General features: G+C 60.8%; 2 protein-coding genes across 4 annotated transcripts; one reads left to right on the top strand and one right to left on the bottom strand.

Annotated features, from left to right (window-relative positions):
* The first annotated feature begins 8,290 nt into the window (after positions 1 to 8,290).
* PCIF1 (phosphorylated CTD interacting factor 1) lies at positions 8,291 to 18,567 on the top strand. Its single transcript, XM_055138217.1, has 17 exons — positions 8,291 to 9,219; positions 11,439 to 11,611; positions 13,045 to 13,187; positions 13,282 to 13,406; positions 14,245 to 14,382; positions 14,495 to 14,625; positions 14,731 to 14,885; positions 15,304 to 15,451; positions 15,540 to 15,623; positions 15,710 to 15,809; positions 16,315 to 16,477; positions 16,770 to 16,942; positions 17,028 to 17,114; positions 17,195 to 17,379; positions 17,658 to 17,751; positions 17,825 to 18,000; positions 18,085 to 18,567. The coding sequence occupies exons 3-17, from the start codon at positions 13,064 to 13,066 to the stop codon at positions 18,323 to 18,325; spliced, it is 2,124 nt and encodes a 707-aa protein (XP_054994192.1). The 5' UTR covers positions 8,291 to 9,219; positions 11,439 to 11,611; positions 13,045 to 13,063; the 3' UTR covers positions 18,326 to 18,567.
* Positions 18,568 to 18,885: 318 nt separating this feature from the next.
* Positions 18,886 to 35,302, bottom strand: ZNF335 (zinc finger protein 335). 3 transcript variants are annotated; one of them, XM_055138215.1, is made up of 28 exons: positions 34,686 to 35,302; positions 33,800 to 34,016; positions 32,596 to 32,833; positions 31,937 to 32,014; positions 31,482 to 31,775; positions 31,234 to 31,377; positions 31,002 to 31,145; positions 29,414 to 29,666; positions 29,146 to 29,323; positions 27,210 to 27,322; positions 26,574 to 26,592; positions 26,346 to 26,462; positions 26,185 to 26,261; positions 25,748 to 25,908; positions 25,227 to 25,459; positions 24,551 to 24,644; positions 24,367 to 24,461; positions 21,821 to 22,080; positions 21,128 to 21,239; positions 20,679 to 21,053; positions 20,430 to 20,572; positions 20,193 to 20,347; positions 20,007 to 20,110; positions 19,846 to 19,923; positions 19,643 to 19,726; positions 19,498 to 19,563; positions 19,348 to 19,429; positions 18,886 to 19,265 (listed from the first exon to the last, which is right to left on the bottom strand). In XM_055138215.1, exons 2-28 carry the CDS (start codon positions 33,998 to 34,000, stop codon positions 19,138 to 19,140), a joined length of 4,026 nt encoding a protein of 1,341 aa, XP_054994190.1. In that variant the 5' UTR covers positions 34,001 to 34,016; positions 34,686 to 35,302; the 3' UTR covers positions 18,886 to 19,137. The 3 variants fall into 3 exon arrangements, with proteins under 3 accessions (XP_054994190.1, XP_054994189.1, XP_004618808.2); XM_055138214.1 differs by having other exon boundaries at positions 33,800 to 34,050; positions 34,686 to 35,301; XM_004618751.2 differs by lacking the exon at positions 34,686 to 35,302 and having other exon boundaries at positions 33,800 to 34,413.
* Between the last annotated feature and the right edge of the window lie 31,403 nt (positions 35,303 to 66,705).

Genomic DNA, 66,705 nt, shown 5'->3' on the forward strand with positions numbered 1-66,705 from the left:
TAACATTTAAAAAAAAAAGAGGTGGGTGGGAGAGAAAGGGACCCTGGGTCATTGTGGAGGGATGCCAACACAGACGCCTTTGAAGTTGGAACAGGGATGCCCGAAACTCCATTATCAACAGGTTTTAATAAATTATGGTGCCTACATTTTATTTATTTATTTATTATCATTATTTTTGATTTTTGGGTCACACCCGGCGATGCACAGGGGTTACTCCTGGCTTTGCACTCAGGAATTACTCCTGGCGGTGCTCGGGGGACCATAGGGGATGCCGGGAATCGAACCCGGGTCGGCCGCGTGCAAGGCAAATGCCCTATCTGCTGTGCTATCGCTCCAGCCCCGGTGCCTACGTTTTAAAGGATGTGTTCAAGCCAAGGAAGAAAGATGAGCGAGCGCCTCTGGCCTCAGCGAGGGGACAGCCCACAGTCCAGCGCAGTAGCAACAGAAGGGAGGAAGAGGAAGGAACAGGGCTCCCGGCCTCGGCTGAAGTCTCCAGGTCGGAAGCTGAGCCCGCGCCTCTGCCGGCCAAAGGTCCCTCGGCCCGCAGCTGCCCGCCCTGCCCTGCCCTTTTGGAGAAGTCCGGGGCTCATCTTGCCGACGCGGCTCCTGTGGGTGTAAACAGCCTGGCTCCCTCCGAGAAGGAAAACGGGAAGGGGTGGGCGGTGGAGCGGCTGGTGGTGCCCCAGAGAGCCCCCCCATCCTGAGATGCCTCAGACAGCACCCAGGGACCCCAGTCTGGTTGGCTCTGCCCGGGCTGACCCCCAGTCTCTGTGCGTGCGGGGGGTGGGTCCAGTCCCTGAATGCTCCTGCCCTTCCAGGCCTGGGCGCTGGCCAGGCCCTTCCCCTGCCCTCCTGGAGACTAGACTCTGCTGCTCACTGCTCTGCTGTTAGGAGCTCCCCTCTACAGGCCAGATGAGGGGTCCTTATCTCCCCCGAAGCAGAGGGTTTCTGCAAGGGCCAACCTTCCCCTGCTGGTCGGTGGGTTCCCTGAGGACAAGGAGCCTGTGCTGGTTCTCGCTGGTTCTCAGGGTTCTAGAACAGGCCTCCCCCCACCTTGGGACTGCAGGAAGCACCCCCCTCCCCTGAGACCACACAGAGTTGGGCATGCAGAGGCGAGAGCCAGGGACCCGCCACTGTTGGTGGCCTAAGTAACTTCTCCCATCTGGCCCCAGGCTGGCCAGGAAGCTGCTCCCTGTGGAAACCACAGACTGGGAGGGGACGCATCCCTTCCAGAACTTTCCTGGGGCTGGTCCATTAGCCTTGGAGACTGGCTTGGTGTTATTTCAACTCCAGAGCAGGTCCCTGGGCGGATGGGCCAGGCCAGGGCGGGGCCACCGGAGGAGAATCCCTGGGGAGCTTTCCTCCCCACAACCCTCGGCGGGCATGGGGGCGAGGGGCAAGGTGTGTGGCCAGCAGGGCCTGGCCAGCAGGTGATGGAGACAGGGGGGTCCCCAGAGGCCCTGAGGCCAGCTACTTCCTGCCCCTCTGTCCTGCCTCCACCTTCCCGGTCTGAGGCGCTCGCGGCACGCCCCCAAAGCTCCAGAGCCTGTGCACTTCCCGTTTCTGTCCTTGCGGGGTGCAGGGCCCCCCAGGCTGCCGCTGGCCCGAGGGGCAGCTCAGGCCTCTCCTGAAAGGGCGCCGCCCTGGTGCTCCCACCACAGAAACCAGAGCCTGAAATAGGAACGGGGACGCCCGAATAAGTCAACCCGCAGAGGCCTGTCTGCAGCCAGCCGTTTTTTGCGGTATTTGTGGAGCGTTAGGGACGGAGCTGGACCTGGGAGGCTGAGTGCCCCCGGGGAGTGAGGACAGTGGGTGGACACTGACACGCAGGCCTCCGCAGGGTCCAGAAGAGCCCACCTGGTCTACTCAGGGTGGAGGCGGGTTCAGGGAAGGCTGCCTGGTGGAGGTGACATCTAAGCAAAGACTTGGGGTTTGAACTAGGCAAAGGCGGGAGGAGGAGTGAGAGCGAGCGGCAGAGACAAGGCACAGGACAAGGCAAGGGAGAGAGCCGGGCAATATTTTGTTTGTTTGGGGGCCACGCCTGGCCGTACGCAGGAATCACTCTGGGTGGGGGGGTTGCGGGGAGCCCTTGTAGTGCGGGGCTTGAGCCGGTCAGCCGTGTGCAAGGCAAGGTCCTAACACACTGCGATTCTGCAGCCCCAGGCCTGGCGCTTTCTGGGGAAATTACAAGTGCTTTGATCTGGCAGCAGGACAACGGTGAGACGGGGAAGAGTGTCCGAGGGCCAGATCATACACAGCTGCTTGTTTTGGGGACCACACCGGGCGGTGCTCAGGGGTTACTCCTGGCTCTGTCTCAGAAATTACTCCTTGGGGCTGGAGTACAGCGGTAGGGCGTTTGCCTTGAACGCAGTCAACCCAGGTTCGATTCCCAGCATCCCATACGGCCCCCTGAGCACGGTCAGGAGTGATTCCTGAGTGCAGAGCCAGGAGTTAGCCCTGTGCATTGCTGGGTGTGACTCAAAAAAAAAAAAAAAAAGAAAGAAATTACTCCTGGTTGTTCTCGGGGGACCATCTGGGATGCCGGGGACTGAACCGGGTTGGCGGCGTGCAAGGCGGACGCCCTCCCCGCTGGACTCTCTCCGGCTCCATGACCAGTCTGGTGGATGACATGTGCTAAGCCAAGGCTCAGCTCTCCCAGGTACCTCTCTCATGAAAGGGGGTGCCCTGGGGCCCGCCTGCAGCAGAGGGTGCGGGCCGGCGGCAGCTGCGCAGACTCTGGCCTCCCGAGGGCCACGAGCAGCCTGAGGACCAGGAGCGGAGGAGGATGAGAGGAACAGAGGCAAGTGTGACATTTATTTATTTATTTATGCTTTTTTTTTGGGCACACCCAGCAATTCACAGGGGTAACTCCTGGCTCTGCACTCAGGAATCACTCCTGGCGGTGCTCAGGGGACCATATGGGATGCTGGGAATTGAACCCGGGTTGGCCGCATGCAAGGCAAACACCCTCCCCGCTGTGCTATTGCTCCAGCCCCAGGTGTGACATTTCTGAACAGAGGGGATCAGGTGGGGTCCCCAGTGTCCCTCAACACCCCAGGAATGCTGGGGTGGGGCTTGGAGGACACGGCCAGGACAGTGACTAGGGCTACAAGCACCAACGTGCCCACCCGCCACGTCTTGCCAGGGTTGTGCGGTGTGAGGGAAGCAAACACAAGCCCGCATCGGTGATTCCCTTTTGGGCAGGTTGAAACAGAGAGGCCTGTGCTGGCGGGGATAGCCGCATTCCACTGTGGGAGGAGGCGACTTCTAGGGAGGGGAGCAACGGTCACCCTGCTGGGCTCACAACGAGGATCCTGGTCACCCTTCATGTGATGGGACAAGGTGTTTTTTCAATTTTTTACATTTTTCACTTTTCTGTAAGTCTAGATTTGTGTTTGTGGGGTTGGTTTTTTTGTTGTTGTTGTTCTCTTTGAGGTCACACCTGGCGATGCACAGGGGTTACTCCTGGCTCTGCACTCAGGAATCACTCCTGGCGGTGCTCAGGGGACCCTATGGGATGCTGGGAATCGAACCTGGGTCAGCCGCGTGCAAGGCAGACGCCCTCCCCGCTGTGCTATCGCTCCAGCTCCTGTGGGGTTGGGTTTGAACCCAGTTCCTGTGGGGTTGGGTTTGAACCCAGCTCCTGTGGCGTTGGGTTTGAACCCAGTTCCTCCACACGAAAGGCATGTACTCTACCACTCGGCCACACCCCTGGCCCTCCGCCTATTACTCGTCTTGGCCATTCCCAGTGACACGGGGGACTGTGCAGCGTCACGGGTGGACCCTGCGGTTCCCACGTGCCAATAATGCACTCCAGCCCTCTGAGGCATATTTCCCCAATCCAGTTTGCCCTTTGGGGGGCTGGAGCAATAGCACAGAGGGTAGGGCGTGGCCCCGCACGTACTCAGCCTCGGGTCCATCCCCGGCACTCCAAGCACCAGCAGGAGTGACCCCTAAGCCTAGAACTAGGAGTGACCCCTGAGCCCTGTGCGGTGTAGCAACAAGGGTTGCCTTTCCTCTCTCTCTCGGCACACGGTGGGGTCCAGGGACTTCTTCCTCTGTGTTCCGGGGTCTTCACAGAGGTGCTTGGTGGGCCAGGCAGTGAGTGCTGGGGATACTTGGCTTTCTGCACACAAGCATGCACTTCTGTCTTTTGGCTCATCTCCTTGGCCCCTAGTTGACCTAGTTTTTTTTTTTTTGGGGGGGGTGAGACACACCCAGAGGTGCTCAGGGTTTACTTCTGGCTCTGCACTCAGGGATCACTCCCAGCAGGGTTCAGGGAGCCATATGGGGTGCTAGGAATTGAACCCAGGTCAGCCTCGTGCAAGGCAATTGCCCTCCTACACAGTGTCCTGTCTCTCTAGCCCACTAGTCTTTTTCTTTTTGGGTCATACCTGGCGATGCACAGGGGTTACTCCTGGCTCTGCACTCAGGAATCACTCCTGGCGGTGCTCAGGGGACCATATGGGATGCTGGGAATCGAACCCAGGTCGGCCGCGTGCAAGGCAAATGCCCTACCCGCTGTACTATCACTCCAGCCTCCAGTCTGCTATTCTTAACTATAAAAATGTTCAAAAGAGGGGGAGAGAGGTACCGTGGGTAGGGTTCTTGCCTGGCCCTTAGCTGATTGGGTTCGACCCCTGCATCCCATATGGTCCCCTGAGCACCGCCAAGGGTAATTCCTGAGTGCAGAGCCAGGAGTAGCCTCTGAGCATTGCCAGGTGTGACAAAAACCAACCAACCAACCAACCAAAATGTTCACAAGGAGCCAGAGCCAGTGACAGTACAGAGGGGATGGTGTTTGTCTTACACGCGGCCGACCTGGGTTCGATCCCCTACATCCCAAATGGTCCCCAGAGCACCGCTAGAAGTAATTTCTGAGCACAGAGCCAGAAATAATTCCTGAGCATTTGGTGTGACCCAAATGCCAAAATAATAATAATAATAATAAATAAGAGAAGCCAGAGAGCCCAGGAGTCAAGGCATTTTCCTTGCATGCTGCCCCGACCAGGAAGGACAGAGACTGATCCCTGAGCACTGCCAGGGCTGTCAGAGGCAGAAATAAGCCCCGAGCATCACCTGGTGCGGCCAGCGCCCTCCTCCCCAGAAAAAAAGGTTGAAAAAGTAACGGGGCTCGTCCTACGGAGGGCAGAGATCGATTCTGTGTGGAAAGTGAGGAGGGGCGTGACAACCCCGGAGGCCCAGGGACACGTTCGGAAGTAGACAAGGAGGGTGAAGAGCCGTATTGAACCCTCTGCGGGAGAGACCCCACGGAGGGCGGAAGTGGGAATGCTTGGGCTCAGCCACGTCACATCCCCAGGCCCAGAGCCCCTCTCCACCAGAGACAGGAGTCCGAGAGGATGACCCTGTCCGGGCTTTCATGTTGGGGATGGTGGGTTTCAAAGCCCCTCCTGCAGGCGGGGAGAGAGTACAGTGGGGAAGGCCTTGCAGGCGGCTGGCCGAGGTCAGGCTCCTGAACCTCACCGGGAGACATCACCGCGAGCCAGAGCTCGGAGTTAGCCTTGAGCACCTCCAGATGTAGCCAAAAAAGCAAAAACAAAAAGTCACCATTTCAGGGGGCCGGAGCGATAGCACAGTGGGGAGGGCATTTGCCTTGCACGAGACCGACCCAGGTTCGATCCCCAGCATCCCATAGGGTCCCCCGAGCACTGCCAGGAGTATTTCCTGAGTGCAGAGCCAGGAGTAACCCCTGAGCATCGCTGGGTGTGACCCGAAAAGCAAAAAAAAAAAAAAAAAGTCACCATTTCAGGGGCCGATTAACAGGAGTTAATCTTCTGTGGGCTGGAGCAATTGCACAGCGGTAGGGCATTTGCCTTTCACGCGGCCGACCCGTGTTCGATTCCTCCGCCCCTCTCGGAGAGCCCGGCAAGCTACCGAGAGTATTGCGCCCGCACGGCAGAGCCTGGCAAGCTACCTATGGCGTATTGGATATGCCAAACCCAGTAACAATAAGTCTCACAGTGAAAGACGTTACTGGTGCCCGCTCGAACAAATCGATGAGCAAGGGGATGACAGTGACAGTGAATCTTCTGTGCCTGGAACCACGTATGATGCCCTGGGCACCACCAGGGGTCACTCCTGAGCACAGTTGAGAAGAGCCCCTGAACACCACCCCCGGCACCCCCCAAAACAAAACTAAACATAATAAAACAAACACCCATTCACAGACTTGTGTGCTGTGTGGATCTAGGTAAGCTGGCCCCTCCCCCAGACCCAGTCTGTCTCCTGCGCAAGGAAGCGATTCCTACCACGGGGTTCCTGCAGAGGGTCAGTGGAAGGACTGGCGGGTACTTGGGGTGCTTGATGCTGACATTTAGTAGTAAGGGAATTCCAACAAAGAAAATATACTCGGACAACAGAAAAACAGGAACAGAGAAGCGCTAGGTGGTGGGCTTTAAGCGCCACTTGTGAAACAAGGCACAGCTTTGAAAGTTAAAAAAATATATATATATATTTTTATATATATATATGGGCTGGAACAATAGTACAGCGGGTAGGGCATTTGCCTTGCACGTGGCTGACCTGGGTTCGATTCTTCCATCCCTCTCGGAGAGCCTGGCAAGCTACCAAGAGTATCCCGCCTGCATGGCAGAGCCTGGCAAGCTCCCCGAGGCGTATTGATATGCCAAAAACAGTAACAAGTCTCACAATGGAGACGTTACAGGTCGAGCAAATCGATGAACAATGGGACAACAGTGCTATATATATATACACATATATGTATATATTTTGCATATGATTTTTTTCATATGCAAAATCCAGTAACAAGCTGGATCTCATTCCCTTGACCCTGAAAGAGCCCCCAGTATGACATCGTTAGGAGGGCTGAGCCGAGATAGACTTCTAAGATCTCAGGGAAAGGATGAAATGAGATGTTACTGAGCCCGCCCGAGAAATCGGTGATTAACGGGATACTGATTGATTGATTGATTGGCATATATATATATATATATATATATAATTAAAAATAACTTTTTGCCCTCTTGCCCTCCCTCCTATTGGTTGCGGTGTTCGGGGTCACAGATAATTGCCCCCCCAGACATCTCCTTTCAGGCCTGAGGTTTATAAAGGACCGCGGAGGAAGCAGGCCAAGCAGAGCAGACAGCGCGCTGGTTGGAGTGGGCAGCCCCGCAGCGCCCTGCGCAAGCCCGTGATGTGGAAGGGAGGACACACCGGCAGGCTCTTGGTGAAGCGGGACACGCAACCCGGGACGCGCGTTAGTTGCTTTTCGCCTTCTGACCAACTGGGGCTATGCAGGTCTTGAGCAACACGGGGGCCCCAGAGGTGAGGCAGCCCGCAACTCCGCAGGGAGGCCCGGGAGCTGGTGCTCTGCGGGAGGGAGGCTGGCTCAACCTGCCCCCCTGCACCGCATGGTGGTCCCTGGGCATGGAGTGACCCCTAAGCATCCCACCCCTCAAGGAGATTCCGTGGATCCCAGGTCCCGGTGCAGTGGCCGGGCCGAGTCAAGCCCGCCCGGGGCCAGGCAGGGCGCAGGCCCATTCGTCCCGCCCGGTGCCGAGAGCGGAGTGGGCGCAGCTGCTGGGCCTTCCCAGGGCCGGCTCGTTCGGGGGCGCAGGGGAAACCCGCCTCGGGGCCCTGACAGGTGCGGGCCAACGTGCATTAAGTGCCAGGTACTTTAGAGGGGCGTGATGTGATTTTTATTTTTTTTTTTGGTTCGTTTCTTGCCGGGCAGGGGGATCTGATCGAACCTCCCGCTCGCCCGCACGCAGCCCACCACCGACCCCTCACCACACCGGCACAAGGTAGGCGGGCGGTGCCGTCCACGGGGGGCGAGTCCAGCCTGGCGGGCGGGCCGCGCCGGCCTCTGGGCTCCGGTCCCCGGGCCACCACCGCCCACGCGCCGACCAGCCTCCAAGCTCCCCGCAGGGCGCATGTGGCCCGGCCCGGGCAGCCTGGGGGCAGCTGGAGGGACCACCTGGACGCAGCGGGGAGAGTGGGAGGCCAGGGTCCGGGCATCCTGGGGGCGGCTGGAGGGACCACCTGGACGCAGCGGGGAGAGTGGGAGGCCAGGGTCCGGGCATCCTGGGGGCGGCCGGAGGGACCACCTGGACGCAGCGGGGAGAGTGGGAGGCCAGGGTCCGGGCATCCTGGGGGCGGCCGGAGGGACCACCTGGACGCAGCAGGGACAGTGGGAGCCAGGGCCTGGGCATCCTGGGGGCGGCTGGAGGGACCACCTGGACGCAGGGGGTGACAGTGGGAGGCCAGGGCCCGGGCATCCTGGGGGCGGCCGGAGGGACCACCTGGACGCAGCGGGGACAGTGGGAGACCAGGGCCTGGGCATCCTGGGGGCGGCCGGAGGGACCACCTGGACGCAGCGGGGACAGTGGGAGCCAGGGCCCGGGCATCCTGGGGGCGGCCGGAGGGACCACCTGGACGCAGCGGGGACAGTGGGAGCCAGGGCCCGGGCATCCTGGGGGCGGCTGGAGGGACCACCTAGACGCAGTGGGGACGGTGGGAGGCCAGCCTGCCAGCGAGTCCGGCCTAGCTACGTCAGAAGGCCCCGCAGGGAGCCGGGCCGGCCCCCAGCAGCTGCCAGTCCCCTGCCGGGCGCACCGGGGAGGCCACGGGTCTCCGCACGGCCCCAGGTGCGCGTGGGCGGGGGCTGGGGAGGCCGCGCCGGGTCTCGGTCCCGGATCCCCGCTGCCTCCGGAGTCCACGTCACCGGGACTCCGCCCCCGGGCCGGCGGCTCAGCCGAGCCCCCGGAGGTTCCCAGCACGCCCGCGCCCCCTGGTGCGCACACTCAGACCCGTCCTGCCGACGCACCGCCCACCCGAGCCCTCCGGCCGCCGCCGTGGCCGGGCTGGCGGGGTAAACTGAGGCAAGGGGCGGGCCTGCGAAGCGGTGTCTTCTCCCCTGACCCACGGCCGTAGGACTCGGAAAAGCTGCCCCCTCCCCTCCTGCCACGACGGGGCCCAGCAGGGAAGGAGGAGAAAGAAGGGGAGGGGGGCCCGAAAGCAAGCAGGGGGTCCCAGGCGCCGGCCAGTCCCGCCACACTCAAGATGGCGGCGCGGCGGCGGCGAGGTCCCTCAGAGGCGGTACCCGCGCATGCGCAGCGCGGAGTCCCGGCCCGGGACACAAGATGGCGGCAGCGGCGCTGGGGAGGGCGAGGCGGAGGCGGCAAAACGGGCAGTCGAACAGAACGTGTAGCCGCGTCCCCTCGAGTCCGCTCCGGGCAGGTAAGAGCCCCAGGAAGTCGCGGTCCCGCCTCGAGCCGCGCCAGGGTCCGGGGCTCCGAAGCCGAGCGGCGGCGGCCCCTCCGGCGCTTCCCGCTCGCGGCCACCGCTCGCCCCGTCGCTGCCGCCGCCGCCATCTTAGGCCCGCGGGTGGGCGGCGGGGCCCGAGGCCGGGCTGCGGGAGCCGGGCCCGGGGAGCGCGGGCGGAGCGGCCTCCAGGGCCCTTGCGCCGCCGCCGCCGCCACCGCCTTTGTGTCGGGCTCCGACTCTGAGTCGCCTCAGCCCGGGGGCGGGAGCGCGCGGCGGGGCGGGGGGCGGAGCCCGGCTCAGGGGCCGGCGCGCGCGCGCCTCGCAGCCCGCCCTCGCCGGGCCCGGGGGAGGAGGGAGGGCGCGCGCGCGCCCGGGGCCGCCCGCCCCGCCCCGTCCGCGCGCGCCCCCCTCCCCCGCCCGCCCCGCGCCTGCGCACTCCGCCCGCTGCGCAGGAGGCTGCTGATTGGCGCCGCGGAGCCACGCTCCCTCACCGGCTTCCTCCAATTGGGGCCTCGCACCTCGCCGGGTGGCGCAGGTGCCCCTGCGCGCTCTCTGCACGTCTCAGCAGTGTGCGTGGGGCCGGGAGTCCGCCGGATGAATAAAAACATTGCTAGAAGTTCCTTCTTACTGAGTGCCCGATGTGCCCACGGCTGTGCGTGTAGAGATCGCAGAGGTCGAGCCACGACAATGTAGATTAAAAGCGGCCGGAAGGCCAGCCCCGGAGCCGGCCGTGACCTGGCCGCCTGTGTTCCAGGTCACCTGGAAAACTAAAAATTATTTCCCTTGTAATCGTAAATACTGGCAAAGGTTTAATTTTTTTGCTTTTTGAGTCACACCTGGCGATGCACAGGGGTTACTCCTGGCTCTGCACTCAGGAATTACTCCTGGCGGTGCTCAGGGGACCATGTGGGATGCTGGGAATTGAACCCGGGTTGGCCGCGTGCAAGGCAAATGCCCTACCCGCTGTGCTATTGCTCCAGCCCCCAATACTGGCAAAGGTTTAAATCATGTAGAGTGAAAAAAAATTAGCTGATCCTCCGTGCACACGTTTAAAAATACAAATTTGGGGCCGGAGAGACAGTACAGTGGGTCGGGCACTTGCCTTGCATGCGGCCCACCCAGGTCCCATCCCTGGCATTCCATACGGTCTCCCGAGTACTGCCAGGGGTAACCTCTGAGCACAGCAGGGTGTGGCTCAAAACAAAAATATAATAATAAATATAAAATATTGAATTCTGTGTACCTTCCTCTCCATGTCTGGTGGCTAAGATGTAGAGTGAGGGTTTGTAATATGAATGTTTTAAAAGAAGGCACCTGCAGAGTTCCCGTTGGGAGTCATTCAGTTATGCCGCAGCCTTCAATAAAGTTGAACACGATGTGTTTGCTATGTAATGCTTTTGTATGTTTGCTCTTTAAAGAGCCGAATCAAAGAGTGTGATTCATTTGTGGGCACCTTGGAACTGTACCCCAAAATCTGTGATATTATATGTTTGTTCACTTTTCTCTCCGGGGTTACTTTGGTTGAAAATCCAAATACACTGGTGTTGGAGCAATAGGACACTGGCAGGGAGGGCATTTGCCTTGCAGGTGGCCAACCTGGGTTTGATGATGGGCACATAGGGTCCCCTGAGTCCCCCCAGGAGTGATCGCTGGGTGTAGTAAGCCCTGAGCGCTCTGTGTGTCAGAGAGAGAGGTAGGGGAAGGGGAGAGAGGAACTATAAAATGCTTCATTTTTCAAGACAAAAGTATGGTCCCTTTATTAAAAATAATTTACAATTTCTGGAGATAGCTGGGCAGATGGCTCAGAGGCAGAGCATGTGCCTTGCATGTGTAGGGCCTTGGGTTCGTCTTGTCACCACTGTGGGGGAAGCCTTGGCCAGAGATGTAGCTCCTGCTAGAACCGTACCCCCCTGTACGGGACCTGGAGTTCCATCCCTGGCGTCGCAAATATGTCTGCATTATCAAGACGGAGGGCAGAGCATCAAACCGGGGTGCTCTCCTGTGACCGTGCAGGCCGCAGGACCGTGAAGAGGGGGGAGCCTGTCGGTCGGGAAGCCGGAGGAGGGCAGTCTCCTGTCCGAGTCCCCGGGCTTCCCCCGTGTGTCCTGCCCTGGGCACTCAGCGTGTCCTGCTGCGGTCCCCGCGCCGCAGCTCTCCCAGGTCTGAAACTCTTCTCTCTGTTTGCTCTGCAGCTGCTGATGCAAGGAGTCCCCTGGGCCCCTGTCCAGTCTACTGCTGACCAGCCCTCCCGTCTGTGCTGCGCCTTCCCGCAGGCTCCCTTTGGCCTCAGTGGGACCCTGTGACGTGGGGGGTCCAGCCGGCTGGAGAAGAAACCCTCTCATGCTTGCGTTGCAGACCCCAGAGGGTGAGAAAAAGAGGGACCTCGTTCTGCCTTGAAACCTATGGGCTCGGCCCCCAAGGCACTGAGAATCCCTCCTCCCTAGAGAATCAAGGCAGCTACAGCTTTTTCTCTCCTGGGCCAGTGGTTCCAAATCTTTTTGTCGCCTTGGCCTCCTCTCTGTTGTATATATGTCCTCTTGCTCCTTGCAATTTTTACCTGTCAGATTGTACCAATGAAGTAACCATTGATTTTTCCCTTTCCAAATTAACAAAGCCATTTATGATTGAATGTACAATAAAATCTATGTCCCAATGATTCCTATGATGTTGTCAACAACCAATCAGCTTCCGATCAGCATGAGATAATCAGTGTGACCACAATGAATTGATAAAATTTCAGCAAGCAAAGATAACCGATGTTTAAACGCGCCTTTGTGGTCTCTTTGTGAGTAAATGTTTGATTTCCTTTGGGTGTTGTGTCACGTGGAAAACGACTGTAGCCTCACCAATCCGGATCTCGCTCGGCCCGCCAGGAGTCTTAGCAGCCCCAACCCCCCCCCTTGGGAACCACTTTGGCCCTGGTGGCTTCTGTGGTTGGCGTTCTGGGGGTGGAGTGTGGGGTTGGGAGTAGGAATTGAGCGGAGCGGGACTATTTTGTTTCACCCAGGAATTCTGAGGATTCACTTAGAGGATTCTCCCAAGTCTCCCCGGGCCTTGATTTCTTTATTCATTGATCGGGGCAGGGGGGTGGCGGGGACAGCTTGCCACAATGCTGGCCCGGCAGTGCTTCAAAGCCTGTGACGGCGGGCATAACACCCAGCCCCGTGAGGACTCCCCAGCAGACAGCTTTCCGCCCAGCCGTGTGGACCGAGGCATTTGGGCGCCAGGGCCCTGTCCAGGCGCTGCGGGGGGAGCAGGAGAGGACTTACTGTCCCTTCTCCGTTGCCAAGGGCAGATCCTGCTGGGTGCCCATTGTGCTGCTTTGTAAATACTTGGAGCACCAGTAGAATTGGGTCGAGGTGCCATGGACCCGTTTCATAGCGCTGGCACCTGTCAGAACAGTGGAGAAACAAACCCCGCTGTTGGGAGGCTTGTCCTGAGTGCTGCAGTAGAGGGGCTCAGGGCCCTGCCGGTGGTGACCTCCTGGTGTAGGGCAGGGAGGGAGAATCAGGGTTTCCTGGTGGGAAGGAGCCCTGCGAGAATCCAGGCAGGGAGCATTTGAGGCAGCAGCAGCAGCAAGAGCGCACCCAACTGGCAGTCGAGGGAACTGCAGCTTGACACCCAGGGCTCCTGCCTCCATCACCCTGTCAGGGCCCCCCCAGGGAGAGGCCTCGAGTGGTCTCTGCACACCTGCGGGCATCATGGGCCCTCAGTGGATTGTATGTGGGCGTGGGGAGGTGGCGGCGCCGAGCGCCGTGACCTGCAGGCTCTGACACCCTCTGGTCCTCTGTGTGGCAGGTCCGGTGTGGGTGCTGAGATGGCCAATGAGAATCACGGCAGCCCCCGGGAGGAAGCGTCCCTGCTGACTCATTCCCCAGGCACCTCCCATCCGAGCCAGCCCTGTTCTCCAAAGCCCGTCCGCCTGGTGCAGGACCTCCCAGGTAGGGAGGGGCGTGGGGCGGTCGGGGTGGCGGGGCAGGGAAGGGCCGCAGAGCAGCCCTGACCCCGGCTGGCGCCCGCCGCGCTTGTTTGCAGAGGAGCTGGTGCACGCGGGCTGGGAGAAGTGCTGGAGCAGGCGGGAGAACCGTCCCTACTACTTCAACCGGTTCACCAACCAGTCCCTGTGGGAGATGCCCGTGCTGGGCCAGCACGACGTGATCGTGAGTGCCGAGGGCCCCCGCGGGCGCCCAGTGGGGGGGGCCCAGGCACGCAGGGGCAGGGAAGGCCCGGGAGAGGCCGTGTGTGAGCTGGGACGCCCAGGTGTGCGTGACTCGGGCCCGAGCGCCAGGCGAGCTGGGCCAGCTGGAACCCAGGTGGACACACCCTTGTGTCCTGCAGGGCGCGTGCATGCGTAGCCTTGGGGCCTGAGTGATAGGCAGGTGCCGAAGTCCATGCCGGGAGCTGGGCGTGCCAGCGCGGTGGTGGCGGAAGGGTGGTAGAGGCCCCGGCGGGGTCGTGGGCCGGTCATCCGGGCGGCCTTCCTCTCCGCGGCCGTAGAGCCAGTTCCACTCTGCAGTTGACAACCCCGAGGCTCAGAGAGGACAGGTGACTGAGGCCCGGCTAGGCAGAGCAGGGCTGATGGCCGTACTCTCTTGCTGTCCGGTTTGCGCTTTGTAGCATCAAAGTCCCAGTCACAGGGCCCTGCTTAAAAAAAAAAAAAAAAAAAAGCACTTCTTGAGTTTTTCTTTTATTCCCGACTTTCCTGCCAGTTCTTAAGTAAGGTGTGCAGAGCAGGGACTCTCGTGCTGGTGGTTGGTGAACTTACACCCCCCGACTCACCGGATCCTCTCCGGGGTGTGGGGCTCAGCCGGGCAGGGACGCTGACCTTAGGGCATGTGGCCCCCAGTCGCTGGCGGCTGTGCAGCCCCGAGTGCTCTGTGCCCCCCACCCCGGGAAGTCGCAGGGGGGGCTGGGTGCGGAGGGTGGCAGCGTTCTGTGGTGCGGGGTCTTGGGGGCCCCCCGGCCCTGCCTGCAGCTCTGCTGGTCTCCCTTCACCAGTCGGACCCTTTGGGGCTGAATGCGACCCCATTACCCCAAGAGTCGAGCTTGGTGGAAACCCCCCCAGCCGAGAACAAGGCCCGCAAGCGGCAGCTCTCAGAAGAGCAGCCAAGCGGAAATGGTGTGAAGAAGCCCAAGGTGAGTGAGGCGTGCGGGGACCAGCGGGCCGGGCCGCCGCGGAGCAGGCGCACGCAGCCTGGGAGGCCGGGCCGGCTCCCCGGACCCGATGCCTGTGGCCGTCTTGTTCCAGATCGAAATGCCCCTGACACCCACAGCCCTGTCAGTGCCCAGCTCCCCCAGCGTCCCAGGGACCCCGACACTGAAGATCTGGGGGGCGTCTCCTGAAGACAAGCAGCAGGCAGCGCTCCTCCGGCCCACCGAGTGAGCCCGCAGACCCCGGGACGGGGCGGTGGGGGTGCGAGGAGGCTGGGGGGCGGCAGGCAGGGCCCCGCCCCGCCCGGCTCACTGCTCCCACCCCTGCCCCAGAGTGTACTGGGACCTGGACATCCAGACCAACGCCGTCATCAAGCACCGGGGCCCCTCGGAGGCGCTGCCCCCACACCCTGAGGTGGAGCTGCTCCGCTCCCACCTCATCCTGAAGCTCCGGCAGCACTACCGGGAGCTGTGCCAGCAGCGAGAGGGTAACGGCGCCCAGGGTGCCCCCCGCAGCGGAGCCGGGGCGGGCCAGGCGGGCCAGGGGAGGTCCAGGAGGCCCCTGGCGGGGATGCATGTCCAGGCGCATCACTGCTGGCTGCACTCTGGCGTCCTTCTGCGAGAGGGACAGTGACAGGGTTGGGGGGGAAGGTCAGAAACGACAAAGGAATGGTCAGCACTTCCCAAGCACGTCAGGTCCGCTCCCCCCCTGGGGGAGCCCAGACTCGGGTCAGCAAGGTGCAGCCCGCTCAGCTGTCGGGGGCTCCCCCAGCCCTGTCGCCGAGAAACGCTCATCCCGGCTCCGCCTGCTTGAACCCGGCTCCTCCCAGGTGCCGCTGGGGCGCGGGCCTGCTCTGGCCGAGTGCTCGGCCGGCAGACCCAGACGACCCCCTGCCTGTCCCGCAGGCATCGAGCCCCCTCGGGAATCCTTCAACCGCTGGATGCTGGAGCGCAAGGTCGTGGACAAGGGCTCCGACCCCCTGCTGCCCAGCGACTGCGAGCCAGTCGTGTCGCCGTCCATGTTCCGCGAAATCATGAATGACATTCCCATCAGGTACAGCTCCTCCCGCCCCACCCCCTGGCCCGGGGCCGCCCTATGACGCCCAGGGGCCCTGAGGCCGCCACGCTCTCCCCGTGTCCAGGTTGTCCCGAATCAAGTTCCGGGAGGAAGCCAAGCGGCTGCTCTTCAAGTACGCGGAGGCGGCCAGGAGGCTCATCGAGTCCAGGTGGGCTCCCGGCCCGGCAGCGCGGGTGGGGGCTTCGGGCCCTGCAGGCGGCTCCACTGAGCCGCCCGGCTCTGCCCTGCCCGCAGGAGTGCGTCCCCCGACAGCAGGAAGGTGGTCAAGTGGAACGTGGAGGACACCTTCAGCTGGCTCCGAAAGGACCACTCGGCCTCCAAGGAGGACTACATGGTGAGTGGCCCGGGGGCCTGGGCGAGGCTGGGGCCACTGCCTCCAGGAAGCCCACTTGGTCTGCCAGCTCCGGCAGGGCCTCACAGCAGCCTGCTCTGCTGTCACAGCGGGCCCGTGGCGTGTCCCGTGCCTCGTCCTTAGCTCTTCACCAGGGAGCTGAACCCCCGCTCAGGTGTGTCTAGGACCACTCTGGTTCCTGACCACTCCCCACCGGCACCCCGCTGGACTTCCTCTTCAGAACCCTCTTTCCTCAAATGCCAGCACAGGGCCAGAGCCACTCGCCTCGCCCCTCACCCTCACCCACGACAGGGCCAGGTCACAGGTGACCACAGCCGCCCCCCAGGGGACCCTCTTGGTCCTGGCCTCTCCCAGTACCCTGCAGATGCTCCCTCAGCGGGCCCTGTGCCGCCCGTCCCCTCCACCGTCCGGACACGGGGTTCCAGGGCCACGCTGGGGCCCGAGTGAGGCCCTGGGGCACGGCAGCCCTGACCCTGTGCCGCCTCAGGACCGCCTGGAGCACCTGCGGAGGCAGTGCGGCCCGCATGTGTCGGCCGCAGCCAAGGACTCCGTGGAGGGCATCTGCAGCAAGATCTACCACATCTCCCTGGAGTACGTCAAGCGGATCCGAGAGAAGCACTTGGCCATCCTCAAGGAAAACAACATCTCAGGTAGGGCCCAGCCCACGCCCTGGCCACAGGCACCCTCACTCGCCCAGCGGCGCCCGAGGCAGGCAGCCGCTGTGTTGGACCCCGGGCCACCAGCCTCTCCCCGCAGGCCGAGTTTACCCCCAGAGCGCGCTAACCAGGGCCAGGCTGGTGTCGTTCTGGCAATCCGAGGCGGCCCACAGCCCCGGGCTCACTGGGGTCCGGCCGGCCTAGCCGTCGGCATCTCCTGAGCTTGCACCCTAGCACGGAGGACACGGGAAGGCGTGCAGGCCCCTCACTGCCTGTCTGCCCACAGAGGAGGTGGAGGCCCCCGAGGTGGACCCCCGCCTGGTGTACTGCTACCCGGTCCGGCTGGCTGTGCCCGCACCCCCTATGCCCAGTGTGGAGATGCACATGGAGAATAACGTGGTCTGCATCCGGTACAAGGGCGAGATGGTCAAGGTCAGCCGCAACTACTTCAGCAAGCTGGTAAGCACGGGGGCCGGGGGCCGGGGCCGGTCCCTGAGCCTGGGGGCGGGGGGAGGCGCCCACAGCCACCGCTCTCTCTCCCCAGTGGCTCCTTTACCGCTACAGCTGCATTGACGACTCTGCCTTCGAGAGGTTCCTGCCCCGGGTCTGGTGTCTTCTCCGACGGTACCAGGTACGGGCCCCGGGCCGCCAGCGAGGGCTCCCCCGGGGAGCAGGGAGGCGCGCCCGGGGGCTGACCGTGCCACCCCTCAGATGATGTTCGGCGTGGGCCTCTACGAGGGGACGGGCCTGCAGGGCTCGCTGCCCGTGCACATCTTTGAGACCCTCCACCGGCTCTTCGGGGTCAGCTTTGAGTGCTTCGCCTCGCCCCTCAACTGCTACTTCCGCCAGTACTGCTCTGCCTTCCCCGACACCGACGGCTACTTCGGCTCCCGAGGGTGAGCGCCCGGCCCCGCCCGGCCCCTGCTTCTCCCCCACCCCCCTCGGACAGTCACCCCCGCGGGGGATCCCGGGCGGCCCTCACACGTGGCCCTGATGGATGTGGCCGGCCACAGTGACCCTGCGGCTGGCCTGGGCCGGGTCCCTGGCACTGTGTGTGGTTCCCCTGAGCTTTCTGGGGCGGCCCCCCAAGGAAGAGGGGACAGAAGGGCGGACGTGGCTCTGCAGCCCTTTGCCTGCGGGTGGCCGGTGGGGCTGAGCGCTGGCCTATCCTCAGGCCCTGCCTGGACTTCTCCCCGCTGAGCGGCTCCTTCGAGGCCAACCCCCCCTTCTGCGAGGAGCTCATGGACGCCATGGTGTCCCACTTTGAGGTACGGGGCGGTGCCGGGGTGGGCGGCTGGGAATGGCCCTCGGGGCGGCCCTGACTGGCCCCGGCCCCCCCAGAGGCTGCTGGAGAGCTCGCCAGAGCCCCTGTCCTTCATCGTGTTCATCCCCGAGTGGCGGGATCCCCCCACCCTGGCGCTCACCCGCATGGAGCAGAGCCGCTTCAAACGCCACCAGCTGGTCCTGCCCGCCTTCGAGCACGAGTACCGCAGCGGCTCCCAGCACATCTGCAAGAAGTGGGTGCCGGGGGGCGGCGGGCGGGGCGGGGGCGGGTGGCCAGGTGGCCAGGTCCCTCTGAGCTGTGCCTTTGCCGCCCGCAGGGAGGAGATGCTCTACAAGGCGGTGCACAGCACCGTGCTGCTCTTCCTGCAGAACGAGCCGGGCTTCGCCAAGTGGGGGCCCACACCCGAGCGGCTGCAGGAGCTGACCTCCGCCTACCGGCAGTCGGGCCGCAGCCACGGCTCCTCCTCCTCCTCCTCTTCCTCCTCCTCCTCTTCGGAGGCCAAGGACCGGGACTCGGGCCGAGAGCAGGGCCCCAGCCGGGACGCCCACCCCACCTAACACAGCCTGCAGGGAGGAGGAGCCCCGGCGCGCGCTCGGACTGTCGGGACTCGGCCCTCCCCTGGGCTGCCCGCGGCACAGGAAGACGGTGGCTCCGCCTGGGCTCCCCTCCCTGCCCCAGCCTCCGGCCCCCACCTCAGACTCACTCCAAGACCCCTGTACATAGGCCTGATGCCTGCCCTCTCCCGCCACCTGTTCCATTTGTAAAGGAAAATACAGACGCCCTCCTCCCCGGAACGTGTGAGGGTCTTCCAGGCGGAGCAGGCCGAGGAATCCGGAGCCTGTTTGTGCCCCCCACCCCCCTCCCCCACCACACCCAGGCTCCCTCACACAGCAGGGGGCAGTGCATGGGCCCTCCCGGAGGGGAGCCAGAGGTGCTGCTCCGAGGCTGGGGACCCCAGCTGAGTCCCCCACGAGGGTCCTCCGTCAGGCCAGTCTGTACTTACAGAGACAGCGAGGCGCGTGGGGGTGCCAGGTGGCCCCCGCTCCCGCCCTCCGGGGGCCTCTTCTCCCAGGTCCTTGCCCGGCTTAGGGTGTGGCAAGGGGCACGAAGCAATGGCCAGAGCTGGACTCCGGGCCCTTTATTGAGACTGAGGGTCCATCCAAACAAAAATAAATTTCTCTCCCAAAGCCCGCCTGCAGGCTGGGGCCCCCAGCACGTCCAGGCGGAGAGCCTGTGGCTGGCCCCAGCAGTACGGGACCAGCTCCACGGGCGGGAGGATCCTGGCCGTCCTGAGCTGGAGGCCCTGCGGCCTCCCCTCCCCTGAGCTCAGGACCGAGCCCAGTTCCACAGTGTGCGCTGGGCCCGGGGTTCAGTCATCGGTCAGGGTGATGACGTCGTACTCGATGCCCTGGTGCTGCAGCTGCTGGATGTGTTCAGGCGCTGCCTCCTCGGTGCCAAACAGGCCCTGGGCCTGGGCCATGGCAGCATCGGCCACCGCTGCCGGGGGAGGAAAAGGCTCGTGAGCCAAGGCCCGGGGCCGCGCCCTGGGCCCGGGCCCCTGCAGACCGGCACCCAGTACCTGTGACAGCCGAGTGTGCTGCGGCCTCCAGCTGGGCCTGAGTGACGAGCTGCTGGCCTGGCGACACGGGCACATACTGGATCTGCAGGGAGACACGGCTGAGAGGCAGCCCCAGGGCGTGGCCCCGGCCCCCTGGTCCCAGGCACCTACCTGGGACTCCTGCAGGAACGGGCTTCCTTGCTCATACTGGATGTGTGTGATCTGGCCCTCCTGGACCTGGCAGGAAGCCACTCCCGTGAAGCTGGGCCGTGGGCCCTCTCCGAGCACCCCTGCCCCGCCTCCGGGCCCGGCCTACCTGGATGTGATGGCCCTCGGGGACCACGACGTATTCCTGAGGGAGCAGGTGCTGAACTCCGTCCTGGGAGATGATGTACTGCACCTGCATCGGTGGGGAGCAGGCGGGTGCGGGGTCCCTCACTGGGAGCTCGCGAGGCCGCCCCCGCCAGGAAGGGTTGTGAGCAGGGCCCAGGGACGCCTGGAGCAGCAAGCGCGGCTCACCTGGTTGTCAGAAGTCACCAGGTGCTGCACGGTCTGGCCGTCCGCCGTGGTGATTTCTTGGATGTAGGCGGCTTCTTCCTGCAGGGAAGCCCCAGTCTCAGGGCTCCGGCTGGGCCCCTGGCCCCGCCCCCGGCCCCGCCCTCAACCCAGCGGGCTCCCACCTGATTGGTCACCGTTTGCTCCTGCGCCACGATGATGTGTTCCTGACCCAAGGCCTGTTGGAGCCGTTCTGGGCCCAGCACCCCGTGGCTGGACTGCAGGGCGGCTGGCAGAGAGGAAAGGGGCTAGTCCGAGCTCAGGGGAACCCCGAAACCCTCCAGCCACGCCCCCACGCCCCCGCGCCTCACTGTGCAGAGTGGCTAGGGTCTCGTCGTCGCTGTTGAGGATGATGGTCTGGGTGGGGGTCCGGGTGGGGGCCCGGGACGTAGGAGTCCCTGTCTTCCTCCCGTCGGGGCTGTGCAGCCGCTGGATGTGGAACTTGAGGTGCCCATTGCGGTTGAAGCTGCGGGGGAGGGAAGCGGCTCAGGCGTGCCCCTCCCCCACAGCCCTGCGGGCCCCGGCCCGGGCCTCACCCCTGGCCTCACCGCTGCCCGCAGAGGTGGCAGGCGAAAGGCTTCTCGTTGGTGTGGGTCAGCATGTGCCGCCGCAGGTCCTTCTTGTTCTTGGACGCGAAGCTGCACTGGCTGCACTGGTGAGGCCGCAGGCTGGAGTGCTGGGCCATGTGTGCCTGGAGGGGACAGTCAGGCATGCTCATGCACGCACGCGCACGCACACGCGGACACATGCGCACACACCGGCACACGAGAAGCCCAGCAGCGATGGGCAGCACCTACCCGGACCTCCGGCCACTGGCAGGCGCTGAAGGGGCAGTCGGGGCACTTGAAGGCACCAGGCCCGGCGTGGGCCCGTTTGTGGCTCTCCATCTCCGCCCGGCCCGCGAAGGCCTCGGCACAGATCTTGCAGGAAAACTTCTTGGATGAGGCCGCCACTGCCGACGGGGGCGAGGGGGGTACCGCCAGGCCCACAGTCTTACTGGCTACGGGAGGTGGGGAGGCAGAGGCCTGGGGGTCCGCCACCCGGTGGGTCCGGGATGGAGACGGGGGCTCAGTGCTGTCTCTGGGCAGCCCGGCCGGCTGCAGCAGGGGCCACTTGGCTCCTGAGGCCAGGGCGTCCGGGCTTGGGAAGGAGAGGGAGCCGTCCGGGGTCAGCTGCGGAGACAGGAGCAGGGAGTCAGAGGGGCGGGGAGGGCGGGGGCGGGGGCGGGCCGGGGAGCGAGCCTCACCTCTATGTGGTGCAGCTGGGTCCCGTCGGTCGTCATGATGTAGTGGGTACCGCCGTCCTTCAGAGGCTCGCTCACCACCACAGCCTGGGCTGCCTCCCCAGGAGGCTCCTCGCTGCGGCCCAGAGACGCGGAGGGTGAGTCGGGATCTGGGGGCGGCCCAGCACCCCCGGGGACCCCCCACCCAGGAGACGATGAATGGGGAGCCTGAGGGGCACGTCCGGCTCGGCCCTTAACACTGAGGTCGGGGAGCTTGTGGGGGCCCCCCCCCCCGCCCTGCACTGGGGCCCGTGGAGCAGGGGCAGAGGGCTCCCGGGACTCGGGGCTCCCTCGGACCGCCAGGGATGCAGTGAGCCCCTCCCACCACGCAGAACTGCGAGGCAGTCAGTAAGAAAGTGATCTCTGGTCTTCAAGCTGCCCGCTGCCCACAAGGTGCGCCAGCTTCCTGGAGCGGCACCCGAGGGCCCCGAACACGGCACTGTGAGCTGTGCCCCAGGCCTGTCTCCTGGGGCAGAGGGCTGGGTAGCCGTGCCAAGGGCTGGGCACAGGCTTTGCAGGAAGGCACCCTGGGCTCCAGCCCCACCCCGCTGGGTCTGTCCAAAGTCAGAAGAGGCGGAGGACATGTGGACACCAGGGCACGTGCCCAGAGCAGGCAGGGCAGGAAGCAGCTCCTGACCAGCGTGTGGCCCGGCTCACCTGTAGGGTGTGCCAGGGGCGGACGTCCCCTCCTCCATGGGGGGAGCCGTGATGACGCTGTAGCCAGCCCCGCCAAACGCCCCTGGGGCCAGGGTGATCTGCTGCAGGTCTGGGGCCCCCAGCGGGCTCTCGGCGGCCGCACTGGCCCCCGGCTCTGCCACGTGCAGCGTCACCACTTGTGGAGCAGCTCCTGCCGAGGACGGCTGTCGGCCGGCGGGGCCCAACTCCGCACCCACGTCCTCTGACTTCACCACGGCCACCTGCAAAGGACAGCGGCGGGAGGCGCTCAGGGCCCCACCCTGCCTCAGCGCCCCAAGCTCTTCCTGCTCTGGCAGATCCGCTGTCCCCCGGCCGCGCGCTCCTCCTGAGACCCACCTGGCTCCCCAAATCCCAGTGGCAGCTGCGGCCACAGGTGGCAAGGCCGGGGCAGGCCCTGGGCAAAACTGCAGACGCTTACGTCACGACTGCTCGCATTGAGGGGTCAGAGGGAGGGCACTGCTAAGCATCTCCCAGTACAAAGGACAGCGCCCCCCCGCCCCCGCCAGACCACCCCCAAATCCCAAGGCTGAGACATCCAGGGCCGAGGCACAAGCAGGAAACTGTACGTGGGAAGCATCATTTCTAACGGAAGACTGAAGTGAGCAAAGCTCTAAGTACTTCTAAGGAAAACACCGCGGGTGCGACAGACGGAGACTGCTAAAGCCACAGCAGAGGGCGTGCCCTCCGAGGGCAGGGTGGATGCTGCTCCTGGGGAGGGGAAGGTGGCCGGGCGAGGCAAGGCCAGAGTGTGCAGAGTGCCAGCATGTGTCTGACCTGCAGCTGACGATGCACGGGCGGCCCAGGGTCGCAGGGGCTGAGCCCGGGCAGGGACCATCCCAAGGGGTGCCCACGGTAGGAACGCATCTGCCCCTGCCCCACCTCACTCTAGGCTGACGGTGTTTGTTTGGGAGCCACACCCAGCGGTACTCGGGCTTATTACTGGTCTGTGCTTAGACGTCACCCTGGTGGGCTCAGGGGGCCCTATGGGTGCTGAGGATCTAACCGAGTTGGCTGTGTGCCAGCAAGGGCCCTCCCAACTGTGCTACTGCTCTGGCCTAGGCTGATGCTGTTCAAATGTGGGTGGGCGTCTGTCAGAGGCCCTGGGGGGAAGGGGAACCCCTCAGCACTGCTGGCAGGTGGGCGGGGCTGGAGTGTGCTCCCAGGGCTTCAGGAATAAGGGGGTTCGGGGGCTCCCTGCGGCAGCAACCAGCTGTCCGATCAAGGACCCTCGCTGTCTGCAGTCAGCTGCTCTTACCACGGGCCCAGCCAACGTGGGGTCAGGCGGCTGTTTAGGGAGATTGGCTTTCAACTCAGTGGCAGACCGACATGCCTTCTGTACAGAGCGACCCACCCACGGCTGCCTGGCACTGCTCAGGGTCTGGAGAGAGCACGGGGGTCACGGCCCTACTCACGGGCCAGGAGTGATTCCTGAGCACAGAGCTAACAGGAAGCCACATGCATCGCTGATGTAGCCCCCCAAGCTTTTCTTCTTAGTAAAAATTTTTTTCTGTAATCTTGGGCAAAAAGAGATGGAGGGGCCGGAGCGACAGCACACATGGAGGGCGCTGGTCTTGTGTGCTGCTGGCCTGGGTTCGATCCTTGGCACCCCGCGTGGTCCCCCTGAGCCCCCCAGGAGTGATTCCTGAGCACAGAGCCAGGAGTCAGCCCTGAGCACTGCTTGAGTATGGCCAAAATACAAAACAAAAATGGGGGCTGAGGGCCGGAGCGATAGCACAGCGGGGAGGGCGTTTGCCTTGCACGCGGCTGACCCAGGTTCAATCCCCAGCATCCCATATGGTTCCCTGAGCACCGCCAGGAGTAATTCCTGAGTGCAGAGCCAGGAGTAACCCCTGAGCATCGCTGGGTGTGACCCAAAAAGCAAAAAAGAAGAGGGGCTGAGGGTGGGAGCAGTGTAAGAAGCCCTGCTCCGGGCTCAGTTTCTGTTTCCTCCACAGCTGGGCCCCAGCAGGCAGCCTGGCAGACTGGGCTCCGTCTGAAGCAGGCGCCCACACTTGTGGGAACCCCACAATAAAGGGGGCACATGTGGAGCAGCCACAGATGATCCCACACACACTCAGCCCCGGAACAGCTGTAGGGGGAACTGAGTCAGCCCCTACCTCCCCGTGCACACCAGAAACCCCGGGAGCAGCAAAGGTCGGAGTGCAAGGCTAAGACCGACAGTGAAGGCTCCCAGCGGAGGCCGGGGAAGGCGTCTCCAGGGACAACACCGAGGACAGAAGCAATGCGAGGTGGACGCCTGTGTCCCCTTCATGCCCGAGGACCCCGGCCCGTCCTGGCAGGCCCTCCCCGTTCCTGCCTCCAAGCATGTCCTGAGCCCAGCCCAGCAGCAGGGGGCCCAGGAATGCCGCTGCGCTGCCCCTGTCTCAGGCGGGTGGCCACGGTGGAGAAACTAGCTCTGGGGGAGGGCGGGGCAGAGATGGTGACCTCGGAGAGGGGCTGCTGGCCAGAGCGTGCCCCCTTGGTATGGGACGGCAGCGTGTCCCCACCTGCAGGGCAGTGCCTGCCAGCTCCCGCTGGGCGCTCATGTTCAGCAGCAGGTCCAGGGCTGTCTGCGTGGCCATTGCGGTGGACTCCTCAGCGCCTGGGTAGAGGGGGCTGAGCTTTACAAGGGGTGGGCAGACCGGCCCCGGCGAGGCTTCGTCCCCGCTTCCCAGCCCCTTCTCGGTTCACCTTGCTGGTAGATGACCGTGGCACCCCCGAGGGGGTCCGAGCACAGCAGCTGGGGCGTCTCCGATGACTGGAAAGGGGCTGCCTCTGGGGGGTCCTGGGGAGGGGACACGGCCATGGTGTGGGCGCCATCGGGCCGAGCCGTGCTGGGTTACACTCCCCTGTGGGCCTCACCCCACAGCCCTTCTCAAGAGGCCGCCAGCGCCGTGCCAGCCAAGGGCGGGCAGGGGGTCTGGGGAAGGGCCCGGGCGGCTGCCCGGCAGCAGGGACCCGGACCCAACCCAGGGCAGGCTTCTCCCAGCACACACAGGCCCAGCGGGCAACATCTCAGCCACAGGCCCGTTCCTCAGCCTCCCCAGTAGCAATGCAAAGGGGGCCAGACGGCTACACCGAGGCCCAGGCAAAGTCCACCGAGAAAACGGACACATGTGAAGTGACCGGCTTTCCCTCCGCCCACCTCCTCTTCCAGCATTTTTTCCCGAGAGGTGGCCTGGAAGGCTGGAGCTCCTGGAGCTATGCTGCACCACGAGGCAACCACCAAGGCCCTGGCTTAGGAGGGCTGGGAGACGTACTGAGAAGGGCGAACCCCCGACCACCACGCAGTGGCCGGCAGAGATGCCGCTGCCCCACATCGCCCCGGGCCTGCCCTTCTGCCAGCCACGGCCCCCGGGAGGCGTACCTCGGGTGGGCCCGGAGAGCTGGGGGGTGGCCCGGGGGCCGTGCTGTGCTGCTGCTTCAGCTCCTCGATCTGCTGCAGAGAGAAGAAAGGGCGCCGGCGGGAGGGGGGCTCCTCGGGGTGGCGCCGCCCCCACTCCTCAAAGCTGCTGGCGTGGCGGCAGCGCACGTGCAGACGCAGGTTCTTCTTGTGCCGGGTGCTGAAGTGACAGTACTCGCAGGCGAAGGGCTTGGCGCCTGCGGGCACAGCACAGCTCGCACAGGCCCGCCCTCCCGGGGGACAGGCGCACCCCGGGGCCCTGCGGGCAGGGGCCGGCTCAGGGGCAGCACCCACTCCAGGCCAGGCAGGTACTTCTGCTCCGCACTGCGGGGGGGGGGGGCGCGGGGGGCCCAAGAGGCCGCATGAGGGCACTGGGGGCTGCCCGGGCGCCTGGGCGGGATCAGTGACCCCCGCCCCAATTCTCATGGCAGAGGAAGGAGTCGCCCCTGAGGGCAGGGCGCGAGCCTGGCGGGGCAGGGTCAGACCTGTGTGCTTCACGGCCACGTGGGACAGCAGGAAGTCCTCCCGGAAGGTGCGGTAGGGACAGAAGCTGCACTTGAAGGGCTTGTCGCTGACGTGGGAGAGCTGGTGGTTCAGCAGCGCCTTCTTGTCCTCGCAGACAAACTCGCAGAACTCACACTTGAACCTGGAGGTGACCAAGGGGCAGCTCGCGGGCGGGACTCAGGGTGCATCTACGGGCACGGTGTGGGGGGAGGGGCGGTTCCTGGGCAGAGCTGTGGGCGGGGCTGGTCAGGGGCGGAGCCTGAGCTGTGGGTGGGGCTGGGGCGGAGCCTGAGCTGTGGGCGGGGTGGGGCGGGGCCTGAACTGAGGGCGGGGCCGTGGAAGGGGTGGAGCCTGAGCTGCGGGAGGGGCTAGGCTGGGCGAGCGGTTGCTCAGGTCTCGGGGTCCCCTCCAGACGTACCTGCGGTTGGCCACCGCCTGGATGTGCGTGAGCAGATGCATCTTGAAGGTGTAGCGCTTCTTAAAGGACTTTCCACACTGCGAGGGGGTGAGGGAAGAGTGACTTAAGGGGGCTCCCCCGCGGAGGCTTTGGGCCCCGCCTCCCGCGCCCAGCCCAGCCACCTTGTCACACATGTGGGGCTTCTCGGTGCTGTGCGTCTTCATGTGCTGCGTGAGCCTCTTCTGCATGGGGTACACGCGGCCGCACACCGGGCAGGGGAAGGAGCTCAGCTTGGGGCTCTAAGGAGGGGCAAGGCTGCACTGGGTCGGGGGTCCTGCACGCCGGGGCCTCCCTCCCGCCACCCGGAAGCTCACCCCAGCCCCCAACCCCAGGCCGCACCCCCGACTCACGGGATCTGGTCTCTTCTTCCTGGGGAGAGAGGCACAGGCGTCAGACCACCCCCGCCCCAGCTCGGAGCACCCCCCTCTCCCCATCCAAGCCACCTTCTCCTAGGGCGGGTTTCCCTGGTGGGGTGGGGGTCTCTGGGGACGAGGCTGCAGGCACAGCCAACAGCTGTTCTATCCTGGCACACAGACATAAGAGTCACACACTAAAGGCCCTGGGAAGTCCTGCAGGAGAGAAATGTGGGGTTCAGCCTATGGGGGTCCTAAAGGACTCCCCCTTTCTAACAGAAACCTCGACAACTCTCCCCCACGTTCAGTCTGAGAACCAGTCGTCCTGGCTGTGCTCCCAGCCCTGGCCCCGAGAGAGGGTCTAACGCCCACCCGGTGGTGGGGGCATGAGCGGGGGGCGCTCCCCAGACCCACAGTGTCAGTCTCCCACCCGGTCCCAGGCTCCCACTCACACGGCCTCCCTCAGCCCCGCAGGGACTGTCGCAGGGAGGGGACGCCGTGGTCCCTGACCCCTTGGAGCGGGGCCAGCAGGCGACAGGGCCCCCCTCGACCGTCTCTCAAGAGCTGCAGGGGCGGCCCAGCACGCAGGGAAGGGAAGAGGCGCCCCAGGCCTCCCGTCCCGCACTCACTGACCGGTCCCGGCTGTGCACGGCTGCGTGGCGGATGACGTCCTTCCGGTACACGCTGGTGTAGCTGCACTCGTCACACTTGTATGGCTTGCTGCCCACGTGGTTGAACATGTGCTCCTGGACAGGCAAAGGGCTGGTCACGTGTGCTGGGACCTGGACTCCCCCGCACTGGCTGACCGTGCCCTGGCCTTGGAGCCGCTGCAGGGCGGGCTGGCACACCCGGGGCCTGCTGGGAGGCCTGTGGGCAACTCCCCGCCCCCCAGCAGGCAGCCAGTCTTCACTGGGCAGAGGCAGAAACACGCTCTGGGGCGGCCAGCCGGGTCCACTGAGTCCCGCAGGGTGGCTGCACTGAGCCCCAGACTCGGGGCTTCCCCTCTGGGTCGGGCGTGAGCCCTCTGCACTCACGCACACCCGTACATGCATGAGCATGCGTGCACACACACACTCAGGGCTTAGGGCTGAGGGGGATAGTATGTGTGTACACACACACTTAGGGCTGAGGGGGACTGAGGCCATCCCCACCCCCCAGAGGGTGCTAACAGATGAGTGAATAAAGAAAAGCTGCAGTACACCTATTCAATGGAATACTACGCAGCCGTTAAGAATAATGAAGTTGTGAACTTTGCTTATATATGGATGGACATGGAGAATATCGTGCTAGGTGAAGATGAGTCAGAGAGAGAGTGACAGACATAAAATTATTGCATTCATTTGCAGATATTAAAAAAGAAAACCACCACAGTATGAAACTAATACCCAAGCAGGGACTGTGTGGCGAAGTAGAAGCAAGGGTCAGGAGGACGGGGCGACAGCTGGAAGCTTGCCACAAGGTGGGACGTGGGAGGGCAGTTAGGACCGAGGAGGGGCCACTACGGTGGTAGCTGGAAATGGTCACTCTGGACAAGAACTGGGCGCTGAGGAGGCAAAGGGATATACTGATAACCCCCCGGCAACAGCGTGCAAACCACAGCGCCTGAAAGCCGGCAGGGGGGATGGAGAGAGCCTGCCGTGGAGGCGGGCGTGAGGGAAGGTGGGGACACCGGTGGCCAGGGCTGGGTGTTGGTACGCGGCATGACTGAAGTTCAGTCATGAACAACTGTCACTGTGCATCACGGGGATCCAAAAATCAAAAACACAAAAACAGGGGCTGGAGCGATAGCACAGCGGGTAGGGCATTTGCCTTGCAATACGGCCGACCCAGGTTTGATTCCCAACATCCCATATGGTCCCCTGAGCACCGCCAGGAGTAATTCCTGAGTGCACAGCCAGGAGTAACCCCTGTGCATTGCCGGGTGTGACCCAAAAAGCAAAAAAAAAAAAAAAAAAACAAACAAACAAACAAACAAAAAAACAAACACAAAAACAACCCCTCCCCACCGAGGGGTACAGCCCCGACCCGGTTGGAGCCACAGCCCGGCCGGGCCCCAGGGCTCAGCATCCAGGCGGAGGTCCCCCTGGGAGCGGGTGAGCACTGTCAGCGGAGGGCCCTGGGCTGGGCCACTGTTTCCCGACGCGAAGGGCTCTCCCGGCTGTGAGAGAGGACGGGGCGGGGCAACCCGCAGACCTGGGCACGCACTCCCAGCCCATGGCCAGCGGGGCCACTGGGCCCACGGCTCACTCTAGGTGAGGGAAGGAGCCCCCCTTGGGGCGGGGCACAGGGAGGCGCCTGGCCTTGCATGCAGCGCAGCCGGCGCAGGCCCCCGGCACCCGGTTTGTCCCGTAAGCAGACCCCGGCGGCCCAACACCAAAAGGGGGGAGAGAAGCAGCTGCCCCACCAGGAGACCCGGGACTGCCCCCTGCTGGAAGCCTTGGGGACTGCAGGGCTGAGAACACCCAAGGTGGATGGTGCCCCGGAGATGCCTCCTGAGGACACGGTTGGTCGTGCATGTGCCACCCGCCCCCTCTACCCCCCACCGCCCCCTCCCGCGAGCACCCCACACCTTGAGCGAAGACCAGCGGCGGGAGCGGTAGCTGCACTGCAGGCACTTGAAGAGCTGCGGGTCCCCGGGCTCGTGGGAGCTGATGTGGAAGCGCAGGTCCTCGTGCGAGAGGAAGCGGGAGCCGCAGATGCGGCACAGGAAGGGCCTCAGCAGGGGCTTGGGGGACTTGTAGTAGTACCTGGCCGGGGAGAGCGGGCGTGTCGGGGGGCCAGGGTCTCCGGGCCTCCAGGTCCCTGCCTCACCCTTGGCCCACCCCTTCCCCACCTACTTGCGGTATTTCTTGCCCAGGAAGCGCCGGGACGGCCGCCCGCGGCGGCGGGGTGGCATGTCGGCCTCCTCCTGGCCGGCCGGGGCCGCACCCTCGGCCTCCGACTGGCTCACGCCGGGCTCCACGGGGGCCCGAGCGGCCTGGCCTGGCGCTGCCAGCTGTCCCTGGGCAGATGAACTGGGGGCGTCGGGGTCCTGGGGCTCCGCAGGGGTGTGTGTGCTCTGGGAACTCACGAGAGGCTCCTCCCCCGCCCCTGGGAAAGAGCAGCCGGTCTAACCGCCGCCCGCACCCGGCACCCGGTCCCCGCAGACGCCGGGGCCGTGGGCTCCTCTGCACCAGACACGCACCCCCGTCCCCCGGCTTCCACGCAGGGCTGGGGTGCCAGAGGCCAGGCTGGCTCCTTCCTGGACGTGCAGCTCGCGGGCAGAGCCCCCCTCCCCCCGCAGCGGGCCAACCCTCACGAAGGTCACTCCCCAGCCTCCAGGGACCAGGTCTGGGCCATGCGCGCGGCTCTGGCCGTCCCGAGGGAGGCCAAGGGTGGAGAAAGGACAGGCCGGGGGCCAGGTTCGTAAAATCCCCTTCAACGGGCTGGGAAACAGCTCAGGGGCGAGGCGTAGGGAGGACAGCGGGGTTGGACCCCAGCACGGCAAACAGCCCCCAACACACACACACAGACACACACACAGACACACACACACACAGACACAGACACAGACACACACACACCCCACTACCACCACCACCAAGAGCACCAGCGCGAGGCCTGAAGGATTTGCACGTGCTGCCCACTCGGCGATTCCAGCATGTTCTAGAAACTGGTGCAGACAAGGCCCGCGGCCCCCCGCCAGGCGTGCTCATCTAGGGAACATCCGAGCGGTGCACACTGTGTCTGCCTCTCACAGAGACCGCCACCATGGTCACGTGACTCTGACGCTGGCACTGCAGTGGCGCCTGCCACCTTGCGTGGTTGGGAACTAGAGACTCGGTCAGCAAGCACCCGGCCCGGTCCCACTGGGCGAGGGGGTGGACATTCGACTGACCCGGGTTCGAATCCCAGGATCCCATAGGGTCCCCTGAGCACCACCAGAAGTAATTCCTGAATGCATGAGCCAGGAGTGACCCCTGTGCATCGCTGGGTGCCAAAAAAGCAAAAATAAATAAATAAATAAATAAAACTCCCCTGACGGGGCTGGAGCAATAGCACAGCGGGTAGGGTGTTTGCCTTGCACGTGGCCAACCCGGGTTCGAATCCCAGCATCCCATAGGGTCCCCTGAGCACCGCCAGGAGTAATTCGTGAGTGCAGACACAGGAGTGACCCCTGTGCATCGCCGGGCGTGACCCAAAAGGCAAAAAAAACCCAAACAAACCTCCCCTGACAGATTCAGTCCCTCAGACCCAAACTTCCCCGGCACGGTGACGGGGGACCACGGCCACTCCTCGTCCTCTGGGCGGCCCAGGGCTGGCCTCTGAGGTGTGGCCGGGGCGGGGCGGGGTGGGGGTCCTCCGGAGATGGCCTGTGCTCTCTCTCACACCGGGGCACTCAAGAGAGGCCCACGGGACCCCAGCCCTCCCGTGGGCGCAGCTCACCGGGCGCGAGGTCTGCGTCCAGCCGGGGCAGCTTCCGGGGGCGGCCCGGCCTCCGCCGGGGTCTGGCTGTGCTGGGGGCGGGGCGCTGAGGCCGCAGCTGCCGGCCGCGGGGCTCGTCCTCGGCCGGGTTGTAGTCACTGTCCTCTGCGGGAACAGCGGGGGGTCACGTGCCAGGGCGTGGGCAGGCGCTGGGCCCCGCCCCCACGGCCGCCCGGGGAGCCCCGGGACCCACCTTCCAGGTCGTCGATGGCGCCCGCGTCCACGATGTCGTCGTCGTCCTCCTCCTCCGGCCCCTCCTCCTCCCGGGCTTTGGCCGCGGGGCCCCACTTGCGCCCGCGCCCCTTCTTGCCAGCTGCGGGTGCGGGCGCTGCTGTGGCTGCGGCGGGAAGAGGAGCTGCAGCCGGGTCCGGGCTGGGGGAGGGGGGACCCCACCGCGCCCCCACGCGGCCCCGGGGGAGGGGGGCAGGAGGGAGGACGCACCAGGCCGGAAGTGGCGCTCCCGCATGTGGCGCAGCAGCGTGGCCTTGGTGCCGCTGCGGTACTGGCACGTCTTGCACTTGAACTGCTGCACCACCACCACCTCCATCATGGCCTCCAGGCTCTGCAGGTCGGGCTCCTCGGCGCCCGGCGGCAGCTGAGCGGGGGAGCTGGGCCCGGCCCGCGCCTCCTCGGGGGGCTCGAGGCACGTGGAGGTGGGGCCGTCGGCGAGGGCCTCGATGGTCGCCAGGCTGTGAGCCAATGTGGAGCTGGACATGGGCGAGGCCATGGGCGCCCCTAGAGCGGGGGGAGGGAAGAGAGGGAGGGAGGGAGAGAGGGAGGGCGTGGGTGCGGGGCTGCACCCGGGCGCCCAGGCTGCAAGGGCAGGCCCCCAAGGCCCCAAGCGGGACCCAGAGCGAGCTCTGGTGTCCGCTGCCCAGGGTCCACCCCAGCCTTACCGTCGTCCGGGCCCTGCAGGATGAGGTAGCGCGTGGTCTCCGGCCCGCCATCCTCGGCGCTGGTCACCGTGATGCAGCCTGCGTGGGCAGGGAGGGGGTCACTGCCCACCTCTCGGAGGCCCTCTGGGTGGCAGCTGCCCCCAGGGGGTGACTGGCGACTCTCACAGCCCCCCACTGACCTCCCCTCGGACACTGGGCTGGGGAACCCAGGGCTGCACCCCCTCAGCGGCTGCACGGCCCGTCCACGCACCAGGAAAGGGGCCGGGCTGGGGGGCCCGTGGCCAGACAGGAAACCCGGAGCAGCCACTGAGCTCCTGCCCGCCACGTGCTGGCGACAGGCGGTAAATCCCTGCACCTGCTGGCCACAGATCCTCGTCTGTGTGACACTCTGGCCTTCAGAGGTTACGGGGGGACCCGTGAGCTGACCCCGCAGGGGTTTGGGACACCCCAGCCAGAGGCAGGCCGCACCGGTTCTCTGCCAGGCACTTGGCACCTGGCAGGGGCTGCGCTGAGAATGCTGCACGCAAGGCGGCCGCCTTTAGCCACGGGGGCCGGGTCACAGAGCCAGCGTGGTGGGCTACCTGCCCGAGGGTGCAAGCTGGTGACCCCAGGGGAAGCCCCTGGAGGGACAGCTCCCGCCGCCCCCCTGCCCGACTCACTCTGGATGAGGTCAGGCCCGATGGTGGACTCGATGATCTTGTCGATGGCCGAGCCCAAGTCCGAGGACGAAGCCGTGCAGTCGGCCACCAGCACGCTGGGGGCGGGGAGGGCGCTGGAGTGCACCAGGGCAGGGGCACCCGCGGTCACCCCGGCCTCGGGCCCCCGGGACACAGAGGATGAGTCGGGGAGGTAGCCCTGGGGCAGGGGGTCCGTGCTCGAGCTGCTCTCGGTCACCTCCTAGGGGACGCACAGAAGTCAGAAGGTGGGGAGGGGGCAGCGCAGGCCAAGGACAAGGTGAGGGGGCTCACCCCCCCCCCCCCCCCGCCACCAGCCAGAGCCCCCAACCCCCAAGAACCAAATCCCAGGGGACTGGAGCCATAGCATAGCAGGGAGGGCTGTTTGCCTTGCATGCAGCTGACCGGGTTCGATCCCCAGCACCCCACAGGGTCCCCTGAGCACCGCCAGGAGTGACTCCTCAGTGCAGAGCCAGGAGTAACCCCTGAGCATCGCCGGGTGTAACCCAAAAAGAAAAAAAAAAAATCTAGGTCAACTCCGTGGGCCAGCCCAGGGGGCCACCCTGTCCTCAGGGCTCCAGCCCGCGGTGGCCAGGGCCACATCTCTGCGCCCTCACCCAGGGCGGCCCGGCCAGTACAAGCTGGCCCATGGCAGACCCCGCCACTCTGAATGAATGAATTCCCGAGCCCCACTGCGGGCCGGGGAGCACGCGGCGGTGCATCTCTAGAGTAACCAGAAAGCGCCACTGCTGCGCGGATAGCGAGGGCGGGGAGTCGCCCCGGTGGCTCTGCCCGGTGAAGTGCTGCAGCTCACGCCCGTTGGCTCAGGAGACAGGACGTGGAGGTGGGAGCTGGACCCCCATCGCCGGCTTGTGAGGGTGCGCGGTGGGAACACCCAAGCAAGCACCGTCCCAAGCGGGCGCCTGGCCCCACGTGACAGAGAAAAGACTCAGGGTCTGAGGGGGCCTCCCGAGGAGAATGGATTGAAGGATGGATGGATGGATGGTTGGGTGGGTGGGTGGGTGAATGAATGAATGAGCCGGCAGCCTGAGAGTGCGGGGCGGGAAGCCCCCGGCCCGGGTCTGGCCCTACGTGCCCCCGCGATCAGCTTCCGGGGAAGACCCAGGCCGGGGGCTGGCCGTCAGCAACAGCTCTGGGGTCCCGGGCACGGGCACCGCCGGGTCCGTACCAGGGAGCTGCGGCCGCGATCCGAGCTCTGGCCCACGCCGGAATCATCGGCCTCGGCTGGCCCGGGGGCGCTGGCCGCGTCGCTGCTGTCGGCGGACACGGCTTCCGAGGTGCCCACGCCCAGGCCGCTCTCGGACGGCTCCTCGGGCCGCCCCGGGCCCGGGGCCGCGTCGCTGCTGCTCTCCACCTCGTTCTCCTCCATGGGCGCGGGGGGCCGCCTGGCGGGGGGGAGCAGAGTCTGGGGCCTTCACGCTGCGAGAAGAGGGGACGGGGGCTGGGACGCACGGGCCGCCCCCCGGGGCCCGGCCACCGCGGCCCGCCGGGCGGCGGTGGGACCCTTGCGCCCATTTTGCAGATGCAAAGACTGAGGCTCCGCCTGGTTGGGGGGGCGGGGGCACCCCTCCCCCACCCCGGAAACCGGTCCAGACGGGGGGACGAAGAAGCTTCGAGAAGAGCAAGCGCGAGAAGGCTCGACTCCCCAGAGGCACGCCGGGCCGCATGCGACGGGTCCGCGCCTCGCCTCCCCGCCGCCGCCGCCGCCGCCGCGCGGGGCCCCATCCGGGCCCGGTGGTTCCGTCCCGCGGGCCCCCGGCGGGTGGTACGGCCCGCGCCCCCCGCTCGGCGGCGCCCGGGCGGCGGGGCCGGGGCCTGACGGGCCGGGGCTGCCCCCGGCGCTGCCTGCGCGCCGGGCCCGGCGCCATCTTGCGGCGGGGCCGGTTTCCGCTCAGGCAAGTGCGAGAGCGACTAAAGGGCCGGGGACCCCGGGGCCCTGCCCGGACAGCCCCGCCGGCCAGGGCCCGCGTCGACCCCGCAGCCCCGCCGCCCCGCGCCGCCCCCGCAGCCCCGCCGCGGACGGTGCGCGCGCGCCGCCGCCGCCCGGCACTCACCCGACGCTCCCGCCGCCGCGGTCCCGCCCGGCTCCGGCATCGACGAGGCCGCCATCCTCTCCCCGTCGCCGCGGAGGGACCCATCGGCCCCCCCGGCGGCCGGAACTACTTTCGCCGCCCACCCGGTGAAAGACGGGGGCCCGGCGTGCCGGAAGGCCTTCCCGGGGCCTCGGGACCTCCCGGGTGCGGAGAGAGTAGGGGGCTTCACCTGCCGCCCAGAAAGAGCAGCGGGGCGCCCTCGGGGCTGGGGACTACTTTCTTCCGCGGCGGAGCACCATCGGTAGGGGACGCACTGACGTCACGCTGGGTCCCTTCCCCGGGCCGCGGGGTTGGGCGCGGAGAAAGCCCGCCTCCCGTCGGAGGCGTGGCTTCCGGGCCTGACCACGCCCCTCCCGGAAGAGCTCGGGCCGGCGTGGGAGCACCTGGAGGGAGCCCGAGCTTAGCGGGGAGCGGAGTAAACGCGACAGGTCGTGCGACCTGGCTCGTTATTGGGCGTTTTTATTTATTTTTCTTTCTTTTTAAATCTTCCATTAAAAAATCCCGTTGAGGTTTGCTGTCCCGGGAGGAGGGGAGGGCGGATTCTTTGTACGGATGAGAACACGGAGATGGGGACGTGACGGGACCACCAGGGTCACATTGAATAAAGGGGCTTAGGAGCCGAGCCGCGTGCCTGACGCTTACTGGGGTTCGTGTCACCCGGGTGGCGCTGGGGTGTCCGGGCATGTCGGCAGTAGTCCGCTGCTGTCTAGGCGGTACGTTCGATTGGTGGTATTTATTTATTTTTTCTGATTTTGGGCCACACCTGGCGGTGCTCAGAGCTTACTCCTGGCTCTGCGCTTGGGGATCACTCCTGGAGGTCCTTGGGGTGCGGGCGATCTGCAAAATTAACGCCCTGTCCACTGTTCTATCGCTCCGTGTGGTGTCGAAAGGTAAAAGCAGCGTCCTTAAAGGCTTACCCCCGCCCGGCGTCCCGAATACGAACGTGAGGGAAAGGTCTGGGCCACATCCAGCGACCTGGGTGGCTTCCCTTCTTGCAGAGCATTCGCTAGCCCATAAGGCATCTCCCCGCCCTGGGTCAGCTTCTTGGTGAGTGTGGTGTTGCTTTTGCCCCTAAACTTGAAATTTGTCGCACCAGCTACTGTCCTTAATGGAAAAACGATGCACGCCGCTACCCCGGGGTTTGATCCCCGGCATCCCCGTCGGTCCCCCAAGCACCACCAAGGAGTAATTCCAGAGCACCATCAGGTGTGGCCCAGAATCCAAAGAAAGGTAGAATCGATTTGGTGCCTGGGGATGGCTCAGTGGCAAGGGCACCTGCTCCCCGGGTGTGTGAGGTCCGTCCCAGGTGTTGCCCCCTCCCTGTGCTCTGCTGTTGGGGGGCCCCTGCCAGAGCCCTGCAGCATCACGCTGGCAGGGGAAAGCCTGCCGAGCTCTGCCAGAGCCACCCAGGTCAGTCAACAGCCAAAGGACAGGAAGCACATGACCAGGTCAACATACCACCCCACTGACTGTGCCGGTCAGTATAACAACAGCAGAGGGACAAGTTGGGGAAAAACAGGTCTGGAGAAGAACTGGCAACTTTTCCGACAGAGGGCCTGGAGAGCTAGTACAGCGGGCCAGGTGCTTGCCTTGCACATCGCCGACCTGGGTTCGATCCCCCAGCCCCACCAGGAGTGATTCCTGAGTGCAGAGCCAGGAGTGAACCCTGAGCACTGCCGGGTGTGGCTCCAAAACAAAACCCAGAGAAACGTGGCCAGTGGAGAAAACCTTTGTGGGACCGGGGAGATGGCACAGTGGGTTGAGCAGAAGGCCCAGATTGGATCCCTGGCACTGCATGAACAACTGCTGAGTGTGGTTCAAAACCCCCAAAAAGAGACAGAGGGGGGGAAAGAAAACCACTATTAAAAATGACAGAGGGTGGCACCAGAGTGAGAACTGTGTGGGCTGAGTGCAGGCTTTGCATGCAGAAGGCCTGGGCTGGCTCCAGGCGTCACCCGGTACCCAGAGCACCACCTGGAGTGACCCCCCAAGACGGGTGCCATGGGAACAGGAGGGGCTGAAGCAGCCCCAGAGCACCCGCAGAAGGTGCTTGGAAATTGTCCGATTCGTGGGCACCTGAGACAGATGGAGGTTTTCTGGGAGTGCACTTGGGTCGGGGGGAGCCATGAGGCCTGTGGATGAGCCCAGCGCCCCTCCTCTTCCTCCTCTTAAGCTTGGGGTCAGTCGGCCTGATGACTGGCTGTATGGCGCTCCCCACTGGACTTCCTGTGGGACCCTGGTCCCGGCCACACCAGGGGGCTGCGTCCTGCCAGGACCAAGTCTGCTCCACGGGGCCCGGGTGCACATCCCACCTCACTGCGACCCAGTCCTACAGCGGACGGGGTAACACGAGGGACATTGTGACCCCCTCACCTTGAAACTGAAGAGGGGCCCCGAGGTCCCAAGGGGAGGCTGGGGGGAAATGGGAGGGGTTAGTTCTGGCCCCAGTGATCGGGCAAGGCCACCAGTGCAGGACCTCAGACTGCCAATCTGTTCCCACCAGCAGGGGCAGAGTATCGCTCTGGCTTCCCCCTTTCTTTTTTTTTTTTTTTTTTGCTTTTTGGGTCACACCCAGCGATGCTCAGGGGTTGCTCCTGGTTTTGTACTCAGGAACTACCCCTGGCGGTGCTCTGGGGACCCTATGGGATGCTGGGAATCAAACCCGGGTCGGCCACATGCAAGGCAAACGCCCTACCTGCTGTGCCATCGCTCCAGGCCCTCTGGCTTCCCTTTGACAGGGAGACTTCTCGGAGCAGGAAGGGGCCCTGGTCAGGAGGATGTTGAGGAAGACAGAGGAGGAAGCACTTCCAGTGAGCACTGCATCCTCAGGGTGTGAAGCAAAGGCAGGGGTCTTTTTTCTCTCCCTTTCCCCCCTGAGGATGGAGGGCACATGCCACAGTCATAAGCTGGGGGGTGGGTCGGGGGCCAGAGGTCGTCCCCGTGATCATGTGCACGGAGACATGCGCCTTACTCCTTGAGCCACGTCCCTGCAGCCTGGTACCTTTTTGTTTTGTTTTTTGGAATTACTCCTGGCGGTGCTCAGGGGACTATTTGGGATGCTGGGGATTGAACCCAGGTCAGCCATGTGCAAGGCAGACGCCCTCCCCGCTGTACTATTGCTCCGGCCCTGCAGCCCGCTATCTTAAGGAAGCAACTGTTGTCGTCATCTTCTGAGGCAGGGTGGAGGACCCGGGTTCAGAGAGGGAAAGCGACTTTTCCAGGGTCACCCAGCCAAAAGGGCGAAGCAGTTGGGTCTGATGCCAGCGCCCAGGCGACACGCGATTCGTCATCTCACACCTAGAGACACAGCATCAGTCCCTGTGCGCGACACTTCACTTAGGTTATTTGGGCCTCGTCACCCCCGGTGAGGTAGCTGCCATCGTCCCGGCTGGGTGGGGAGCCGGGAGGGTGGGTAGAAACCAGGCCACCTGCTCCCCGGCGGGGGCCTCGCACTGGGTATCTGGGGACTCTTCCCTGCGCCACGGGCACCCGATGGCTGGAGGGGCCAGGTGGCCGGCTCAGAACACCCCTGCGAGTACCCCTGCCCTCACGGAGAGCACCGTGGGGCCCACACCAGGTCCACCACGGGTGGTCACCCCAGGGACGTTTGCTGCATCCGAGACTCCAACCACGCATGCTTTGCTTTAATTTTTTTCCCCCTTTATTGGTGTTTGGGGGCCGTACTCGGCTGTGCTCAGGGCTCTGCGCTCGGGGGTCTCTCCTCACGGTGTCCAGGGGTACGGGAGATTAAATTCAGGTCAGTTGTGTGCAAGGCTAGCGCCCTCCTGGCTGTTTCTGCTCCAGCCCCCCGCCCAGACTTTTTTTTTTTGGTTTTTGGTTTTTGGGTCACATCCGGCGATGCACAGGGCTTACTCCTGGCTCTTCACTCAGGAATTACCCCTGGCGGTGCTCAGGGGACCATATGGGATGCTGGGATTAGAACCCGGGTCGGCCTCGTGCAAGGCAAACGCCCTCCCTGCTGTGCTATCGCTCCAGCCCCACGCCCAGACTTTTTTTTTCTTTTTTTTTTTTGCCCTTTTTTTCAGATGGGGGGGGGGTCACACCCAGCAATGCTCAAGGGTTAGTCCTGGCTCTGCGCTCAGGAATTGCTCCTGGCTTGGGGGACCCTATGGGATGCCAGGGATTGAACCTGGGTCGGCCGCGTGCAAGGCAAACGCCCTCCCCGCTGTGCTATTGCTCCGGCCCCACACCCAGATGGACCGTGCAGAATTCCTCTGCAGTGCCGAGGTCGGGCCTGGGTTGGACGCCTGCACGGTAAGAGCCTCCCGCCACCTGTCCGTCCCTCCGGCCAGTCCGTGTAAGGAACACGCTCGAGAGCTTCCGTATTCTCACGGTCCCATGATCCCGGCTGGGAAACGGGGCTCCGAGAGCCCTGAAGTGCCTCGCCCAGGGTCAGACACTTGGCGGTCAGCAGAGCCGGACTCGCACGCCCTGCCTGGCCGTCCGCCGTCCTTTTGCCTTCCTCTGTGGTGGGGGGCCCAGACGGCAGGCGCGGAGGGTCGGTGGCGTCTCCGGCACGTCCCCGCGTCTCACGGCGCCGCTGCCTTCCTATGGATTTTGCTAAACCTGTTCTTAAAAACCTATTTATAGCCCCAAACTCTACCACCACTCGGGATAATGACTCCCTTAAGTCGACTCCCCACGGTGCAAACTAAGGCTTCCTTGCATTTGTCCTAAATCTTTTTCTCTCAGTCCTGGAGGATGGGGTGGGGGGGTTAGTTAGCAGGGAAGGGTTCGAGGACCAGAGCCCCGGGACCCAGGAGCAGGCTGGCCGTTCGGGCAGCAGGGGACAGTGGCGCAGACGTCTGCTCTCATGCCCCGGGTCCTCGGCCCCGGCCTCTGGCCGGGCTCCCAGCACGCGCCTCTGCTTACCGGTAGATACCGGCTTCCTGCTCTGGAATAACTGAGTCGCCCTCTGTTTATGTTGGTTTTCCTTTGGGGGTCACACCCAGCAGTGCTCAGGGCTTTCTCCAGGCTCTGCGCACAGGACTCACTCCCGGCCGGGTTCAGGGGACCACATGGGGGCGTAGGGATCGAACCCAAGTTAGCCGTGTATAAGGCACCTTGCATGTACTATCTCGCTGGTCCCCAAGCCCTCATTGTGTAGACAAAGAACAGAGAGGGTTATCTGGAAAATAACACCCAGCCAAGAAAATAAAACCCAGCTGATTCTTGCTGTGTGTTTATCTGGGGGCCTCACTCAGCGAAGCTCAGGGCTTACTCCTGGCTCTGCGTTCAGGAATCACCCCTAGCGGTCCTCAGGGGACTATTTGGGATGCCGGTGCTTGAACCTGGGACAGCCACACGCAAGGCAAGCGCCCTCCCCACCAGACTATTGCACCAGCCCCAAACCCAGATGTTTCTGCAGAAGGGAACTGAGTGTGGAGAATGAGCAGTCTGGTGGGCAGGAAAAAGCAGGGGAAGTTGAGGCAAACCCGAGATTAGCACCTTTTGGGAGCCGCAAGGACGAGCCAGACACTGAACAACAGAACGGGGGGGACAGCAGGGAGGGAATGGTACCCAAGGCCAGTCACCAGGACAGCAGGGGGACAGCGGGGGCCTTTCTGACAGGAGCTGCACGCACACGCAGGCTCTCCCACCGCCCGCCCCCCGCGCCCCAGGGCTCCCGCCCTCTGGCCTGAGTCAGCGGAAGCCCGTGGACAAAGGGACCAGGGTCCTTGGTCTGTAAGGCCCAGCCACTGTCGTGTGGAGCAGAAGGACAGAAGAGGGATTGGGAACCCCCGGGGGGGTCGTTCATGCAGCAGCCCCAGCAGAGCGGAACCGGAGCCCCCAATCACAGGGCCTCCGACTGTGACAGCTTGTGACCTCAACCTTGATGGCAGTGCTGGAGGCCGGACTAGAAGCTGGTGGTGGCCAGCTGGTGGCGGGTCCAGCTGCGGCAGACAGAATGCCCGGGGGCCCTGCCCGCCGCTGGAAAACCTCCCGAGTGGCCCGGAGTCCTGAGCAAGGGTCTGCAGGCTTCGCTTGTCACACGAGGCCCCCCAGGCCTGTGGGGTTATCATGGTAGGACAGGAGGGAGCACCAGGGCCAGGGGAGGGGTGAGGCCCGGCCGCGGGGCTGTGGGCTAGTGAGCTGCGGGATCTGAGGTAAGTCGCTAGACAACGCGCTTCGCTTCTCTGTGCCTCAGTTTCCCTGGCTGTTCTGGGGCCTGTAGTACTTCCCTCCTCCCCAGCTTGCCACAGAGATGCGGTAGTTGAAAGTAGGGGCTCGAGGGGCTGGAGTGATAGCACAACTGGGAGGGTGTTTGCCTTGCACGCGGCCAACCCGGGTTCGATTCCCAGCATCCCATAGGGTCCCTTAAGCACTGCCAGGAGTCATTCCTGAGTGCAGAGCCAGGAGTAACCCCTGTGCATCACCGGGTGTGACTCAAAAAGCAAAAAAAAAAAGTAGGGGTTTGAGGCTGGAGCAATAGTTCAGCGGGGAGGGCATTTGTCTGGCACGTGCCCAACCTGGGTTCGATTCCGGGCATCCCATAATTCCTGAGCATTACTGGTATGGCCCAGAAAGCATAAATAAATAAATAAATAAAAGTAGAGTCTTGCTCACGATAGTCCGACAGACGTGGAGGGCACTTGCCCTGCGTCCCCAGCACTGCTCATGGTTCCCCCTAGAGGTAGCCCTGAGCACCCTGGGTGAGCACCCCCTCCCCGCCAGAAGAGCAAACAGCAAGGGCTTGCCCAGAGGAGAGGGTCGGTGGTTTAGTGCTGGGTGAGGTCATACAGTCCCTGATGCCCATGTGCCGAGCACGCCTTGGCTCGGCTGCTGGGGTCCCAGCTCAGGGAGGGACTTCTGGCCACACCATAGTCAGATCCGTACCACAGACGGGTACGGAACCCCAGCTCCCCACCCCCATGCCCCTGAACCCCACAGTCCCCGAGCCCTCCAGGACTAAGAGACCTGAGCACTGCCAGGTGTGGGCACACCCCTCATCACTCCCCCACCCCCCGGCAAAAATACAAAGCATCACTGTATCACTGTCATCCCTTTGTTCATCGATTTGCTCGAGCGGGCACCAGTAACGTCTCCATTCGTCCCTGTCACGTGCTAGTGTAGCCCGATGGCGTATTGGGGGCTCTTTCAGGGTCAGGGGAAAGAGGACTGTCGCTGCTACTGTTTTTGGCACATCGAGTGTGCCACGGGGAGCTTGCCAGGCTCTGCCGTGCTAGAAAAAAAGCGTAAGTTGATTAAGAAAAAGAAAAAGCAACTTTGGGTTCTGGAGTGTGTGTCTCCCTGGGTTCAACTCCGGCCTCACCAGCTAGGACAGGCCGTAAGCCTGCGGCAAGAGGCTTGGCCCCGCTGCCTCAGTTTCCTCCCAGGTGAGGGGGGGTGAGGTCAGCCCCCAGATGTTGTAGTCCTGATGAAGAAGTGAGCGAATAGAGAGAAGGGACGCGGCCAGGGGGGCTGGGGGCAGGCAGTTGGTGTAGGTCCACGCCCCTCACCCCAACCCCGACCCCTAGCTCTGGAGAGCTGGAACCGCGTCACCTTTGACCCTCATCTTCCAAGCAGCCCGAAGTGACAGCTCCCTGCCAGGGCTCAGTGGCTGGAGCAGGAGCCTCCGAGCTCCGTCACCTGAGAACTGCTCCAGAGGCGGAGCAGAGACTGGCTGAGGCGCGAGAGGGGCTTTTGCCGGCAGGAGAGAGAAACACTGACTGGTGTCCAGGGGAAGGGAGTCTTAGGGGCTCACCCCGGGTCGGTGCTCCTGGGGAGGGGGAAAGGCTGCCGTGTGCGCTTGTGTCCAGGAGGGGGCGCCCGCTGCTGCCGCCTGCCCTGGCGGACGGGCCCCAGGCCGCTGTGCCTGGCTTGGGGCAGCACCCAGTGACGCGGTTACGCCCCCCTCTCACCCCCCCCACCCCCCGGGCCAGGCCAGAGCTCCTCTCCCAGGGCCCTCAAGCCCGCTGCCCCGACAGGCCTTGCCCCGTCCGGCTCCTCCCCTACCGCAGAATCTTCCAGATGAGCTTCCTTAGGACACGCCCAGCAGTGCTCAGGGCGTACTCCTGGCTCTGTGCTCAAGGATTGCTCCTGTGGGGGCTCGGGGAAGCGTATGGAGTGCGGGAGAGAGCTCACTTGACTGAGGACGCAGGGACCCGGGTTTGACCCCTGACACCACCTGATCCCCCAAGCACCATCTGGCTGCTGGAACACCTCAGCTGGCCTGGGAGAAGTTGGGGGGGGGGGGTTGCAGGGTGGGTGGGGTCCAAACCAAAATAGCAATAGGTGAATATGGGATATGAGTGTCAGCAACGAGCTCAAGAGGTAGGACCGCAGGTTGGGCGTTTGCCTCTCACGCAGCCGATCCAGGTTCAATCCCCGGCATCCCATATGGTCCCCTAAGCACAGCCAGGAGTAATTTCTAAGGGCAGAGCCAGGAGTAACCCCTGAGCATCACCGGGTGTGACCCAAAAAAAGCCAAAAAAAAAAGTGTGATGGGGCTGGATCGATAGCACAGCAGGGAGGGCGTTTGCCTTGTACGCAACCAACCCGGGTTCGATTCCCAGCATCCCATATGGTCCCCTGAGCACCGCCAGGAGTAATTCCTGAGTGCAGAGCCAGAAGTAACCCCTGTGCAACGCCAGGTGTGACCCCCCCAAAAAAAGTGTGATGCTGACGGATTGTCAATTTCCTGCGGCGCTCCTGGCGTGCATCCCTAACAGTTGGCTGGGGGGTGTGTCACACACACACACACATACAGCATAGTCAGGGATATGACCAGAAACAGACAATGGTGAGTGGTAGTACAGCGGGTAAGGTTCTCTCTTGCGCTCGGTCAATCCAGCGTGGGTCCCTGGGCATCCCCAAGAGTAATTCCTGAGCACCACCAAGTGTGGCCCCAAAATAAATAAATAAACCTGCATTGCAAGCTACCGAGAGTATCCCGCCCGCACGGCAGAGCCTGGCAAGCTACCAGTGGCGCATTAGATATGCCAAAAGCAGTAACAAGTCTCACCATGGGGACGTTACTGGTGCCCGCTCGAGCAAATCGATGAGCAACGGGATGACAGTGATGCAGTGACAGCGATACAGCATTTGTTTATTTTAGATGTATGTGAAACTCACACAATATAAAGTGAATCCATGAAAAAGGGCTAGGACGGGTAGTACAGCTGCACGCAGCTGGCCTGGGTTCTGTGTAGGTTCACAAAATAAGTGAGCGAGTGTGGTGGCGTGGTCTCTCTTAGCTGCCACGTGCATTCGGTGGCCATGAGCCGCTTCCCCACCCCGGGCTGCTGCCGCCACCAACAGACGCAGGAAGGAGGGAGCAGGGCCGCCAGGCTGGTTGGTGACCAGTTCCCTTGATTCCATTCTCCCCGCGCGCCTGTTCCAGTCTCACCAAACACCCCGTTCCCAGCTGACACGGTCCTTCGTTCCCGTCTCCTCCTGGCCCCCAGCTAGTCTCTCGACGCTCCGTCTCCCAGCTTTGGTCTCATGCCCGACCTCCAGTCAGTGCAGGTAGCAGCTACAGCTAGGTCAGGTAGCACAGTCAGCCTATGAAAGCCCATACTTCCCTTCCTTCCCTTCCTTCCCTTCCTTCCCTTCCTTCCCTTCCTTCCCTTCCTTCCCAGGGAAGCGCTTCTAAGATAAGACGAGGACCTCCTGCAGCCTTTCAGGGCCCAAATACCACCCGGGGGTGTGTTTCTCCTTTCCTTAGTCCAACAACCATTTAAACATTCACCTTAATTCTAGTAATTCTACTTCTTAATATTATTCATTTTGTATGGACACAGTGGGCTGGAGCGACAGCACAGCAGGTTGGGCATTTGCCTTGCATGCGGCTGACCTGGGTTCGATTTCTCCATCCCTCTCGGAGAGCCCAGCAAGCTACCGAGAGTATCCTGCCCGCACGGCAGAGCCTGGCAAGCTCCCTGTGGTGTATTCGATATGCCAAAAACAGTAACAACAAGTCTCACAATGGAGACGTTACTGGTGCCCACTCGAGCAAATCGATGAGCAACGGGATGACAGTGATAGTGACAGTATGGACACAATAAGAGATACATTAAGCTTGTAGGGTGGTTCTCCTTCTTGGGAACATCTCTCCATAGATCTCAGGCTACAGTGCTCAGGTAGTGCTCAGACTACAATGCTCAGGTCTTTTCTAACCCCAGCAGGGTCCTAATCCAGTTGTTACTCTTTGGATCATGACAAAGTTTGCCCATGACCATGCTCTTAACTTACAGGTAAGTATTATGGCACTTGGCCTGGCCCGTTTCGATGCCAGGGTAGCTCACAGCATGCCCTGTCCCTCATCAGGACCGTACTTTTGGGGTGCGAGGAACTAAGGGCAACTGAGGCTTAAGCCGAAGAAACAGATGAGTAGGAGTGAATATTATTCGGAGCCAGTTAATTCCCAAGTTATAAAAGCACAGAATGAACTGTCTTCCTGTGTCTAAAGGACCCAGAAAGGACATTGCTCTGAATAAACTATGCAAAAGGACATAGGGAAAGACGAAAAGCAATATTTCACTTATAAATACAAATCCAGAGATTTCTGAGGAATTTGACTTTACAAGTCACAGGAGCTGCTTTGGGGATAAAGGTGACTAACCGATTGGGGAAGCCGACAGAAGTTAAAGGTAAACACAGAGGGAATGGCAGTGCCTCTGGAGCACTGTGAATGGAGTAACCCAATCAACCTAAACTCCCTGCGGCCAGGGAGAAAGGACAAACCAATGCTATCCTACAGGTTCAATCCCTGACACCTCGGGGCTGGAGCGATAGCACAGTAGGGAAGGTGTTTGCCTTGCACGCGGCCGACCCAGGTTCGATTCCCAGCATCCCATATGGTCCCCTGAGCACCGCCAGGAGTAACCCCTGAACATCGCCGGGTGTGACCCAAAATACAAAAACAAACAAACAAAAAAAAAAAACCACAATCCCTGACACCCCATACGGTCCCCTGAGCCCTGCCGGGAATGATCCCTGAGTGCAGAGACAGGGGTAACCCCTGAACACCACCAGGTGTGGCCCAAATTTTAAAATATAATAATGTGGGGCTGGAGCAATAGCACAGCAGGTAGGTCTTTTGCCTTGCACACAGCTGACTCGGGTTCAATTCCCAGCATCCCATATGGTCCCCTGAGCACGGCCAGGAGTAATTCCTGAATGGAAAGCCAGGAGTGACCCCTGAGCATCTCTGGGTGTGACCCAAAAAGAAAATAAATAAATAAATATAAAATATGATAACAAATAAGGAAGAATTCTGGGCCTTTAGAAGCTGGGGCCTTCTGACCCAGGTGAGTCGGCCTGAGGTCAGCTGGTGTGAGTTTGGGGGAGTCCCACTCTCTCCTCCCACGCCCCAGGTCTGCACCTGCCCTAAGGAATGGGGCGCGGCTTAGGAGTAAGCCCTGAGTCCCCAGAGCACCACAGAAGGGAGTGCTGTCTCACCCACGCAGGGCCTGGGGTTCTGGAGCTCTGTGGAGTGTGTGACCCGTCTCGCCTCACTCAGGGTGAGTCAGCCTGAAGTCGGGTGCTGTCTGAGACATCCTCCCCCCCAGCATGGCATCCTCGCCAGGGTCTGTCTGTTGGCCTTTGGGAAATATTTGTCGTACTAACAGGTGAGGTCCAGCTTAGAGGCGACCAAGATCAAGACCTGTTCCCTTTCCCCGTAGCAGACTCCTATTCATCCTTCAAAACCCAACCCGGGAGACTAGGATGGAGCTCAGGTGATAGAGAACAGGTCTGGTCGTGCAAGGCCCTGGGTTTGATCCCTGGCATCCCATGGCACCCTGAATACTGTCAGGTGTGACCCGGGTGGACCTAGGGCACCGCAAAGCCTCAGTCCTACCCAGCACAGCACCCATACCTCCATCCCCGATAAAAAACATGACAAATCCAAACCTACTTCAGGTAGTATTTTCTTTTAATTTTATTTTCCTTTTACAGTTTGTATAGACACTGTGGCTTACAAAGTTGTTGATGATGATTTGTTAACAGGCATTTACTATCCCAGCACCAATCCCGACACCACTGTGCCTTCCCTCCACCACTGTCTCCAATTTTCCCAACCACCCTTTAAGCCTGCCTCACCCCCCAGCAGACCCTATAAAATAATTTATTTTATATTGCTTGTTATCAATCATTTGCTAAAAGAATGATCAAAAACTGTTTCCTTAGCAGATGGTTAGTGAGGATTGCTGTATCTCACCATGGAGCCATTAAGTCTTTGTGTAAGAGATGACTAAAGTGCTCTAAGTTAAGGCTTCTGTGTTTATATTCTTTTTTTTTTTTTGCTTTTTGGGTCACACCTGGTGATGCACAGGGGTTACTCCTGGCTCTGCACTCAGGAATTACCCCTGGCGGTGTTCAGGGGACCGTATGGGATGCTGGGATTTGAACCCGGGTCGGCCGCGTGCAAGGCAAACGCCCTACCCGCTGTGCTATCTCTCCAGCCCCTGTGTTTATATTCTTAATCGAGATTGGTTCCCTTCTATATTACATCGCATTGCATCTGGTGTGCTACTTGTCTCGGTTATTCTTCATGCTGAAGTTTATCCCGACCTCTGACCTCTCCCCATGAAATAAATCATTCCCTCTCTTCCAACGTACGGACTCAAGAACCATCAGCCTCTCCCGGGCATTTAGTGTCTGCATTGCTGTGGGGCCAGGGAGATAGCTCAGGGGTCCGTGGGACCCCAGTACTGCGCCCCACCTTCAGACCACTGGGTCCCTAGAGACCCCCTATGAGCCATCAAATCCAGTTGCCAAGAGTGGCCTCCCCAGGCCCCCTGAGCACTGCTGGGGAGCCCCTTCCCTGGAAATAAAACCCAAGCAAAGGTGTACAATCTGAACCAAGTAGCCTCCTTCAGTTTCTTCATCTCCCAGGGGAGGAAACATTCCCCCCCTCGCCCCCCGATAGTTGAGAGGGCCAAAGGATCAATGCGTAGGAATGAACAGGAGTAGGGGCCGGAGCGGAGCGACTGTACAGCAGGTAGGGTTCCATCCCCAGCATCCCTTAGGGTGCTGCTGAGGGCAGAGCCAGGAGTAAGCCCTGAGCATCGCCAGGTGTGGCCCCCCACCTGCCCCTCCCCCTCCAAAAAAAGAAAAGTCAGAAAGAAAACCGTAAGAGGGAGCTGGCCTGTGATTTGATTTTTTTTTTTCTCTCTCTCTCTTTTCGGGTCGCACCTGGTGAGGCTCTGGGGTTACTCCTGGCTCTGCACTCAGGAACTGCCCCTGGCGGAGCTCGGGGGACCCTATGGGATGCTGGGGATCAAACCCAGGTCGGCCGCGTGCAAGCCCTACCCGCTGTGCCATCGCTCCAGCCCCAGGCCCGTGGTTTGAGAGTGAAAGAAAGCAGAGCGAGGGGCCGGAGTGATAACACAGCAGGGAGGGCGTTTGCCTAGCACCAGACTGACCCGGGTTCGAATCCCAGCATCCCATAGGGTCCCTCGAGCACCGACAGGGGTAATTGCTGAGTGCAGAGCCAGGAGTAACCCCTGTGCATCGACGGGTGTGACCCAAAAATCAAAAAAATTAAGAGAGAGAGAGAGAGAGAGAGAGAGAGAGAGAGAGAGAGAGAGAGAGAGAGAGAGAGAGAGAGAGAGAGAGAGAGAGAGAGAGAGAGAAGCAGAGCAAGCTGAGCTGTGCTGAACTGACCGCGACTCCAAAGAAATACCTGTGGACCCATCGGACTCCGAAGGGCCAGAGTGACGCATAGACAGGAAGTGCACTGAGTGGGGCCGAATGCCACAAGAGGGGAAGTGGTGGGTTGAGGGGGGCCGTGGGATCCCAGAAAAGCCCCCCTTCCCAGGTTGGAATGGTCAGTAGCACTTTCCTGGAAGAAGTGACCCGTCAGCTGAACTCCGAGAGATGAATAAGCCTCCTGCGGGCCCAGCGTGGGAAGGGCTGGCGGGGCCCGCCCGGAAGGCCGAGCCCACAGCCCGGAGCCCGGAGGCTTCCAAGAATGAGGCCTGGACTCCCAGAGACCGGGCTGCCCTGTCCACCTCCCTCCCACGGAGTGGAGCAAGCCCTAACCACTGCCCCGTCTGGCACTCCGCAGAGCCAATGTTTGCTGGAGGGACAAGAGGAAAACCTGGGTTTTCCCTGAAGCGATCTCATTTATTTATTTATTTATTTTTGCTTTTTGGGTCACACTCGGCGTTGCACAGGGGTTACTCCGACCTTATCCATTTAGGAATTACTCCTGGCAGTTCTCGGGGGACCATGTGGGATGCCGGGGATCGAACCTGGGTCGGCCGCATGCAAAGCAAACACCCTACCCGCTGTGCTGTCGCTCCAGCCCCGATCTCATTTTTTAAATTTATTTTTTGTTTGGGGGCCGTACCTGGTGGTACTCGGGGGTTACTCTTGGCCCTGTGCCCGAGGACCACTCCTTGGGGGGGGGCTGTGGAGGGCCATCTGGGGTGCCAGGTACAAGGCAAGCGTCGTACCCCGTCCTGTCTCTCAGGCCCAGTGTCTTCATATATTTATAGTTGTGAGTTAGACATATTCCTCGTTTGGGGGCGTCACCGAGCAGGGCTCGGGGTGATGCCCTGCTTGGCGATGATGAACAGACCATGCGGTGCTGGGGCTCAAACCTGGGCCTCCCCCGTGCGAAGCACGTGCCGGGCCCCGTGGCCTCCCGCCAGGCAGAGGCAGGCTCGCTCGGTGGCCTTGGAAGTCAGAGCTGCCCACTGCATTGGGAATGGTCATCCTCTGTGCGTCCTGGACTCCCGGGGGCAACTGGCTCTTTGGTTTCTGACCCAACACCAGGACGGGGCACTTGTGGTGTGTGTAGGCATGTCGGGCCGGGTCTCTGACTGGAAATTTCTTTGTGGTCGTGGTTGGTATCGTGGGGTGGCCCTGGAGGTCACCCACTTGGGTGATCTATGCCCAGCAGTGTCACCTTTGGGTGGAACTCAGGGTCTCACCTACGCCAGGCACATGCTTAACCCTGGGGCCACATTCCTGGCCTTGATTCTTTTTTTAAAAAAATAAAAAATAATGTAGGAGGGGCTGGAGCAATAGCACAGCGAGTAGGGCGTTTGCCTTGCACGCAGCTGACCTGGGTTCGATTCCCAGCATCCCATAGGGTCCCCTGAGCACCTGCAGGAGGAATTCCTGAGTGCAGAGCCAGGAGTAACTCCTGAGCATTGTCTGTGTGACCAAAAAGCTAAAAAAAGAAAAGAAAAAAAAAGTAGGAGTACTGTTATTTGTTCAGCCATTGACTAAGCTGATTGAGTTGGGCATGAACTCCACAATACTTTTTTTTTTTTAATCACCGTGAGGTAGAGTTACAAAGCTTTCATGTTTGAGATTCAGCCATGTAATGATGGAACACCCATCCCTCCACCGGGGCACATTTTCTACTACCGATGTCCCTAGTATCCCCCGCATACACACATCCCACCCTCATCTGCCTCTGTGGCAGACAATTTCCCCAATACTCTCTCTCTAATTTTGGGCATTATGTTTTGCTCGAATTTTCCCACCACCATTCAAACCTACCTGCCAGGGGCAGACGCTAGATAATTTATTTTCCATTGCTCATTTTGAATATCATGAGAGCTCGCGTGACCAGGATTGTAAATGTAAATTTCTAGATTGCAAATGGTTGGGTTCCAGAGACATCTCTGTATGGCACTAATCCATTTTGGGATTCAATTGGGAGTCTCTGGGCCGGGGCTGTTGGTGCGCTAAGATGGCACCCGGGGGCAAATTGTGGGCATGACAGCCAGTCTGCTGGGAGGGCGGGGACCCGGGGAGGGACAGCCCAGGTCCTCTGCTGTTCCGTCCCACGGGACTAGTCAACGTGGGTAACCGGGAGAGGGTGCGCGAGTGGTGGAAAGAGGGAGAGAGAGAGAGAGAGAGAGAGAGAGAGAGAGAGAGAGGGGGGGGGGGCTTTGATCAAGCAAACAAGCTAAAGCTCTTTATTTCTCTCAAGCTAGTTTTTTATAATTGATTACATGAGGAAGTAGGCAAAATGGGGAAGTAACGATACATGCACATTTTCAGTGACACAGGGTGCCAGCCCTAACAGCGGACGCATGACAGTTATCTTGGCGTTTCTCAGGAACTTTACATGATGTGTTCTAACATTTTCCCCAGAAGAGGTTAATTTTTTTTTCCTTTTGGGTCACACCTGGTGATGCACAAGGGTTACTCCTGGCTCATGCACTCAGGAATTACCCCTGGCGGTGCTTAGGGGACCCTATGGGATGCTGGGGATCGAACCCAGGTTGGCCGCGTGCAAGGCAAAACGCCCTACCCACTGTGCTATTGCTCCAGCCCCGAATAGGTTAATTTCTTAATGTAAGGACATTTTTCCAAAAAAACGGTTGGGTCCTTAATTGCAAGTCAGGCTATACTGACATTTTGGCTCCTGACATCTCCTCCCTTTTTATTTTTTAAAATATGCGCAATTAAGCATCGGCATATAGAGGGCCTGTTCTTGCAGCTTCCAGAGATAGTGCAACCCGTGTCAGAGAAGGCAAGCTCACCTTCATGGAAAGAAGGGCATTAATCAGCGGGGGAAGTAGGGGCCTATGCCCCAGTTATTTTTAAGGATCCTGTTAGTGGGGAGAGGAGTATTACTCAGATCCAGCTTCTATGCAGATAGGCGTGCTTCTGCGAGCTTGGGACGGCCTTAGAAGGCTTCTCATCAGTGGATACCGCTTGGTTCCGCCCCCGCCCCCCCGAAGGTGCCCACAGCATGATCAACTGCCTCGAGATGTGGCTGCCCTAGTTCGGGTGCAAGGAGCCAGTAGTTGCACAAGGAGAGCGTGTAGGAGCCCATTCAGGCACCTCCAGCCCTTGATCAATTAGATCCAGTTGATGATAATGAATTTGAATGGGTTTTGAGGCCAGGGAGTCAATCTGCTTTTTTATAAAAGCCATAACCTTGTTAAACAAGAAGGGACCTAGGGATATTACAATCAGAAATACCTAAAAGGGGGCCAAGCAGGGGAAGCACATATGGTAGTATTCCTCCCATTCCCCACCCCCCTGGGAGGTGTTAGTGGATCTTTTTTTTTTTTTTTAATTTTTATCGAATCACCATGTGGAAAGTTACAAAGTTCTCAGGTTTATGTCTCAGTTATACAATATTCAAACACCCATCCCTTCACCAGTGCCCATATTCCACCACCAAAAACCCCAGTATACCCCCACCCTGCCCCCCTACCCCCAACTGTATAACCGATGAATTTCACTTCATTTTCTCTTTACCTTGATTACGTTCCATATTTCAACACAAAACTCATTATTGTCGTTGGAGTTTCCCCCGAAGAAAGACAGTCTCGAGGCCTTCTTAGAGCCGTCTTATTCGAGCTCGGACCACTCCACTCTGGTTAACGAAGAAGCAGCATTTTTCTTGCAGGAAAACACGAAGGCCGCCCTGTTCGGCAGTAAGGAGGTCCAGACCTCGACGATTCTGCAATACAACTTGGGCAAGAGAATTTAATTGCTCCTGAACGGTCAAAATAATTTGGGATACTTCTTGGATGTCCCTTATCAACTGATTTTGCAAGGAATTATGCAGTGTGACAGCAGTGGTGATACCCGCTGTGCCTGTGGCAACCCCAGCTGCCAATAAGAAAAGGGATAAAGGCAGGAGACCGGGTGTAAGAGTATGTTCTTTCAAAAGTATTGGGATGGGTTCGGAAGCTGGTAGTGTATTCAGGTGTGAGAAAACAAAGACAATAGTACAAATTCCAGTCCAACTTCCATATAAAAAGGGGCGAATACCCGTGTCAGAAAGAAACAAGGCATTATATGGGGGTCAACCAACCCCTTACAAAGCTCCCGCCTGATTAAGTGGACGGATGAAGAAGGCAATTCCGGCACGGTCCAGCCCTATGTAGTCCCAGGATTGCCTGTCAATCTATGGGGCTGGATATTCTTTCTCAAATGAAAATGATCATGTGCGGTCCTAATGAAGTGGTGGCCCACCTTATGCTGAAGCAGGGATATTTGCCCGGCCAAGGCTTGGGAAAAACATCCCAGGGAATAAAGGAACCTGTGTCAGCTCCACCCCAGACTGACCGCACAGGGCTAGGTGCAAAAAATTTTCCCTAATGGCCATTGCCATGCCTGTACCCCAAGTAGATAAAATCACATGGAAATCAGATGACGCTCTGTGTGTTGACCAATGGCCTTTGCCACGGGAGAAGCTTGCAGCTGCCACAGCCTTAGTGCAGGAACAGCTGGCTGCAGGTCATATCGAACCTTCTAATTCTCCCTGGAATACACCTGTTTTCGTTATTAAAAAGAAGAGTGAGTGGTCATCTGTGGAATATAGAATAACAGAGTAGGAGACTAACACCCAAGAATAGTAGAAATAAGTACCAGGAGGTTGACTCCATGGTTTGGAGGCTGGCCTCACATTCTGGAGAGAGGGCAACTCAGAGAAGGGATCACCAAGTATAATGCAGTCGGAGGCCATGCGGGGGAAGGGTGATGCGGGCTGAATGTGGACTAGAGACTGAACACAGTGGCCACTCAACACCTTTATTGCAAACCACAACACCTAATTAGAGAGAGAGAACAGAAGGGAATACCCTGCCATAGTGGCAGTGTGGGGTGGGGGGAGACAGGACTGGGGAGGGTGGGAGGGATGCTGGGTTTCCTGGTGGTGGAGAATGGGCACTGGTGAAGGGATGGGTCTCGAACTTTGTATGAGGGAAACATGAGCACAAAAATGTATAAATCTGTAACTGTACCCTCACGGTGATTCACTAATTAAAAATAAATAAATAAAAAAAAAGAAGAGTGATAAGTTGAGGCTGCTCCAAGATCTTAGAGAAATTAATAAAACTGATACCCACGGGCGCCTTGCAGCCTGGCCTACCTTCTCCTGTGGCTATTCCCGCAGGATCCATTGAAATCGTCATAGATTTGAAGAACTGTTTTTTTACCATACCCCTTCATCCCTTGGGTAAGGAGCGCTTTGCGTTCAGCTTACCAGTTGTAAATTTTGCAGGCCCTGTGCCTAGATTTCAGTGGAAGGTCCTACCACAAGGAAAGGCCAGTAGCCCCACATTGGACACCACTTGTCCCGTCCCACGGGACTAGTCAACGTGGGTAACCGGGAGAGGGTGTGCGAGTGGTAGAAAGAGAGAAAGAAAGAAGAACGGGAGCAAGACAGGCTTTGATCAAGCAAAAGCAAAAGCTCTTTATTTCTCTCAAGCTAGTTTTTTTATAATAGATTACATGAGGAAGTAGGCAAAATGGGGAAGTAACAATACATGCACATTTTCAGTGACACAGGGTGCCAGCCCTAACAGCGGACGCATGACAGTTATCTCCGGTATTTCTCAGAAACTTAACACAATGTGTTCTAACATTTTCCCGAGAAGAGGTTAATTTCTTAATGTGAGGACATTTTTCCATAAAAAAGTTGTGTCCTTAATTGCAGGTCAGGCTATACTGACATTTTGGCTCCCGCACTCTGCTGCCATGCAGCCTGGAGATTTAGTCCTGAACCCGCCTACCTGGGCCTTGCTTGTGGAAGCTCTTGGTCACCGGGATTCCATCTGAAGTAGGCGGGGAGACTGCGCCTGCTCCGTGTGGGGTCTGGCCCCGATTCTGCATTGCTCACCTGCCCCCGGCTGAGGCCAATCAGTAAGTTCATGGCTATCACTGCAAAAGTCTCAGCACTGGGCCCATCACTTGCTCTCCTGGCCCTGGCTTGCAAGGATATTTGTAAAGGCCAGTTGGAACCCGGTTCCAAAGCGTCTCGATGCCAGGCTAATGTTGCAAGCACAGTCAGAGAGAGCCGGCCAAGAGGAAGAACTTCCTGTGCGGGGGTCAGTGAGAGGGGCTGGGCTGTAGTGACACTAGGCAAAGCCTGGCTCTAAGGTCGAGACAGTGGCTGTGAGAATGCAGAGGACAGAGGGGTCAGGAAATGACCATGGACCACCCCCCAGTCCCACCCAATTCACATGTTGAATCTGAATTCCGCGTCCTTTAGAATGTGACTGTATTTGGAGACAGTGTCTTCAGGACAGCCAGGTGTGGACCCCAACAACAAAAAAATAAAATGCTGACCCCCCAAAAAAACTGGGGGCTGGAGCAATAATAGCACAGTGGGTAGGGTGTTTGCTTTGCACACGGCCGACCCGGGTTCGATTCCCAGCATCCCATGTGGTCCCCTGAGCACCGCCAGGAGTAATTCCTGAGTGCAGAGCCAGGAGTAACCGCTGTGCATCACCAGGTGTGACCCAAAAAGCAAAAAAATAAAAAAATAAATAAAATGCTGTTAAAACGAGATTCTTCAGGGGCCAGAGGGATAGTACAACAGGTAGGGCGTTTGCCTCCTACACGGCTGATCCACGCCCTATCCCCGGCAACCCATATCGTCCCCCAAGTCCCACCAGGAGTGATCCCTGAGCCCAGAACAAGGAATCATCTGCGAGCACTGCTGGGTGTGGTTGAAAACCAAAACCAAATAAACAGCAGAAAAATGAGGCGGTTCAGTGTCGTCCTGTCGCTCCGGACCCCCAAGCCAGCCAAGCGCCCGACCTGCTGTCCTACCGCTCGGGCCCCCCAGGGGTTTCTTTCCTGAGGAGGGGCCTTTGCAGTCACTCCCAGCAGAGTCCCGCGGCCGCCCCTGTCTCCAGGCCCCAAGGCCGGCCCTGGCGATGCTCAGGGATCCTGCCAGGGCTGCCCAAATGCCAGGCGGCTGCCCTTGTCTCCGTGCCAGTCCCCGGGCCCCCCTTCTCAGTTCTGGGGGCACTCAGAGAGACCTCCCTAGCCTGTGCATCTCCCTGGGTCCCCCGTGCTCCTGCCCCAGGGAGGTCCCTGTGGGCTGCTGCCTCTCTCCCTTCTGGAATATTCCAGCAGCCTGCCTGCCCTTCAACACCCCTCCACAGGCAGGGGGTTCCTCTCCCTCCAGCCTGATGGCGGGCCTGGGCTTAAGAGAACCTGCCGCTTCCGCTTTGGACCCCGGGACCCTGCAGCTACATGGTGAGACCAGGGAGGAGAAAGGACCAAGGAGGAGCGGAGGGGTGTGTGTCTGTGTGTGTGTGAGTGTGTGTGTGTGTGTGTGCGCACGTGCGCATGTGCATGTGTGTGTGTGAAGAGAGAGAGAAAAGAGAGAGAAAGGAGAAAGAGAGAAAGAGAGAGAGAAAGGAGAGAGGACCAAGGAGGAGGGGGAAACCTTTGTGTATGTGCAAGAGTTTGTGAGTGTGTATGTGTGTGTGCACATGAGAGAGAGAGAGAGAGGAGAGAAGACCAAGGAAGAGGGACGTCTGGGTGTGTCAGAGAGTGTGTGAGTGTGTGTGTGAGTGTGGGGATAGAAGACTAAGGAGGGGGGGAGGCTTCTGTGAGTGTGTGTGTTTGTGTGAGTGTGTGTGGAGAGAAGACCAAGACGGAGGGGAGGCTACTGTGTGTTTAAGAGTGTAAGTGTGTGTGAATGAAGGTGTGTTTGTGAGTGTGTGTGAGGAGAGGACCAAGAATGAGTAGAAGACGCTCGGGATAGGAGATGTGGGCTGAAAGTAGACCGTAGACGGAACACGACGGCCACTCAATACCTCTATTGCAAGCCACAACACCCAAAGGAGGGAGAGAGCAAAAGGGAATGCCCTGCCACAGAGGTGGGGTGTGGGGGATGAGGTGGGGGTGGTGGGAGGGATGTTGGGGCCATTGGTGGTGGAGAATGGGCACTGGTGGAGGGATGGGCGCTCGGCCATTGTATGACTGAAACACAAGCATGAAAGTTTGTAAGTCTGTAACTGTACCTCACCGTGATTCACTAATAAAAAAATTTTTTTAAAAAAAGAGGGGCTGGAGCGATAGTACAGCAGGTAGGGCATTTGCCTTGCACGCAGCCGACCCGGGTTCAATCCCCAGCATCCTATAGGGTCCCCCGAGCACCGCCAGGATTAATTCCCCAGTGCAGAGCCAGGAGTAACAACTGAGCATCACCGGGTGTGATCCAAAAAGCCAAAAAAAAAAAAAAAAAGGGAGGGGAAGATTCTGTGCGTGTTTGTGAGTGTGTGTGAAAGTGTGAGTGTGTGTGTGTGTGAGTGAGAGTATGAGTGAGTGTGTGAGCATATGTGAGTGTGAATCTGTGTGAGTGTGTGTGTGTGTGTGTGTGTGGAGCAGGGGAGTGTGTTTGAGGATAACATATGAGGATAAGACTGTCGTGGGGCCGGAGCCACAGCGCCGTGGTCAGGCACTAGCCTTGTGTGCACCTGACTCGAAATGTGTCTGGTCCCTGGCCCCCCACCCCCCTCGGTCCTTGAGCCCAGCCAGGGGGCAGGAGTAAGTCCTGAGCATCACGGGGTGTGGCCCCCCAAACACAGCAAACTAAAAGACTGTCCCCTCAAAAACAGATGCAGGGGGCTGGAGCAATAGCACAGCGGGTAGGGCGTTTGCCTTGCACGTGGCCGACCCGGGTTCGATTCCCAGCATCCCATATGGTCCCCTGAGCATCGCCAGGAGTAATTCCTGAGTGCAGAGCCAGAAGTGACCCCTGTGCATCGCCAGGTGTGACCCAAAAAGCAAAAAAAATAAAAACAGATACGGATGGTGACTCCTCTCCCTCCAGGAAGGGCCCCATTCCACGCGGGACCAGGCTCTGCTGGGGGGACGGGCTGGCCTGAGGCCCGGGGCGGGGGATCAGCCTGGGGAGTGGAGGGTTGGACGCACTTGGGCTCTGGGCTCTGGGTCTCCGGCAGGAGCAGGCCAGTGGCGTCTCGGTGGGACCCTCGGGATGTGCTGTCCTCTGGGGGATCGGCTCATCCTCCCTGCAGGCCCCTCCCCGTGCCAGCGAGGCCAAGGGGCCGAATCCAGAGAGACCCGAGGGTGTGAGTGACGCCTTCTCGGCCCGCTCGGACCCCGCCTGACGCCCGAGGCCCTGGGGGGAGGTGGGCAGAGGAACATTTCCTGTGGCTGCTTGTTTGTGTTTGGGGATCTCACCTGGTGGTGCTCAGGGATCACTTTCGGTGGGTTCAGGCAAGCAGGTGTGGTGCCAGGGATCCCATCCGGCAGAGACCCCCACTGAGAAGGCCTCCCTGCCCTCCTGCCCCCGAGCCTCCCCTGGGCAGAGGAACCCGCTAGCTGTGTCCTGCTCCTGAGCCCGGGAGAGCAAGCTCTGTTCAGATGCTGGGGCTTGAACCTGAGGCCTCACCCACGCGGAACAGAGGCCCGACCACCAAGAACCCTCCCGTCGCTTGGAAGGCACGCGTGGCCTGTGTCTTGTGGGAACGGAGACTAAAACAGCTGCCAGCGTCACCCTTAGCAGCTCCCTCTGCAGAGGCAGATCGCCGGGAAGGGGCGTATTCCCGCACCCCGGGTGCAGGCAGGCCTCTGGGGTACCCAGCCCTGCTGCAAAGACAGAAAACAGGCTCACGGGGCTGGAGCAATAGCGCAGGGGGGAGGGCGTTTGCCTTGCACGCAGCTGGCTGACCCGGGTTTGATCTCCGGCATCCCATAGGGTCCCCTGAGCACCGCCAGGAGTAATTCCTGAGTGCATGAGCCAAAAGTAACGCCTGTGCATCGCCGGGTGTGACCCAAAAAGCAAAAGGAAAGAAAAAAAAAGAAAATGGGCTCAGGAGAAGACCCCAGGCTGGGGGTGAAGGGAATCCTTTACCCAAGTCCCTGAGCCCCCCTGCACCCCCTTTCACCTACCTAGCATCGCCCAGCACAGGGGTCCTTAGCTGGGGGCTGAGAAGGAATTTTCCCTGCTGCTCCCTCCCCTCCCCCACCCCACTGATCCCCAGCGGGCGTCGCGGCTGCTTCTCCGGGTGGGGCTGAACCCGGCGCCTCCTTCCCGGCCTCAGGTGAAGCAAAGCCCCCGCCGGGCGAGAGGCGAGAGGCTCCGCCACGTCCCAGCAGGCGCCGGGAATACATTAGCTGGATTCCCCGCCAGCCCGAGGCCGGCCCGGCGTGCAAATGCATGCAGCTCGCACCCCGAGGAGGCCGTCCCGGGCGGGCGGGCAATCAGGGCCGCCAGCCAACGGCTCTCCCGGGAGTGCGGCGTCTCTGCGCGCCGGGGAAGGGGTGGCTGCGGAAATTGGTTCTGGATACTTCCCGGCAAAAAAAAAAAACAAACGCTGTCGGTGGCTTCAATGCCGTGGGGGGCAGGTGTGGGGGAGGAGGCGCCTCTGAGCCGCTCACAGCCCCCCTTCCCCCTCCCCCCCCATCCCGGGCTGTCCCTGCCTCTGATCTCTAAACCCAGGAGCTTGCTCACAGCATCCCATTCTGGCCCCGCCAGAGACGGGATCAGTCTCCTGAGAGGCTGCGTTTTGAAGGAGTCCCAGCCCCAGGGAGATGCGGGGCCAGCGGGGCCCTCCCTGGAGTCCCTCCCGCCACCCCCGGGGCCCAGGTGGCTGTCATTGCTTGCCTCCCTGGCTGCCAAGCAAGACGGGGAGACATGCTTGGAACAACTCCAGTGCCCAGGCTGCAACCCAGTCCCGTCAGAGTGTGGGGGGCTGAGGGGCGGGGGTAAGTCCCAGCTGATCCTCTTCCGAAGAAGAAGACGGGGACCCGGGTGACTTGAGATGCACGTCTTCATTCTCCTGCGGTGTCTGTCTGCCAGCCCTCCGCTGGGGTGTGGGGTGGGAGGGGGGCCACTAGTCCTCCACATAGCGGGGCAGGCTCCAGGGCCGTCTTTGTAGGGAGGGGGGGGTTGCTGTCATTCTGCTCTGGTGCAGGGTCCCCAGCCATGAAATATCCACTAATTCCCCAAAGCACGGGTGCTGCTGAGATCCCCGGGAATGAAAGGCAGACAGACAGACAGACAGACAGACAGACAGACACACACACACACACACACACACACACACACACACACACACACACTCACTCACACCCCTTCTTGCTCTGTTTGTTTGGGTTCCCTGGACCAAATCCTTTCTGGCTGGGCTGAGCTGGGAGGTCTGCAGTGGTTAACTCTTTGGACGCCAGCCTGCACTCTGCCCGTGTGACGTCACACACAGGGCGCGTGAGGGGCAGACAAAACGCGAGCTTTCCAGGCAGAGAGGCCTAGACACCCCCCCACCCACCCTCCCGCCAGATTTGGGGGGCTAGAGGCAGGTCTTGGCGCAAGTGGCTTTCTCTCTCTCTAAGCCTCAATTTCCTCATGTGAAAATGAGGTCAAAAGGTCCTTCCTCTTGGGTCACCTCGGGTTCAATCCTGGGGCCACCACAGGTGCCACTGTCTGTGAGCCCCAGGCCGGAAGCGAAGCAATCTCCCGCCGCACCACAGCCGGGCAGTGTGCAAACACCACGGGAAGGGCCGAGGCTGGGGCAGGCACCCTCTCACACGAGACACGCGCTGGCCGTGACCAGCAGGGGCCACCCGGGCGAGGCTGAGTGTGAGCCCTAGGTGGGACCCCCCAGGGGTGGAGAGTGGGACCCCCCAGTGAGCATGTATGAAAGATGGGCTTCAGTGAGCACTGCGGCCTGAGCTGCGACCCCCTCGAACAGACAGCACCATTGCTAACTACGAGCCCCACGGCCGAGTGGCCATGCAAGCTTCGGTCACGCAGCAGTCCCGGGGTGGGGGGAGAAAGGAGGGAAGAGCTCAGTGCTCAGAATCACTCTCGAGGTGGCGAGTCCTGGGCCCTGGGCCTGGAGAAGTAGCTCAGCGGGTGGCATGTCTGCCTTGCTCACAGCTGACCTGGCCGAGCCCTGCCAGGAGTGAGCCCAGAACCAGGGGTAACTCCTGAGCACTGCTGAGTGTTGTCCCCCAAACCAACCAAGCCAACGGAACAGGCGGCCGCCCCAGAGAGCCTGGCTCCACAGCTCTGCCTGCAGCCGTGCCCGCGGGAGGGCCCGGGTTCCTTCTCCGGGTTCGATTTCCAGCACCTCTGCCAACATAATATCATTCTAGAAAAAAAAAAAAGATACCATTGCCCACCTTGGCCTGGCCTGTTTCGATGCCAGGGTAGCTCACAGCTTGCCCTGGGTCCATCTAGTCCCTAGCGGGGATCCTGCTTTTGGGGTACTAGGAACGAGTGGTAATTAGGGCTTAAACCGAGAAACCGGATGAGCTTGGTCATGGACAAATTCTGGCATGATCCAAAGAGTAACAACTGGATTAGGACCTGCTAGGGTTAGGAAAGACTAATCTGGCCTGAGCACTGTAGTCTGGGATCTATATAGCGAGATGTCCCCAGGAGAGCCATCCTATAGGCTTAATGTGTCTCTTACTGTGTCCCTACAAAATGACTGATATTAAGAAGTAGAATTAAGGGGCTGGAGTGATAGCACAGCGGGGAGGGCGTTTGCCTTGCATGTGGCCGACCCGGGTTCGAATCCCAGCATCCCATATGGTCCCCTGAGCACCGCCAGGAGTAATTCCTGAGTGCAGAGCCAGGAGTGGCCCCTGTGCATTGCCGGGTGTGACCCCAAAAAAAAGCAAAAAAAAAAAAAAAGAAAAAGAAGTAGAATTAAGATGAATGTTGAAGTGGTGGGCTGGAGCGACAGCACAGCGGGTAGGGCATCTGCCTTGCACACGGCTGACTTGGTTTTGATTTCTTCGTCCCTCTCGGAGAGCCTGGCAAGCTACCGAGAGTATCCTGCCTGCATGGCAGAGCCTGGCAAGCTACCCGTGGCGTATTTGATATGCCAAAAATAGTAACAATAAGTCTCACAATGGAGACGTTACTGGTGCCCGCTCGAGCAAATTGGTGAACAACGGGATGACAGTGATACAGTGTTACAGTGCATCAGTGCGTTGCCCACCAGTTCCTGAGTGGTGCAGACCTCACTTGGACACCCAGAGGACAAGAAGGGGTGGAAGATGAGGCCGAAGCCAGGAGGGCACTTGCCCTGCCTGGGGTCCCCCGGGGTTCAATCCCGGCATCCCATATGGCCCCCTGAGCACTGGCAGGAGTGATTCCCGAGGGCAGAGCCGGGAGTAACCCCTGAGCAATGCTGGGTATGGCCCCAGAACAAAAACAAAACAAAATAACAAAAAGAGGGGTGGGTGGGGGAGGTGCCAGCCCAGCTGCAGGGGCAGGTAAGGGCCGGGGCATCTCAGCCCCCGTGAGTCTGAGTCTGTCCCCTCCGGCTCCTCTGGTTCACCCAGGTGGGAGGTGCTGGGTGACCACAGAATAGCTCACTCGGGGATTTCCCACCCACTCCCCGGGGCAGGGGATCCCCCCTAACCAGGGCGGGTTAGAACCCCCCAGATGTGGCTGCTGAGATAATGGTGTCATCTGCCCCGCCCCGAACCCTCCCCCCCCCCCATGACACTGTCCTGAGCTGGGAGGTGGTGTCAGGCAGAATCTTCCCTGAAGGCAAGCTCACTTGATAATTTCCTTTTCCAGCCAAGATTTGGTTGTTTGGATGGGGCTGGAGCGATAGCACAGCGGGGAGGGCGTTTGCCTTATACACGGCCAACCTGGGTTCAATCCCCAGCATCCCATAGGGTCCCCTGAGCACCGCCAGGAGTAATTCCTGAGTGCAGTGCCAGGAGTGATCCCTGAGCATCGCTGGGTGTGACCCAAAAAGGGAAAAAAAAAAAGAATTGGTTGTTTGGGCCACACCTGATGGTGGCCAGGGCTTACTCCTGGCTCTCCACTCAGCTATAGTAAACCCGGGTTGGTCACGTGCAAGGCAAGTGTCCAACTCGGCCCAAGAAAAAGCTACTTCAAGGATTTTGGGGGTGAGGAGAGTGGTGAAGCAATAGTGCTGCAGGTAAGGTCGATCTGGGTTCAATCCCTGCCCCACCAGGAGTGATCCCTGAGCACAGAGCCAGGAGTAAGCCCTGAGCACTGCTAGGAGTGACTCAAACCACCCCTTCCCGTGAAAATTTTTTTTTTTTGCTTTTTGGGTTACACCTGGCGATGCACAGGGGTTACTCCTGGCTCTGCACTCAGGAATTACCCCTGGCCGTGCTCAGGGGACCCTATGGGATGCTGGGAATCGAACCCGGGTTGGCCGCGTGCAAGGCAAACGCCCTACCCGCTGTGCTATCTCTCCAGCCCCTTCCCGTGAAAATTTAAAAAATTTTTTTTTTAATTTAAATATTGGATCGGAGCCATAGTACAACAGGGAGGGTGTTTGCCTTGCACACAGCCCACCTGGGTTCGTTCCCTGGCACCTCTTATGCCCCCCACAAGCCCGCCAGGAGTGATCCCTGAGCAGAGAGCCAGGACTAAGCCCTGAGCACCACCAGGTGTGACCCCCAAAACAACAAAAACACTCGAATGTCAAAGATAACCTTTGGGGCTGGAGAGAGGGGTCCATGGGCCTGAGCACCTCTGGGGACAGTCCGTGAGCACCGAGCTGGCAGCAGCCCCCGAGCATGGCCAGCATGGCCCCCAAATCATAAAACCAAACGCAGCCTGTGAGGTGAGTCAGTGGAGTGCAGGGAGCCCGAGGCTGTGAGGTTAGTCAGGACAGCATCAGGGGGGCCTGTCACGCTCCCTCCGTCGCCCGGAGCCCCGGGGTGTCAGCTCCGAGAGGGGCTCGCGCCCCATCTCAGCTTCGCACTCAGGGCCGTGGCGATGCGTCCTCACAGGTTCCACCTGTGGGACACGTGTGCCCCCCTCCCCTCCCTCGGTGGGAGATGCTGGTGACAGGGACCCTGTGTCCTGGGGGCAGCAGGGGTGGGAAACACCTGGTGTTTTCTTGAGAACCTTAAACTGCTCAAAAAAAAAAATACTTTGGTGCCAGGGAGCTAGTACAGCAGGTTAAGGCTCTTGCTTGGCATGCGGCCCGCCGGGGTTCAACCCACTAACAGACACTTACAGTCCCCCAGGTCCTGCCAGGAGTGACCCTTGAGTGCAGAGCCGGGAGTAAGCCCTGAGCACAGCCAGGTGTGGCCCCAAAATAAAGCAAAGAAATTCATTCCTTTTTTTTTTTTTTTTTCCTTTTTGGGTCACGCCAAACAATGCACAGGAGTTCCTCCTGGCTCATGCACTCAGGAATTACCCCTGGCGGTGCTCCAGGGACCCTATGGGATGCTGGGAATCGAACCTGGGTTGGCTGCGTGCAAGGCAAATGCCCTACGCGCTGTGCTATCGCTCCAGCCCCTCCATTCCTTTTTTAAAATTAGTATTACTTACTCATTCATTTAGTTCTTTTGGGTGTCAGGGATTAAACCCAGGGCTTCACACACATGAGACATTTTGCACTAACCTTGAGTTTACATCCATCCCCCCTGTTCTGGTAAGTGTACATTTGGGGTCTGCACTTAGGTCAGGCAGAGCCTTCCCTGCCAGTGGGCAACTCCATGCTGATGCCAAAGCAGTTGGTCCCAGGGCCCCCTGCCCCTCTATTTCTCCCCTGTCAGTGGACAAAGACCTTCCCCTGAGAAGAAATCCCACGTGACACTTCCCTGCCCCTTCGAGCTACCTTAGCCTTTAGTTTTTGCTGTGATTGTTTACTTTTGGGGTTTTTTTTTTGGAGGGAGGGGACACCCATGATGGTGAGTAGGGGTTGTCCCTGGTTCTGTGCTCAGGAGTGACTCCTGGTGGTGCTCGGGGGACTGTGAGTCTGGGGACTAAACTAGCATCAGTAGCAGCCAAGGGCCTTAACCCAGGTGCTAGATCTCTCTAATAGTTTTTGTAGAATAACATTGGTTTGTGCTTTCTCCTCTGCCACACGGAGCTTAGGTTTACTGAGTAACACCCATCACATGCTCCCAAAGCACTCCCGCTTCCTCCTCGGTATTCATCTTTAACTTCTCTGTGCTCTGCTTTCTCTACCTGTTAATCACTCACTTCCCCTAATCTCTGACTTGTAGGCAGATTCCTCAGAAATCTCTGGATTTATGTTTGAAAGTGCTTTTCTCCTTCCCTTCAGTCCTTCTGCGTAGTTTACTTTAGAGTAAGTCCTTTCTGTATAGACACAGGAATACAGCTAATGCCATGCTTTCATAATTTGGGAGTTAATTGATTCCCAATAATATTAATTCCCGGGCATCTGTCTTCTCAGCTTAAGCCTCAGTTGCCCTTAGTTCCTAGCACCCCAAAATCAGGGTCCCGACGACGAGGAACTGGATGGACCCAGGGCAAGCTGTGAGCTACCCTGGCATCGAAACGGGCCAGGCCAAGCGCCATAATACTTATCTATAAGTTAAGGGCATGATCATGGACAAATTCTATCATGATCCAAAGAATAACAACTGGAGTAGGACCCTGCTAGGGTTCGGAAAGACTAATCTGGCCTGAGCATTGTCGTCTGGGCTCTATAGCCAGATGTCCCCAGGAGAGCCACCCTACAGGCTTAATGTGTCCTTATTGTGTCCCTACAAAATGACTGATATTAAGAAGTAGAGTTAAGGTGAATGTTTAAATGGTTGTTGAGCCACGGAGAGGAGGAATGCACCCCTAGATGGTATTTGGCCCTAGAGCAGACATCCTGGCTGCAGGAGAGCTTTAGAAGAGCTTCCCGGAAGGATGGGCCCTTACGTATGTTGATTGTGTCGCTTCACCTGTGTGGTTTGTGACCCCCAGGGTTTGGAGTTTGGGGCTAGACGAGGCTGCAGAGGCTGCGAGATGGATCGAGACGGAGCGTGGAGAGACCAGGTGGGGGCTGGGAGGAGACGGGAGTGAGGGGCACGGTGAGACGGGAACGGGTTGCCGAGTGAGACTGGAACAGGCACGCGGGAGAATGGAATCAACGGGAACTGGTCACCAACCAGCCTGGCGGCCCTGCTCCCTCCTTCCTGCGTCTGTGGGTGGCGGCTGCAGGCCGGGGGTCAGGAAGTGGCTCATGACCACCAAACGCACGTGGCGGGCAAGAGAGAACGCCACCGCCTCCCACGCTCACTTGCTTCTTTTGCGATTACACAGATTTCCTTTTCATCCTTTCCCGTCCCCCCGCCCCCCGCCTTTCCTCCACAGAACCCCACTAAATAAACATCCTCCTCCACCCCCACCACACACCAGCCCGGTCCTCTTTTCCTTTTGGGAGGCCACACCCGGCGATGCTCAGGGGTTACTCCTGACTCTGCACTCAGGAATCACTCCTGGCGGTGCTCGGGGGACCCTATGGGATGCTGGGATCGAACCCGGGTGGGCCGCGTGCAAGACAAACGCCCTCCCCACTGGACTATTGCTTTGGCCCTGGGCCTCTTTTCTGGTCCTACCTAGGCTAAACCCCCTTCCCACCTAACTTCTGAACTCCACCCCACCCCCAGTCACTAGCCCCCCCTCCCCCCGACTTCCTTTTCTCCTGAGCCCACAGCTCCGTGACTCTGTTTCTGGAGCCAGAGACCTGGAACCCCATCTCTGGGCTCTACGGCCTGGAAAACGCTCCTCCATCAGGGGCTGGAGCCATCGGACAGAGGGTAAGGCGCTCACCTTGCCTGCTCCTGGCCCTGGTTGGATCCTTGGCGACCCAAGCACCGCGAGGAGTCACCCTGAGCACCGCGAGGGTGGGGGACCCCCCAAAACAAAGAAAGAAGGAAAAAGCTTTGCAATTTGAATGCCGAGGGCTTCACCATCTCAGGGTCACGCAGGACGTCGGGTGACCTGGGTGGGCTCAGTGGTAGGACTGTTGCATGAGTGAAACACTGGTGTGACCCGGTTGTGCGGAGAAACAGCCCCGCTCCTTTCTCCTTGCTCGGTCGCCAAACAACCCGGGTAGGTTACGGGTGTTGGAAAAGCACAGACTGAGGCGGCCTGAGGGGAGCGAGTGGAAAGTGCCAGAAGGACCAGGAGCTGGTGTCCGCCGGGGAAGTCCCAGCTCCGTCCCGGGGGGGCTCTGTTGTCCAGTTCTGGGGAGCAAGATCCCGGGGCGAGGCCGCGTGGGAGCCTGAGTCCGAGCCGGGAAAACAAGAGGGCTCAAGTCCTGAGCTGACATGGGTGGGCACACAGACCACATGGAGCTCACGTGACGGCTTCCGACCCCTGGGGGGATGCTCCCTTCCCTGGGGCAGTGTTAGGACCCACTTCGCCGGAGAGCTGCCATGACAGGCTCCGAGTGACTTAGGCCTCTTCCAGGAGCAAGAAAAGCAGAAAAACCAGATGCTTTCGTCAAAGATTACATCCCCGGAATAAGACTAGGTCTCTGGAATGTAACTGTCAGGGAGATGGGCTGGACGT

Source organism: Sorex araneus, chromosome 5 (assembly GCF_027595985.1).
Source record: "Sorex araneus isolate mSorAra2 chromosome 5, mSorAra2.pri, whole genome shotgun sequence".
Taxonomy (NCBI): Eukaryota; Metazoa; Chordata; class Mammalia; order Eulipotyphla; family Soricidae; genus Sorex; species Sorex araneus.

Coding starts and splice junctions, on each gene's coding strand:
- PCIF1 (XM_055138217.1), top strand. CDS start 13,064: ATGGCCAATGAGAATCACGGCAGCCCCCGGGAGGAAGCGTCCCTGCTG. Junction 17,752..17,824: donor CCATGGTGTCCCACTTTGAG/GTACGGGGCGGT, acceptor CGGCCCCCCCAG/AGGCTGCTGGAGAGCTCGCC. Junction 18,001..18,084: donor TCCCAGCACATCTGCAAGAA/GTGGGTGCCGGG, acceptor TGCCGCCCGCAG/GGAGGAGATGCTCTACAAGG.
- ZNF335 (XM_055138215.1), bottom strand. CDS start 34,000: ATGGAGGAGAACGAGGTGGAGAGCAGCAGCGACGCGGCCCCGGGCCCG. Junction 31,146..31,233: donor CGCCATCGACGACCTGGAAG/GTGGGTCCCGGG, acceptor CTGTTCCCGCAG/AGGACAGTGACTACAACCCG. Junction 21,240..21,820: donor GCCCCTGGCACACCCTACAG/GTGAGCCGGGCC, acceptor TCTGGGCCGCAG/CGAGGAGCCTCCTGGGGAGG.